General features: G+C 41.1%; 1 protein-coding gene, 1 long non-coding RNA gene, 11 other non-coding genes and 1 gene segment (V, D, J or C); 10 read left to right on the top strand and 4 right to left on the bottom strand.

The window, feature by feature from the left end:
• Positions 1–8,900: 8,900 nt before the first annotated feature.
• LOC117415470 (uncharacterized) lies at positions 8,901–13,289 on the top strand. Its single transcript, XR_004662537.2, has 3 exons — positions 8,901–9,426; positions 11,977–12,118; positions 12,278–13,289. It is a non-coding gene; the product is annotated as an uncharacterized LOC117415470 (long non-coding RNA).
• Positions 13,290–28,090: 14,801 nt separating this feature from the next.
• On the bottom strand, positions 28,091–28,201 carry trnal-caa (transfer RNA leucine (anticodon CAA)). The gene is made up of 2 exons: positions 28,164–28,201; positions 28,091–28,136 (listed from the first exon to the last, which is right to left on the bottom strand). It is a non-coding gene; the product is annotated as a tRNA-Leu (tRNA).
• Positions 28,202–34,561: 6,360 nt separating this feature from the next.
• On the bottom strand, positions 34,562–35,957 carry LOC117969764 (zona pellucida sperm-binding protein 2-like). Its single transcript, XM_059006155.1, has 4 exons — positions 35,849–35,957; positions 35,557–35,726; positions 34,802–34,854; positions 34,562–34,727 (listed from the first exon to the last, which is right to left on the bottom strand). Exons 1-4 carry the CDS (start codon positions 35,901–35,903, stop codon positions 34,577–34,579), a joined length of 429 nt encoding a protein of 142 aa, XP_058862138.1. The 5' UTR covers positions 35,904–35,957; the 3' UTR covers positions 34,562–34,576.
• Positions 35,958–46,546: 10,589 nt separating this feature from the next.
• Positions 46,547–46,619, top strand: trnaf-gaa (transfer RNA phenylalanine (anticodon GAA)). The gene has a single exon. It is a non-coding gene; the product is annotated as a tRNA-Phe (tRNA).
• Positions 46,620–47,239: 620 nt separating this feature from the next.
• On the top strand, positions 47,240–47,312 carry trnak-cuu (transfer RNA lysine (anticodon CUU)). The gene has a single exon. It is a non-coding gene; the product is annotated as a tRNA-Lys (tRNA).
• Positions 47,313–47,657: 345 nt separating this feature from the next.
• On the top strand, positions 47,658–47,768 carry trnal-caa (transfer RNA leucine (anticodon CAA)). The gene is made up of 2 exons: positions 47,658–47,695; positions 47,723–47,768. It is a non-coding gene; the product is annotated as a tRNA-Leu (tRNA).
• A 1,884-nt stretch (positions 47,769–49,652) lies between these two features.
• Positions 49,653–49,724, top strand: trnaw-cca (transfer RNA tryptophan (anticodon CCA)). The gene has a single exon. It is a non-coding gene; the product is annotated as a tRNA-Trp (tRNA).
• Positions 49,725–54,239: 4,515 nt separating this feature from the next.
• On the top strand, positions 54,240–54,312 carry trnaf-gaa (transfer RNA phenylalanine (anticodon GAA)). Its single transcript has one exon. It is a non-coding gene; the product is annotated as a tRNA-Phe (tRNA).
• A 620-nt stretch (positions 54,313–54,932) lies between these two features.
• On the top strand, positions 54,933–55,005 carry trnak-cuu (transfer RNA lysine (anticodon CUU)). The gene has a single exon. It is a non-coding gene; the product is annotated as a tRNA-Lys (tRNA).
• Positions 55,006–55,351: 346 nt separating this feature from the next.
• trnal-caa (transfer RNA leucine (anticodon CAA)) lies at positions 55,352–55,462 on the top strand. The gene is made up of 2 exons: positions 55,352–55,389; positions 55,417–55,462. It is a non-coding gene; the product is annotated as a tRNA-Leu (tRNA).
• Positions 55,463–57,346: 1,884 nt separating this feature from the next.
• On the top strand, positions 57,347–57,418 carry trnaw-cca (transfer RNA tryptophan (anticodon CCA)). Its single transcript has one exon. It is a non-coding gene; the product is annotated as a tRNA-Trp (tRNA).
• A 3,655-nt stretch (positions 57,419–61,073) lies between these two features.
• On the top strand, positions 61,074–61,147 carry trnan-auu (transfer RNA asparagine (anticodon AUU)). The gene has a single exon. It is a non-coding gene; the product is annotated as a tRNA-Asn (tRNA).
• Positions 61,148–61,283: 136 nt separating this feature from the next.
• trnaf-gaa (transfer RNA phenylalanine (anticodon GAA)) lies at positions 61,284–61,356 on the bottom strand. The gene has a single exon. It is a non-coding gene; the product is annotated as a tRNA-Phe (tRNA).
• Positions 61,357–68,354: 6,998 nt separating this feature from the next.
• Positions 68,355–69,019, bottom strand: LOC131703178 (Ig kappa chain V region K29-213-like; the record flags this gene model as incomplete). The annotated part of the segment is given in 2 exon segments: positions 68,355–68,734; positions 68,903–69,019. Coding segments are annotated over 2 exon segments (453 nt in total), but the record flags the coding sequence as incomplete, so codon positions are not given.
• Positions 69,020–71,712: the final 2,693 nt, after the last annotated feature.

Genomic DNA, 71,712 nt, shown 5'->3' with positions numbered 1-71,712 from the left:
AACATGACACACAAAACGAAGCACTTATAACAATACATAAAAACACCTAGTTGCCTAGGAACCAATACATACAAGTAGCCCCTTTACAGGAAGCTGCAACACTTGTACAAGCTGAGAGTGTAGTGTGCTGCTCACGCAGTCAGGCGCCATCCAGTGGTGCTTTTAAGAATTGCCGTAGACTAAAAAGTGGGTTAGTTCTCCGAACACTGCCTAAACATTTAAAAGATTTGTGTGAAAGGAGCAGCGTTGAGCTTAATGAGGAACAACAAAGGAAACTTCAAACTGTGCTGGCTGAGTGTCAAGATGTATTCTGTAAAGATGAGGATGACTTTGGGAAGACTGCGTTAGTAACCCAGAAAATAAACACTGGTAACGCAGCCAAGCAAGAGGAGGTGGAAAGCATGGTTCGAGACCTCAGAAGGCAGGGGGTTATTGAAGACTCCAGCAGTCCATGGGCCTCACCTACAGTGTTAGTAAAGAAGAAGAACGGCAGCACTAGGGTCTGAGTCGACTGAGGAAATTGAATGAGGTTACTGAGAAAGATTCTTACCCGCTGCCGTGAACAGATGACACCCTTCAGGCATTGAGCGCTTCTGTCTGGTTTAACAACACAAGATTTAAAGAGTGGCTATTGGCAGGTGGAGGTAGATGAAGCTGATAGACCAAAGACCCGTGGTCTCTGCAATGCGCCTGCTGCGTTTGAAAGGCTTATGGAGAGGGTGTTGTCAGGCTTGCCATGGGAAGTCTGTCTTATTTACCTTGACGATGTGCTGGTGCATGCGCACACATTCCCACAGGCGCTAGCTAACCTAGAGCAGGTCCTTGTCAAACTCCAGAAAGCAAGTTTAAAACTAAACCCAGCCAAATGCGAGCTCTTTAAAAGGGGGTGGGTTACCTGAGGCCACATAATGAGTGAGCATGGGGTTGCTACAGACCCAAGCAAAATAACAGCAGTCAGCAACTGACCAAGGCCGACCAATGTAACTGAGGTACATCGCTTTTTGGGTTAATGTTCCTACTACAGGAAGTTTATTGAGTCCTTTGCAGACATTGCTAAGCCATTGCATGCTTTGACAAAGAAGGGACAGTCGTTCCTTTGGAGTGAAGCATGTGAGAGTGCTTTTATTCACCTCATACAGGCTGTAGGCTCTGCCCCTTTACTAGGCTACCTTCGATTTGACCTTCCGTTCACTCTGGATAACGTGGGAGTTGGAGCTGTCCGTTCACAGGTCCAGGATGGAGTGGAAAGGGTTATAGGACACTATAGCCAGACACTGACTGCTCCGGAGAGGAATTACTGCACTACTCGCAAGGAACTGCTAGCTGTGGTAAAAGGTGTCATGAACTTTCATCATTATTTGTATGGCTGGTCTTTTGTTGTACGTACTGACCACTCTGCTTTCCAATGGCTTTTCAGGTCAAGCACCCGGAGGGCCAGATTGCAAGGTGGATACAAGGCCTACAGCAGCAAGTGTTACACCAGCAGGGGGTAAAGCATGGCCATGCTGATGCTCTATCTAGACCACCCTGTCTGGGTACTGAGTGTGGTTTCTGTACCAGGGTAGAGCAGTGGGACCGTAGCAGTGTGGGAGGAGAGCAGGGTGCTGTAACAGAGGGCTCCCAGGAGGACCAGGATGGAATTACTACAGCTCAAGAACCACTGTGCTGGTTAACACGCAAAGCCACTGCGAGCGAGCAGCTTGTTGATGATCACAGTGCTGAAGAGCTGAGGGCTGCACAGCAACATGAGCTTGATTTCACTCCTCTGCTTAACTGGAAAGAACAGGGGGGGCATCCACAGGGAAAATGTGTCACACCTCAGCTCAGACGTCACAGCATACTGGACTATTTGGGACAGTATAGAGTTAAAAGATGGTTTACTCTATTGTAAGTGGGAGGCTCCATTGGGGGGATGCTGCAGGTATCAGCTGTTGGTTCCAGGGTCCCTGAGAAAGGAAGTGCTAACCATGGCTCACAGTACTAAGGTTGTAAATTCGAATCAGAGGTTTTCTCCAGGGTGTGTCAACTTCTGGGTGTGTGGAAGACACACACCACGCCATTGAGGCCTCAGTCTGATGGTATGGTGGAGAGGTACATACACACTCTCAAAAACCAGTTACCCTGTTTGTAGAGCAGAACCAGTGGGATTGGGATACTCACCTCCCTTTGCTGCTGTTTGCATGTCGAACAGCTAAACATGAAATAACCCAGAGTACACCTGCACTCCTGATGTTTGGAGAGGAGCTCCATTCACCACTGAGGCTGCTTTATGGAACCCCTGATACATCCTTATCTTTGAGGATCCTCTGGACTACGCTGACAGCCTGCAGCAGTCTCTTGAGCGGGTACACCAATTTGTCAGGGAGAACTTCAAATTGGCTGCTGACCAGGTAAAGCAGTGCTATGATGTAAGGGCTGTGGCTGACACTGTGTTTTGACTCCCACTTCCTTTCACACTGCAGCCCCACCATGCAGCCACTCAAGAGCTACAGCGTCGGAGGACAACGCAGCTCTCAAGCAGCTCACAGGAAGCCCGCAGGCGCCCGGCCAGACCACAGGGGTCGCTGGAGTGCGGTTTCAATGTATTAGGACTGGAGCTATCCTATGTAACATGTGCATAATCACGCTCTTAAGAACAGGTTAGAGGCTTCTATACCTGTCCTGTTCTGTGAAAAACAGGGAGTGTTCCACGCTATGGAGCCGACTGGAAAAGGAGTGCATGTATTAAAACAATCTGGAGGCAACTGGTTTAACTTGCTGGGGTGACTAAACTTTTATTAGGTCATTGAGTCACACAAAGTGTCAGCAGTGTGGAGTAGTGGTTAGGCCTCTGGACTCTTGACCGGAGGGTCGTGGGTTCAATCCCTGGTAGGGGACACTGCTGCTGTACCCTTGAGCAAGGTACTTTACCTAGATTGCTCCAGTAAAAACCCAACTGTATAAATGGGGAATTGTATGTAAAAATAATGTGATATCTTGTAACAATTGTAAGTCGCCCTGGATAAGGGTGTCTGCTAAGAAAGAAAGTAATAATAAAGTAGCTCAAAAGACAATATAAATCAATTAGAGTCTCTCAGCCAATTAAAACGCTGAATTCATCAAGATGCCAATACATCTTTTAGGGGATTTTTCCTGATCTTTACTCTTTGAAAAAATTCATGGTAAGTTGAGTCAGCCGAGCCTGTCTCTTATGGCATGAGAATATCTCTCCACAACCTTAAAATGAGAAAACACCAAACAGCACAAACTGCACTACACTCTGTGACCACAAGAGGGAGAGGGAGAGAGTAATAAAATGATGCTCTTTAATCCAGAGCAGCGGTTCTTAACCTGGAGTCCTCAGAGACAGTCCAGGGGGTCCACAGGAAAAAACTGGAAACTTTTCACTCAACATTAGCAATGTGCAAAATCAAAATGTTTGCTTATTGAATGGATTTGATTTCACAAAGTTTATGATGGATCTGTTAACCTGCAGGTCTGATTTTAATATTTTACAATTAATAATTATTGATACTGTGTAACAAAGCTAGATAATCACAGCTGTGGCTAAAATGAATTGCTTGAGAGAAGGGAGAAGAGAGAGAAATAGCTGTGTTTGTACAAACTCAACACAAACAAAACTATGAGCTATTTTTTTCAGAGTGGCAAAGAAACTGCATCAGTGAGAAGAGTTTAAACTTAAGAGCACTGCTTGGCTACAAGTGGCTGCTGTGCCAAGGAAGACAATTTGCATAGAAAAGACACTTTGCATTGGCAGCACATGCTTCAGTGCTCTGGGAGTGTTTATAGCCCTGTGAGTTTAACACTTCATGATTGAGAGCTGCCCTTCATGGCAACAGAATCCACAACAACAATGACTTTTATCAGCATCTTCATCTGGGCACTTGTCATCTGCACTCAGGGTAAGAATCATTTAGAAAAACACTTTTTTTTAAATCTATTTGTGGGACATTTCTTAATATACAGTATAAGTTTTGAAATTAAAGAGGAAAAACTGAAAAAGGCTTGACATTTAATATGTGTTTTCATAATTCAATTCACTTGTTTATTATAATGTTCTATATTATTATTTATTATTTTCAGAATCCAGTGGACAGTATACTGTGACTCAGACTCCAGCAGTGAAATCTGTTCTCCCAGGAGACACAGTCGCTCTGAGCTGTAAAACCAGCACCGCAGTGCACACTTCTAGCAATTACCACTACCTAGCCTGGTACCAACAGAAACCTGGAGAAGCTCCCAAACTTCTGATCTATGCTGCAAGTACCCTTGAGTCTGGGATCCCAACTCGTTTCAGTGGCAGTGGATCTGGGACTGACTTCACTCTGACCATCAGTGGAGTCCAGGCTGAAGATGCAGGAGATTACTACTGTCAGAGTTTACACTACCCCAGCAGTAGCTGGGTGTTCACACAGTGATACACACCCGTACAAAAACCTCCCTCAGCAGGACTGCACAGCGACTGCACTGCTGCAGCTGGGACCTACTGCAGGTGCTGAGGGTGAAGGCAATGAAACGGGACACGGCCTGTGGAGGAGCTCAACTGCACACAAACACACTGAGCTCAATAACAAGGGCTCAAAATAAAAGACAAGATCAATCTGGTAAATATCTTGATTATTCATGTATTCTAATACATTGCAGAGGCTGAAGGGCTGTCATTGGATTTATATTTACTAATTTAGTTTCAAATGAAAATGAAAATATAATTATTGATTATTCTGCAGTAAGGAAAAGATAAAGATACTGAAACTAAAATACAAAGTGAAAATAAAGAAAATCACACACTGTATTTCCCTTAAAGGAAATAAATAAATACATAATGCAGAGAATTTGACTCGATGTGATTCTGCGTTCATCCCACTACAGGTAAACGTTTCAAGATTAAATCTTGTATTACATGCACCAGTACTAATGTGCTTCACTTGTTCTCATGCCCGTGTGGGAAAGGATATGTGGGGAAAACTTCAACAATTAAAAATTCATCTGAGTGAGCACAAGAGTGCAATTAGACAAAAAGATGAAACTTCACCTGCAGCAAAACATTTCATGGAGAGAAGCCATAACGTCCCTGCTTTCAGATGGATTGGCATTGAAAAAGTGATTGTGAATCGTAGAGGTGGAGACCTACATACAAAATGACTTCAATGGGAGTCTTTTTGGACACACCCCCTGAATACACTGTCACCAATTGGGATGAGCGAGGAACTGGATTTGGCAGCTTTTTATCATTTAGAATTTGGTCTCCTTTATAATTTGGTTGTTTTTTCATTAATGTATGTAATATTTTGTTCAGTTATTTATAATCTATTTCATTAATAGTGATGCATTTAGAATGAGTTATTGATAACCAATGAAAGGTGATTGATGCTTTGTTTAATACAGTATTGATGGCAGTGTTGTTGTATATGTTATGATCCACTAGACAGCATTTTAAACATGAAGAACAGTAAAGCCTGAATCACAATATTGCAGAGATGTGTATTATATACACTTTCAGCCTGATGTTCAAAAGCAGCAAACTAATAATCACAAAGTGATTTCAATGTTTCCAGATCCCTTTATTTCGATGTGTTGAAGGTTCACTAAGTGTTTACATGACTCGTTTACTAGAAACCCATTGAAAGCCAAAAACTCAGTGCCCCACATCAGCTTTTGGAAATCACTGCGGGACCTGGTTCTTATTTTGCCTCTTTTAAAATCAGTCTGTTTGTGTCTGTGTGGAGTCTGGCTTTATATTTTTGACTGTGCAAAGCCACAGGACTTGTGTGAGCGGGGCCTCCGTTTAGAGGAGCAGCGCACGCCGCCTTCACTGGAACTTTGATTTGGAGTTTCTGGATGTTTTGCTTTGCTTTTTGTACACTGGGCTGTATGTCCTCCATGAGTTCCCATAGCTGGTAGCGTCACGTGAGTGTGTGTGTGAATAAATCCTGAGTGCCTGTGTCTCTGTGCCTCCCTCTCTGCCTCTCACCTGCCTGCCTGCCTGTCTCAACCGCTGTGAAACACACACTTCTCACACACTGGATTGAGAGAACTGACTTTGTATCTTGCTTGAAATAAAATGAAAGGAACGTACTTCTGATTGTGCAACCATTCTTTAAATTCAATTGTATATATTAACATGGTATGCACCTCAAATAGATGGAAGATTGAGTTTGTGAGGCTTCTTTATCTAACTCAGGTTATAACTTATAATAATAAAAAATAAAGTGTCTAAATTTAAATAAAAATAAATAAATGAGGAATTCATACATTTCGGAGTGAAATCTTATTTTTTATTAAGGAGCAGCACATCAGCGTTATTGAAGGCAGTTTATTCTTCATTGTCTTGCCTCCTGTGTCATCCTTGTTACCCACCTGGTCTCCTTCATTCCTTATGTGTGCAGCAGCTCCCTGGCACACATGTCTCAACACTTATGGGCCAGTTCATTCTGAACAGGCAGATTTCTAATGCCCCTCCTAGAGAGCAGGAAAGCACTGAGAGGCTAAACATAAAACTACAGGAAGGATAATCTAACTGTACTGTGAGTCACCCAACCCTATCAAGTCCCACCTGTGTTCACAGCTCAGATCTCATAGAACTGTCTGTGACACTTATTGAAACAGAAGTGCAGCACTTAGAACACATATACAAATAGAACTAATCCACTCTTCTATTAAACTGTGAACTTAGTGTTTGATTGAATCCCTCTCTGTGTTTGTATAGCCTGGAAACAGGCATCAGTGCCCTGTCAAGCTGCACACACTGCCATCATTCACACTGGCCACAAGAGGGAGCCAGAGCACCACTGCTGTCCATAATGTAATAACACAGTAATAAGACAATGGAAATAGGCAGCAGTTACCTCCCCAGTCAGCCCAGTTCTCCCATTGTTAACACAAGGCTCCTCACACCCAGTCATCTAAAAACTACAGTATGAGCAGACCCATAAATGACTATATAGCGAAATAAATAAATACACGTGGGGTGTGTGTGCATCTTTCTGCGAAGGTTCTGTTTAAAATTGATTTTACAATCAGCTCAGAAGGGGGGTAAAACCCCTCCAGTATGCATGAACATTTTATATGTGGTCGGATTGACAGGCAAAACAAACCAAAAGTGGCTTAAAAAACAGCTATGTGTCTTTTTTTTTTTTTTTTTTAGAAATGATTAAGACGCTTTATATACACCTGTATCTCCAAACTGTATAGCAAATTAAGAAACTATGCTCGGCATACACAGAGTCCCTAGGGTGTATTATTTTTATTTATTTCTTAGCAGACTTACAGTCGTAAACAAAAATACATTTTAAGAATCACAGTACAAGTATTAATACAATTAAGAGCATGATAAAATACAATGACAACTTGGTATTAATATATTTTGGGGGCTCCTAGTTTTACAGAAGTTGAACCCCAAAGATAACAGTCTGACGTCACTGCTGCCTGAAGTCGTTCCTAGGCAGAGTGACTTGCGACCGTTCCATTGCACTGAATAGGGAGACATGGAATATATAGCTCAGCACACGCGGGTCACATGTGTGTTTCTGTCTGGATTGAAACTGCTAATCAGTGATAATGGGTATTATGTTTGTGCCTTCAACACTGGGGGAACTAATAAAATGGTTTTAATTCAGGAAATATGATTTTCATTTCCCCCCTCTCACTTTTGATGTTATGGTACGGTCGGGTGTTGAATGATACCGTTCCATTCCACAAACCGATCCATGTTGCTGTCGATCCCTTTCAATTCGAAGACGACCACCAACATTACTTATGGTATATGCCTGCCCAACGCACACAGTGCTAGTGCCTCGGTGCGTATATCTGCCTGGGCTCTCTGGTACACACGCAGTGCTCGGTGCATGCAGTGCTCGGTGCATGCAGTGCTCGGTGTACGTAGTGTTCGGTGTACGTAGTGTTCGGTTCACGTAGTGCACATGATACGCTGTGCAATCAGTGCCTGATACGCTTGGTACAAGCGATGCACGCGGTGCTCAGTGCACACTGTGCACACAATACACAGTGCAATCTGTGTTGAATACTCCACCGTGATGACGAGCAAGGCCGGGTTTCATTCTTGCACGTCCTGTAGGGCTAAAATCCCTCAGGAAGACAGGCATACTCTGTGTGCGCGATGCTTGGGCGTCCAGCATGCCACCTTGGCCCTTGAGAGTGAGGCGGCCTGTAACATCTGCATGGCTTTTCAACCCTGAGAACAGGCTGGAAATGGCCACAAAGGCAAGTTCCGCGTCCCCTGTGATTGGACTGTCAGCGGCTCTCGGAGCCCCAGAGCCCCTCCTCCATGGACTGTCCCAGGACCTCCTGCTGGACATTCCCCACACTCAGGCCCCCCGTAGCTGCTCGCCATCTCCGCAAGCGAGACAGGTGAAGTGCTCGAAGCAGGCAAGGTTCATTATGGACCAGACAGGCAACTGCGGCCCTGGCCACAGTTCAGCTTAGGAGGGAGGCATAGTGTAAAATCAAACAGCCTATAACTGCAACCCAAAACCACGAGGGGAATTGAACATGACAGATGAGGGCTGCAAATCACAGAAAACATATCACTCGTTCAGATGTTCGGAGTGCAGTATATACATTTCTGGCACTGATGTTTATTTAACAGTGATTTCGAGTTCTTAGAGTGTCATCGAATGTGTACAAATGCAAGGACAGTAACTTTTTTCCTAAGTCTACTCAGTATACATCCAGTATGAAAAGGAAATGTAGTGGGGATATGTGAGCTGGGTAACTGAACCATACTCAGTACATTCACAAACGTACCTACAGTATGGTGTAGGGCCCTAATCTCACATTGAATGCACATGATGTTCACCTTCCAGCTGATCTGCACACATCATCCCACCATTTCCTGTCATTTAAATTAAGATTGTGGCTCCTCCTATTTGTAGCAAGACTTGATCTGTCATTACAGCAAGACATTACTACTGCTGTGGAATTGTCTTCTCTTCACTGTTTGCATTCGTTATCACAATGAGTGGGAAATTTGTTGAGGAAATTAAACAGCTGGTAAAAGTATACTATATGCTTCCACCTGCTATTGTATCATCAATCGAGGTGGGACTAGAAAAGATCTTGGAAATTGTTTTTAGCTGTCCTTGTTTACCGAAATGCAATGCTGTATATAGCGCGTGCGTCTTTATTATGCCAGCACTGGTAGTCTTGTTACTTATGTTATCACAGAAGTGGACAGACATTAAAGACTGCTGCAGACGCATCCTAATTGCATCAGCTCCAGCAGTGGCTTGGCTCGTCATAATTTTTTTGGATGGAAGATACTTTGTTTGTTCACAAGCTTATGGGACAGGCACTTTCAATGTGTCCCGACATACTGAAGGCTTGGCTCAATCGTGCAATATGAAAGATGAAGCAATGACAGAAAATGAAACACTGGATCTTATTAAAAAATATACTGTAAAATCTCAGGTAAGAAAAAATATATTGAACTTTTTCTTGTATAAGGGCACTTTCACACCTAATTCACTTTGAGTGATTTGAATTGTGGTTCACTTGCAAACTAACTGATTGTTTTCAGGTTTGCTTTCAGTTCATTTCACAAGGAAGATTCAAGTCAACTTGAGTTTCAAAAGTGCTTGTTTCATTCATCCAGACAAGAGTTCTATTGGTTTTACATTGCCATATTATTATTATTATTTATTTCTTAGCTGATGCCCTTATCCAGGGCAACTTACAATTGTTACAAGATATCACATTATTTTTACTTAAAATTACCCATTTATACAGTTCATTTTTTTATTGGAGCAATCTAGGTAAAGTACCTTGCTCAAGGGTACAGCAGCAGTGTCCCCCACCTGGGATTGAACCCACGACCCACCAGTCAGGAGTCCAGAGCCCTGACCACTACTCCACACTGCTGCCTCTTGCTGATTACCAGAGCAGAAGTTTTCTGATTTTTATTTTCCATCATGCCCAACATTAAGAATAAGTGCTGTGCTCTTGTCCATGTTCTGGTTTATTTGGTGTTTATTTGGAGGAGAATCTATTTAACATTGCATTCAAATGAAAAGCATGTTTTGTTTTTTTATCTGCATTGATTAAGAAGATTTGCTTTTGCACGACCTGATTTCACTAAAGTAATAAAAAAAACTGCTCTTAATGGTATGAATATAGACATTCCTAACATTCATTCATCTTGTAATGAGTAATGAGTGTGAGGATGAAATATCAGTAACCGCCTACGTTCTTCCTGCACTGAAACCCGACCGTTTGTCACAGTAGCGATTGCAGGAATGTTTGTTGCAGTGTGAAAGTAATGAGAAGCACGCAGGATTCCTGTGATAATGTAGAGATTGCAGGAATGGTCTGTTTGTAATGTGACAGTAATGAGATGCACACAGGATTCCTGTGTTAATGTAGAGATTGCAGGAATGGTCTGTGTTTGTAATGTGACAGTAATGAGATGCACACAGGATTCCTGTGTTAATGTAGAGATTGCAGGAATGGTCTGTTTGTAATGTGACAGTAATGAGATGCACGCAGGATTTCTGTGTTAATGTAGAGATTGCAGGAATGGTCTGTTTGTAATGTGACAGTAATGAGATGCACACAGGATTCCTGTGTTAATGTAGAGATTGCAGGAATGGTCTGTGTTTGTAATGTGACAGTAATGAGATGCACGCAGGATTCCTGTGTTAATGTAGAGATTGCAGGAATGGTCTGTTTGTAATGTGACAGTAATGAGATGCACGCAGGATTTCTGTGTTAATGTAGAGATTGCAGGAATGGTCTGTGTTTGTAATGTGACAGTAATGAGAAGCACACAGGATTCCTGTGTTAATTAAGGAGTTTGAAAACCGCTCTTGTGAAGTGCAGAAATAAGATGAACATATGTACAAATATAGAAAGTTCAGCAAAATATAGTTAAGGAGATATCATTCAAAAACTGTATTACTGAGTTGATTGTGAACTGTACCTCATGAAACATGTCATTATTGTATTGTTGGATTGGTAAACCGTGGAGAATAATCAAACAAGTCTTGGTTTGACATGAAGGGATGACAACTCAGACTGGTAATTCAAAGTACTCTCACTTTTACATGAAGGTATGGTCAGATCATCTTCTTCAGATAGGCTGTAGGTAAAGTGAATTTTCTGCCTCATTATGGTGTCATTTGCAACACAAACTCAAGCTGAAAACGAAAAGTTTTTTTTGTAATCACTTAGATTATGGATTCATAATCTGTCCCTATGAGACCGGTCATTCTCCTTCCTCGGTTCTCTATCCCTATGAGACTGGTCAATCCCCTTCCTCGGTTCTCTGTCCCTATGAGACCGGTCAATCCCCTTCCTCGGTTCTCTATCCCTATGAGACTGGTCATTCTCCTTCCTCACTTCTCTGTCCCTATGAGACCGGTCAATCCCTTCCTCGGTTCTCTGTCCCTATGAGACTGGTCATTCTCCTTCCTCACTTCTCTGTCCCTATGAGACCGGTCAATCCCTTCCTCAGTTCTCTGTCCCTATGAGACTGGTCATTCTCCTTCCTCAGTTCTTTATCCCTATGAGACTGGTCAATCCCCTTCCTCACTTCTCTATCCCTATGAGACCGGTCAATCCCCTTCCTCGGTTCTCTGTCCCTATGAGACCGGTCAATCCCCTTCCTCGGTTCTCTATCCCTATGAGACCGGTCAATCCCCTTCCTCGGTTCTCTATCCATGGAAGAGTAGTCAATCCCCTTGATGCTGAAGTACTGGATGAAGCTCATCTTGACTGGCTAGAGGACTGGAAGGTGGAAACGTTCCTGCTCCCCGTCCTCCCCTCCTGGGAGACAGGATTGCTGTATAGCAGTGCTGGAGGTCGCAGGTATAAATAGAGTAAAGGGCAGGGGAAGGGTTAGAGTAAGGGTTGAGTGAGCTGAAAAGTGGGATGTGAAGGCTGGCTGGTCCTCATGGCTTTCAGAAATGTAGCGAGGTTTTATTATAACCTGCATTTGTTTTCTCTCCATCTCCCCTTCTTTAGGTTATCGGTGCTGTAATTTCTGTTGTTTTCGCTCTGATTTGGATGATCGCAGGGTGCTTTGGGTGCTTACTGAGACCTGCTAAAGATAAAGAAAACCCTAAAGAGTCACACGAACTGAGCCAGATAATGAGATGAGATGATGGTATAAATGTCAAACTATTTCCTCTATCATATCTCTGTGTACTTTAAACAAAAGACAGTTATACAGCATATTTGATTATTGCTAATTAATTACATTTTTCATAAACAACTTGAGGCTGTACTGTTGTGCAACATAGTAATCTCTTTTTTTTCTTTTTAGGCAGTAATCGGTTGGATAATTTGGAACAACGCATATGTATCTGAGGCACAGTCAGATGCTTTGCAAGAACAACGAAGACATGTTTGTTTGTATTTCCTCTAAAGAATTAAAATTAAAATTTGAGTGCAGGCTAATTTTTTGTTGAAGAAAATAAATTATATGTATTCTTACATTACCTCCGATTAGGAAAAATCACAAATCATAAAATAATAATTCTGAGAGTACTAAAAAGTAATGGCGTGTAACTAGTTTTTAAGTATTTTCCAGAATGTAATATATTCTGATTGCAAGCATTGTGCTATTTAAATTCAGAAAGTTCCAACAAAGAACTTGGTTGAAATATTAAAAAAAGAAGAATTATGAATGCCACAGGTTCAGGATAATGTGACCCAAGAAATCAGAGGGGTTTTTTTGCATTTGTTCAGCATCTGAAAGTTGATTTTTAAAAGTTTGATTTTCATGCTTCCTAATTCCATGTCTGCTCTCTCATTATCTTCAGATTTTGATAATTTATGCAACCACTTGGCTATAGAGCTGAAGTGAAATCTCTAATGCAAGATCAGACGAGGTGGTTAAAAATGGTGGCTTATGTTATGTTGTTTTGGGAAGAAGCACGATTTGGAAGAAAGTGCTGTGTGAATTCCCCTGGGCTGTTTAAACACAATGTGTTCCTCTTGTTACACTATACTTTACAGTTTGGATTATCTCTCTCACTTTGTGTTTATTATCTGTATTCTAAAGTTTGATTAAAAGCTAAACTAAACCAAATGCAAGTGTTATTATTCTTTCAGTGATATGTAGAGTAAAATTAATTTGATCTGAAGCTCATTTCACTGATATTACCTTGTTTATTCCCTTTCAATTCCAAGACTACCACAGCTACATTAAGTATGGGATATTCCTGTCCTTCGGGTAGGTATTTCTTAGCTCTCTATACCAGAGCTGCCGACAGGCCCCTTCCTGGGATGATGCACACGGTCCCGCCTACCGAGGGGATAAAACAGTCACTCACAGGAAGATCTTCCTCTTTTTCCCTCTCAAAGTAGCATGTGTGCTGCACGGTACCCAGTGAAAAAACAAGATACTCTGTGCGCACAAGGCTCAGCATACACGGTGCATAGTGCATAGTGCACACGTAAACTGGTTCTATACTAGTGCTTATACGTGTTAATACCCTTGCTGTAACGCTAGTGAGTGTACGCACTACATTAGCATTTACCAGTGTTCAACGTTCAGCGCAAGCAGTGCCTCAGTGCTAATGAACAAAGTCAGGCCCATTTAGAGAGAGCCATGAGGGCGAGCTCCGTGTCCTTCACGGGAGGACCGTCAGCGGGCCGCCCGCAGTCGCTCCCCATCTCCGCAGGGGAGACGGGTGAAGCGTTCTAAGCAGGCGAGGGACATTATGGACCTCAAGGCCCAGATGGCCCAGGTCCTGGAGCTCTTGGCTAAACAGGCATCAGCGGCCCAGGCCCCTGTCCAGGTCCCATTGCATCTTCAATTGCCATAACCCCTTCCCCCAAGGAAGGGTGGGAAGGGTCACCTCAGCTGGTGCAGGAGGATACGCTATCCGTAGTGGCCTCGGGGGACAGAGCTTCTTTCTCCTCTGAAATGCAGTGTGTGAGACCCTTGCTGAGGAAGAGCCTGGCTCTGAGAGTGCTTCAGAAGCCAGTATCACCACATTGTCCAGCTTGGTCTCGGCACTCATGGGATGTGCTGCAGCTTTCCTGCAGGTCTCCTAGACACCAGTGGCAGAACCACGCCAGTTCATTTTCTGGACACAGGCGCTGGCTCCTCATCCTCAGAGGTTTGCGGCTTTCCCAGACTTCATGGAGGAAGTACGCTCCTCCTGGGATCGCCCGGCTTCGGGTCCTAGCGTACTAAAACAGGCCGCACCACTCGCCTTGGAAGGCGTGGATAAGCTCGGTCTGGCGGGGCTCCCCCTGGTAGACTCCACCATTGCGACCCTGGTTAAGGCCCCGCCAGTGGGTGGTCTTGTTAGAGATCCAGCATGCCCGAGCCCTCAATGCAGGGTGACGGAGATGCATTTAAAGTGAGCTTACGCAGCAGAAGCACAGGGAACTCGCTTAGCTAATACAGCGAGTGTGCAGACCGCATATTTGGATGGTGTACTGTGCGAGGCCCCGCTCCCCGAGCCTGTGGCCATGGAGCTGCATCTCCTGTCCAGCACACTGCTGCAGATCTATGGCCTCCAAGAACAAGCCCTTGGCTGGAGCCTAGCTAGCTTAATCATGGCTCATAGACAGCTGGGCTGTCACAAGCCCATATCGCCAGGACATACTTTTGGGCCAGCTCTGTAGGAGATATTGCAGAAATCCCACTGGGAACGCAAGGCGTCCCATCAGGGCCAGTGCCTAAACACTCACCCCAAACTGCCCAGCCCCAGCCTCAGCAGCCCGAGCAGGGTCCGTCTATACCGCTGCTCACAGCTTTTCTAGAAAAAGTCGGGTTAGAGAAAGAGTCAGTTCTCCTAGTGGCTCCCAAGTGACCCAGGAGAATATGCTTTTGACCCTTTGCCAGCTGTTGCATAGCCAGCCCTGGGAGATTCCACTTTGTTTGGATCTCCTCAGTCAGGCGGAAGGCTCTCTTTGGCACCCGGAGCCACGCAGGTTCCAGATACGGGTCTGGCCCCTGTAAGGGACTGCTGGCTAGCCCTAGGGCTATCGGACCCAGTTGTGGGTAACATGCAGAGCGCTAGGGCGGACTCCACTAGGTTTTTTGTATACCTATAAGTGGAAGTATTTTCAAGCTTGATGTCTGGCTAGAAACCATGACCTCCTCACTTGCCTTAGGCCAGTCATATTGCAGTTCCTGCAGGAACTGCTTGGTGCTGGAAGGTCACCTTCCACCTTGCAGGTGTATTCAGCAGCTATCTCTGCTTGCCATGCCCCTGTAGATTCTATGTCTCCGGGTGCGCATTTTTGGCTACCCATTTCCTTAATGCCGCACGGTGATTACGCCCTCCTAGGAGGACTGTTCTCCCTGAATGGAGCCTTAATATTGTGCTAGAGGCTCTCACGAAGGCCCGTTTGAGCCCTTAAACTCCATTGAGCTGAAGTATCTGTCTATGAAGACAGCCTTCCTCTTAGTTATCACCTCCGTAAAGCGGATCATTGAGCTGCAGGGGCTGTCTGTTCACAGCTCCTGCATGCGCGTGTGGGAGGATGGAAGCGGAGTGTCGCTGCGCATCAGCCCTGCTTTCCTCCCCAAGGTGATTACCGCTTTCCACATTAACCAGTCTGTGGATCTGGAGTCTTTTCATCCACCTCCATTGCTTCAACGGAGGATGAGAGATTGAATTTCTCTGCCCAGTGCGGGCATTGAGATGTTACGAGCTAGGACAAGAGCGCTGTGTCAATCGGAACATTGACCCTAGGACAGCCCCTCTAAGCAGCGTCTGTCACACTGGATTGCAGACACGGTGTCGACTGAATATGATGGTGTTGGGTTACCCCCACCTGGTAAAGTAGCTGCGCATTCGACTGTCTGAGATTGTGCTGCGGCTAGCTGGGCTACACCGCATACTTTCAGTATGGGGCAGCAGCAGTGTGGAGTAGTGGTTAGGGCTCTGGACTCTTGACCGTAGGGTTGTGGGTTCAATCCCCAGTGGGGGACACTGCTGTTGTACCCTTGAGCAAGGTACTTTACCTAGATTGCTCCAGTAATAACCCAACTGTATAAATGGGTAATTGTATGTAAAAATAATGTGATATCTGTAAAATATGAAATAATGTGATATGTTGTAACAATTGTAAGTCGCCCTGGATAAAGGCGTCTGCTAAGAAATAAATAATAATAATAATAATACTTTCACCAGATTCTACCGCATTAATGTGGTAGATCCTGCTGTGCCATCTGTGGGCACAAGGGTCCTGATGGTGTAAGTTCACACCGCTAACCTCTGGGTTAGACAGTGCTTGTGCGTCCCTCATATGCTGCCGTTCCTTCTCCCTCGCGACGGCTCTGGTAGACATTATCCCATACGTAATGTTGGTGGTTGTCTTCGACTTGAAAGGGAACCAGGGTTACGGTAGGTAACCTAACGTTATATTTTTACAAGCTACGGTGTTCAAGAGTTTGTTATTTTAGCCAAGATGAAAATAGCTAAACTTTAGAGATGCTAGTTGGGCCCCTCATTAGCTGGGATGGGTGTTTTTGAGAATGTCCAGTTTGTGACGGTCAGCTAAGAAAATGTGGTGTTTTAAGATGCCAAGGGGCCATCCGGTTCACATTATTGTCCTTTTAGAAACGGTTTTGTGTCAACGTTCTGCAACCAACTACTGTGTAGTATTGAAACATGTGGTGCCAGTAATTCAGTTATGCAAACTGAAATCTTTAAAAAAACAATAAATTAAAAAATATTCCAATTTAGTCATCAGAAAACATTGCTTACAAAACATTTACAATATTTACAAACAGGTACTTATCCACATCCTGTGAAACGGTTCGCTTGTACTGCGCTTCCACGTTACAGGACGGATCCGCTGCTTCTTGTTATTTATTTGCAACACACACATAGTTCGGGGTGTGTGAGCACACATTTTACATTCTGTGTGCGTGCATTTTGTCTACAAACACTCATATATCCAATATATATATATATATAAAGAAAACACCAACAAATACTTTAAGCAGATGTTAAGAAACATTTAAGAAACTGTTGGAAATACTGAAACAAATTGTCCATCAGTTGAATTGACCATGCCACAAACAAATTTATCCAGTGACATTTGAACCAGGGATCGCCTTTATTCAAAACTTAAGCACCTAGGATCTAGAACGACCCCAAGCTTGTATGAATGTCACAGACATTTACTTTTGTACTGTGTGTGTAGTGACTTCGTTTGTAGCTGACATTGACACGATTACAGTAGAAGACAAACAAATGTGAAAAAGTGCTAAATGTAAATTATTATTATGAGTTGGTATATTGGGATTTGGTCGTGAGTCACTAAGAAGAATGCTTGTAACTTATTTTTAGATGAAATTACATCTCTAAAAACAGCCTAGAAAGGGTTGAAAGTCAATCGAATTAGTTTATATTACTGGGGTTGTAAACTGCACCATGCAGTTTACTTGGCTGCGGCCCAATGCCCCTGGTCGCTAAAAGTGCTTCTACTATCATTGTTAGAGCCAACAAGAAAAAAAAGGTTTCAATTTGCCAGTGAATATTTGTTTTCTGTCCACTGCCTGTGTTTTCTACTTAAATATAATGAGCATTGGATACAATCTGATCATGTAAATTAAGCACATTACACTATGTAGGTGACATTGGTAACTAGTTTCTCTATTTTACTTCAGTCGTGTTATAATTCCTCTGGTAAAAATGAAATGGTGGTACAACCTCACTGCTCAGGGAGATATTTATTTTCCTTCATTTCAGTTGCATTCAAACTTTGGCTTTTTATTTTCAGGATCTTTGAGGAGGAGCCCCTCTGTCAAAGAGTCTGCATGCTGTATTTTGAAGATTGTGGTTATCAAGTGACTGCATTACACCCCAGATAGGGCAGGTGTAAGTTAGATAGCCACGAGAGACAACAAGTTAAAGAAGAGCCCCTCACCCCCTTGTTTTTACACACTCTGTTTTAACAAGTCAATATGTAACCAAGAAAAAATCCTTAAAGTGAATTTCGGATACCTTCAGAAATTATTATTTGCAAAGAAAATACTTAACATCTGCTTAAAGTGTGTATGTATGTATGTATGTATATATATATAATAACAAAAAGCAGTGGATCCCTCTTGTAATTATTTGTTTATTTAGCAGACACCTTTATCCAAGGCAACTTGCAGAGACTAGGGTGTGTGAACTATGCATCAGCTGCAGAGTCACTTACAACTACATCTCACCCAAAAGACAGAGCACAAGGAGGTTAATTGACTTGCTCAGGGTCACACAATGAGTCAGTGGCTGAGGTGGGATTTGAAATGGGAACCTTCTGGTTACAAGCCATTTACTTTAATCACTGGACCACACAACCAATGTGTAAATACAATACAAGTAAACAATTACAACTTAAAGAGTTAGCATAACTGAATTACTACACCACATGTTTGCATAAGCTTACAGGCCGCGAGAGTCCCAAACTGATCAAGAGTCCAGAGCCCTAACCGCTACTACACACTGCAATAAAGGTCTCATATTATTATTATTATTATTATTATTATTATTATTATTATTATTATTATTATTAGTATTTTGTTTGTTTGTTTTGGGTTAAGTATGTACTTTTAACAGGTTGTTCCTGATTTTAAACATTTTGTCTTTTTTAAATATACACACTGCTCTGTTTAAAGCCATCCTGTGTCGCTTCCTTCTGGGTCGGGGCAATATAGCTCTGGACATGCAGCCTCTACACGTGTTAACAATTCACATTTCTCCCTTTTTAAATTGTTTTTCATGTAACTAACTGCATTGCAGCCTTGTTTTTACCATTTACTGCAAAAAATTATCCGTTTGGTTCTGTACCATTTCTTATCTTCGAACAGACGTACCAGCAACACCCTTGGCACATGACCAGCGATGCTGCTAGCCAGTGCTGGGGTTCCCCTAGTTTCTTATCTTCGAGCGACGCCCTTAGCTCCTGCAGGGCACAGATTAGTGTACAGCAGTGTTCTCTTTCCCGCAGACACATTTAAGGTTTGTAGTATTTTATTAAAAAAAAAAAAAAAAATTCTTTAAGCAAATACATTGTAACAAAGTTGGAACTTGTGCTTGGGTCTAAAGCTGTGTAAAATACGTTTTTTAAAATGTTAACAATGTCTACAGGTTCTCACATCTTACTTTGTTTTATTTATTTATCTATCTATGTGGTGGTTAAGAAGTGTTTTAAACTGTTTAGCACGTTATTAGTGTTTTTTTTCAACAGACGCTTCTCTGTTCTCTGCAGGTTTAACAGTTCACATTTCTGTTTTTAAACTGTTTTTCATTTTTAAGCACACGCATTGTAAACTTGTTTTTAACATTTTACTGCTCATTTTATTTTCACAACTTACTTTATCTTTTCAACATTTTATACATTTTTGTTTTCCCTTTTTACTCATTTTATTTTTCAACACTATACATTCTAGTTTTTTTCACATTTTCAAGCTCGTTTATTCTTTCAGCACTTTGTACCCTTTTTGTTTTCACCGATTTTACTGTTCATTTTATTTTTCTGAAATAAAGAATAACAAACTGCATACCCTTGTTTTCAAACTTTTATTTTTCTAAAAAGCTTATTTTATTTTTTGAAATAACACATGTAACAAAACAATGTATTCTCCTGTTTACCCATTTCACTCTAAATACATTTAAATTAAAAAGAATACCAAAAACCTTTGTTTAATTCCCCATTTTAATGTGATAAACTACAATCATGGAACATGGTTTCCAAAAGTGCATTAAAAACTACATACACGTGACAGGATCGGAGGTGAGATTTCCATATTTGCATTAAAACTACAAATACGTTCCAGGATGGAAGGGTGGGACTTCCAGAATTGCTTAAAAGACTACAAACACATGACCGGAACTGGGAGTCGGAACCTCTGGTCGATTCTGATTGGCTAGGGGACCTGTCAAAACCAAATGCTGCATTCTCATTGGTTAAAAGTTAACATGGTGATAGCACATATAGCGTACACTACTAACATTATGTAAAATAATATAACATGCTGTTATTAATAAAGACGAATACAACTAATTTGTGTTCTATTTTTCTTGCCATCAGATTGTGTAGTGTACATTTTGTAATTTGCATTTGCGTTATATATTATTGTGTCAATTGCTACAAACATTCATGCTAGTAAACTTTTAGAATAAAGAGTTCTATAACCTTTTAAGGTTCTTTGGCGTGCTTCATATATGTTACCCTAAAAGTGTCTATATAGAACCATTTCAGAGGGTTCGTTTAAAAGAACACAAAAGGATGCCAATTTCAGCAATGTTCGGACACTGACCCAACTCGCTTATTCGTTGCACTTGGAATTGATTTAGAGCACCGAATTAAAACGTTGACCGACTGGCAAATTACAAACCAGGTAGCCTCATTCCTTCTACCGTGGAGGGAACCCACCATTAATACGGTGGCAGCGTTTTTATTTGGTGCAAATCAATTCCAATTGCAACGAATAAGCGAGTTGGGTATAAGTTGATCCTCGGATTTATAGTAGTCATATTGCTACAGGTGTTAAAGCCATATTGCACTTTATAGTAGCTTACTCAGGCCAGTGTCCGAAATTTGCTGTAATTGGCACGATTTGTTCTGAATTCACGTTCCCCAAATAAGCTCCATGACTGCAATTCCCTTTTGTATTTTTGAATTGTGCATTCTGCCTCATAGAAGTGCATTCCCGTGAAGTTCTTTGTCTAACAGGGTCAAGAATGCCCTGTTCAAATTGATTTCACACTTGTATGTTATTATTTTTATAAAATGTATTTTATGATTTGATTAGTGCATGCTTTGTGTTGTCTGACACTTTTTGATAATTGGCTTCTCCATCCGCGTCCCTATGTTTGCCCTGTTGAGCAAATAATAATTGAATTATTGATCAATTTACGCACCTGAATATAAGTAGCACATGTTTTTACAAACGGGATGGCCATCCTGGGGTTTGTGTGTATGTGCAGGAGTGGGAACGCAGTGTTCGGAGCGGGGAACGACGAGTGAGAGAGACTGAAACGGACCAGTAAATGGAGCATCCCGACAACAAGTATTGGGCTGATGGTATGCCGGTGTGGAATAATGAGTGCGAACGGATCGAGTGTTTTTAGTCTATTTGGTAGTCGATTGGAGTTTAAGAAGTGCACAGAATAGGTTATATTGCGAGGCTGGTTTCTCTCTCGCTCTCTCTCTCTCTGTGTGTTTCCTCCACTGCACGGACATTGTGTGTGTGTGTGTGTGTGTGTGCGTGCGTGCGTGCGCGGTGGGTATTTGTACTTTTGAACCGTCGTATTGTTTTTATTCTGACAGTTTCAACGTGTCTTTGAATGTGTATCTCCACTATTGCTGGGTAGCAGCGTTGTTGCATTTGCATTTTAATACATGGTCTAATTCATGTGAACCTTGTTTAACCACCCAATCGGACTGTAATCAATGCATTGAATCGGCGTTATCAAGACACATCAGACCCACTGGAATATCTCTGTGGTCCCCCATGAGTAACACATGGGGTCCGTTAGGTGATCACCAGCGCATTGAAAGGTGGTGATAGGGTTGCCCAGTCTCATGAAAGAAACGTTAACAGATTGACGTTTCTGCATTTCTCCTTTCTGGTGGGAAAAACGTTACGTGGATAAAGTTTTCACATTCAACCACAGTGCCTCGCGGCAGCTTTTGTCGAAATTCTTTTTTTATATTTATTTTCTCTGAACATTAGTTTATGGATACTTACTGCGTGGCACCTACAGACACGTGTCTGTGCAGTAAATCTGTACTGCAAAAAATGGATAGTGGTCATTTTTAAATGCAAGGGTTTTGTTTATAATGTATAGAAACATAACATATCATAGCATATTTAAAAGCGTTTTTATTTGTCTTTTAAGAAATTATAACTATTCCAGTTTTGCAATAGGTGTTATAGTATTTGTTTAGGGGTCAAAAGTCACCATAACAATGTTTTACATGTTAAGAATTTGTAGAGTGCATTTGCCACTGAAAAGGCAGGTAACGTGATTATTTGTATATAAATAAAATGTTTAGCTTTTTCAATTTATTAAGATTTCCATTACACGAGAATAGATGTTAAAACTTCATACTGATTTGAACTCGGCTCTCGCCAAGATAAGCACCAACTAAGACGTAGCTTTACAGTAAACTAATGTGATCCATCTGTGTCTCCATCCATTTACGTTTCCTTCCATATGATGATGTAGATATCCTTCTGTCTGGTGTTAATGGCTGAAGTGTAATGCTGGCTCCAGGGATCAGCTTATTTTGCCTCCCTGGCGCATCAGCACACACAGCGGCTGCGATGCTGGCTCCGGGGATCAACCATAGTGCGGCCTCCCCAGCGCATCAGCATGACAACCGTCTGGATTGAGCTAAGTAGGGTACATCTCTGGGGTTTTCAAGTGGGCACCTTCCATCCTCAGTGTTTCGTCGACTAGCCCACGACACCTCAAGAGGGCTCGACGGTGATTCTGGCGTCCCAGCATCACCCCCCTCCGTCCCCCACTCAACTCAGCCCAGCTTACTTACCTGTACATCAGCATTTCTTTCTTTCTATTGTGCTTGAGATCCCCAGCCAGAATCTTTCCGTCTCAACCACAGCCAGTTGCTGCTCCTCTCTGCTGCTTCAGATAAGTTCTTCACTGTGCGACGCAACTCTTGGCCACTGAATCCGACGTCTCTGAGAAACCGGGTTGTAGAGTGTGCCACAAATCCTCGACAACCCACTTCCACTGGGTAAACCCGAACTCTCCATCCTCGCTGTTCCGCTTCAGTGGCTAGTTGAGCATACCGCAGTTTCCTCCTCTCATACGCCTCATCTACAGCATCCTCCCATGGCACTGTTAACTCTACCAGGTGAACAAGGCGTGCTGATCCAGACCACAAGACAATATCTGGTCGAAGGTTAGTGGTGGCAATCTCAGGTGGAAAAATAAGCCGTTGACCAACATCTGCCAGCATTTTCCAGTCTCTAGCAGCTTCCAGTTGTCCTGGGCGAGGATTGGTTTTAACACCTTTTCTTGGTGGTTGCTCTCCTGGGCGGAGGAATGTTGTCTTTTGTGTGTAATGTTTTGATGGAAGACGCTTGTCTTCCAATGCTAAGGCCAAACATCGCAGCACCTGGTCATGGCGCCAAGTAAACCGTCCTTGGCTAAGAGCCACCTTGCATCCTGTCAAAATGTGCCTTAATGTTGCAGGTGATGAACACAAAGGACATGAGGGATCCTCTCCTACCCAGAGGTTTAGGTTCTGTGGTGATGGGAGAACATCATATGTTGACCTGATGAGGAAACTGATCCTGCTCTGTTCCATTGACCATAGGTCTTGCCAGCCAATCTTGCATTGTTCCACACTCTCCCATCTCATCCATTCTTCCTGCTTGGCCTGGGAAATGGCCTTTATACACCTCATCCTCTCCTCCTGCTTTTGCACCTCGTTGACTACCAGCTTCCTCCTTTGAGCTGGGGCTGCCTTGTGCCATGTAGGAGGAGCTGAACTGAAACCAAGACCCCCTCTTCCATGCTGAACTTGCCCCATGATATCACCAATTCGAAAGGTAGCCTTTGCATCCTCCACAGCTTTCTTTGCCGCCCACTTTCTTCCAGTTTTCAACACAGGTGCTGCCTCCCTTACGCATTTATCTCGTGACTCTACTAATGTCATTTCCAGTCTGACCTTGGCGCACTTAAACTCCTCGGTTAGAGCAGAGACTGGTAGCTGCAGTATTCCTTTACCATAAAGTCCCACTCTGCTGAGGCAGCGTGGAACTCCCAACTATTTCCTGATGTATGAACTGATTAAAGCTTCCAGCTTCTCTACTGTTGTCAAAGAAACCTCGTACACAGTCAGTGGCACAGCAACCTCGGCAGTAGACCAAACTGAAAGCACCAGAGTTTTAGTTTACCTGGTAGAGCGCAGCTGTCTATGCTCTTCAACCCTTCCACTGCTTGTTGTCTAACTTCTCCCACACGAACTGTGTCCTTTAGATCCCTGTCGTACCATCTCCCAAGACTCTTCACTGGCTTCTCAGACACTGTTGGTATTGCCTCACCATTAATGAAGAATGTTTTATCTACTACTTTGCCTTTAATTATAGAGATGCTCCTTGATTTAGTGGGCTTGAATTGCATTCGTGCCCATTCAATGTTATTGGTTAATTTGCCCAATAATCGATTAGTGCAGGCTACTGTTGTAGTCATGGTTGTCATGTCATCCATGTATTCTCGAATTGGTGGTAGTCGCATTCCAGAAGCCAAGCGCTCTCCTCCTACTACCCATTTTGATGCCCTAATGATTACTTCCATTGCCATGGTAAAAGCCAGTGGAGAAATGGTGCATCCTGCCATTATTCCAACCTCTAGGAATTGCCATGTAGTTCCTAATTATATTAATCTAATTTAAACTTTTATAAATTGTTACACAATTGCAACTTTGTAATTTATATGAAGTTGATATAGTTCAAGCATAATATATAATTTGGTATCATGCTATTTGTTAAAATGGTTAAAATAAATAAAATAAGTATTTAATTATTATGCAATTGACCATTTGCTGAGGTTTTGTTGCATATTAAAACTACAGAGCCTAAAAATATTCAACATGCACAGAGATATGAGCTCAAACGACAGTCTAATGTCAGAGACACACACAAGCATATGTCCCCATTATCTATAGTTTTTAACTGTTTACCTATTATACTAACTACTGTACTAGCGTATTTTAAATGACCTAGTTCATGTTCAGCATTGCTGGAGCCGCAGCACTGTTTCCCCCCCGTGGTACAACGAAAGGCTGTTTGTCTAAGCTTAATTTCACGCATTTTATTTCTATTTTCAATTAATTTCCTTACGTTCTAGACCATTTTTTTTGTTTAAAATGTAAGTTCTTGATTTTTTAAATTAAGGATGTAGTGATTTAAAATATCACAAAACCCACATTTCAGGTGTCGATCATTTTGTCTAGAAACGGCAAATACATATATTTCGTGAATCTCTCTCTGCGGCGCGTCACCGCAGCAGCATCACAGCCAACTGTTCAAAATTACAAGCGCGTCACCAATGCGTACAATGTTAACGCCCTAATATCTAAAATGTCGACCATGATTGGCCCTTGATTTAAATGACGTTTTATTATAGACACATTCAAAAACCAATAGTTTAAGTCTTAGCTCAGCCCTGATTGGTTTAGGTTTTGAAATCATCGCGTAAAGGAAATAAAACGAAAAAAACGCCCTTCTGTATGACGTACGTTTTAGGGCCTACACTGACAGAAAGCTTAGACTGTCTACTTTTAATTTATTACACAAACATGAATCAAAATCGACAAGAACTCATGAACCGTGAGTTTGAAAAAGTGTGGAAGAATAAAACGGACCCGTTCGAAACGCCTATTTTGCACTGTCAGGAAAACGGGTTTGGCCGTGATGCGTTGTTTTGAGATCACTATGAGAAAGTACTACAAGCAAAAATAAATGACATTGCACATGTTATGTCTTCATCAGTTACTATACTATACTGAAATGTGTGCTTTAGATTTTAATTGAATAGTTTTATTCATTTTCTACCAGTTTGAATATGTATTTAATTATACAACGAGTTGAAAACTGCCAAGTTCATGAGTATCACAGAGCGCTCTGAGCAGAGTTCACCAGAGGAAGAATCGCCAGGTGCCTACTTAGAGTTTAATTATTTTGCATAGCACCACATATTTAAGAGTAAATATATTAGTTGTAATATATTGATTGTATCTTATTTTGCTTATATTCATTTGAATACCTAGCCTTTGTTTGTTGTGTGTATGTTCTTATTGAAAATACGTTATTGCCCATTTATTTGAGTGAATTGTTTACTTGTTTCTATGGGTGTGTGTTGTGTGAGTGGATACTGGGATTAGTATTTAATAATAATTCCTATTAGGGGGTGCACTTGTATTTAGATGTCCCTTACATAGGTGGAGGCACAGCATTAAAGAAACAGTACACATATATTTCTAACAGACAAATTATAATTTAAATAAGAATTGGGAACCCAGGCCTCGCCACTTACAGTGAGCGTTTGTTGAGGCAGTTCAAGCGCTGCACTTTCAGGCAGCCGGTTCCAGTGTTTATCTATTTCCTGGTTGTTTGCCTTTTGGTCTTACTCTGGAAGGAATACAAAAAAAAAATAAGCAAACCCATTTGTTGAGAACTGCATTTGGGAGAAAACAGTTTCCAAACGCATTTGTAAAAGCATCGGATTCTATTATGGTGTTTCCGAGCTGTTTGAACTTTTTTCATAATAAACAGGTTTACTGGATTGACAAAAAGAATGCTAATCTTAATCTTAATAGTGCAAGACGTCCACTTAAGTGGACATATGGTTTAACATAAACTGTGAAAAAAATAAAGTGACTATTAGAACAAAACATATACCATGTTATTCCCTAAACATGACTTTCTTTGAATATATTTTGTACCTGCTCTGCTCTTTGTGTAAAAGTATTTTACAGAAATCCTTGAGGTGCTCAGTGCTGCTGGACTTTTCCCTGCCATTGTTCTGTCACCTTTATGTTTTTTGTAGTACCTATCAAATGCCACTAGATGGCAGGCGTTTTAATTTCGGTAGACGTCCACTGAAGAGGATACCATGCATCAGTGATGTCAACAGTTTCTATAGGAGATAATCACTTAAAAATAGCTGTCCACTGTAGTGACCTCTATGCGTGAAAGGGATGGTCTGTGCTGAAATAAATACGGTTTTCTACTGTAACAAACGCAGCTTGTCAGGATTCTATTATGGCGTTTCCCAGGTGTTGAACGTTTCTCATAATACAGGTTTACTGGATTGACAAAAAGGTGTTTGTCAAAAAGAGTGCTATCTCGAAACCTTAGTCTTGTCAATCTGAAATAGCTCAGTTGGGAGAGCGTTATACTGAAGATCTAAAGGTCCCTGGTTTGATCCCGGCTTTCGGCAAACAGCAAGCCTTTTTGTTTTGTGTTATTTTGAACTAAAAAAACAGAACACATTTTTTCTTCAGTGTAATTGGAGGAAATAACAACGTATCAGAGTGCCATTTTCTAATGTGATTAAGAAATGCAAAAAGCATCGTCCCTGGGTGGACTTGAACCAGCAACCTTTCGGTTAACAGCCGAACGCGCTAACCGATTGCGCCACAGAAACCCACCTCCATGGTACGAGCAATTCAGCTTGTCCTATAGTTTTTTTATTGGCAATGCAGTCTGCCATTTGCAAATTCAAAAAATTAATTAATTAACTAAATAGAAAATATTTCGATTAAAGGTATGTTTTCAATTTCTTCAAAAAGTAGTCTCGGCTCGTTGATTCAGTCTCTTTAAAATCCACCTCTGTGTCCCGATGCATCAGCGCTGTGTGATGTGGCTCGAGCTTGTATGACGAGGGGGTTGTTGAAGGAAGGGGACACATTTTGAGTGCGTATCTCATACTGGTAGAAACGCAGAAAAAAAGAAACCATCAAGCCTACAATTGTTCAGTTGTTTAAATCAATAAGCACATTTCAAATGGATCAATGCTAATGTTAAAACAATTTAAGAACATTTTAAATAGGCCTTGACTAATATAAAAATATAGTAATGTGATTTGCACAACGCAAGACTAGATGAGCTTAAATAAAGACATTACCTCTGAAAATAACTTGTGCTTACCCCATTACAAAGAAAGTGTCAAACTTTGTATTCGTCCTCATAACGTGTTAGAAAATGTAAACAGCAGTTGGAGAATGCTGAAGTCGATCATCCTAGCATGTTAAACGAGGGCATTTCTCCTGTAAGCTGCGTCTAGTAATAGATCGTTTATACTGTTCTCAATGGTCCGCATCCCAGCCTGAGACCACGATCCAGTGGTAGACGGAGATGTTTTTCAAAGTAATATGTTATTTGGAATATTAAAACAATGAAGTTAAATAACACGTTTGGACACAAAATATTTTTTAGTGACTTCAACAAGTAGTTTGTTTACAACAAAAATGCAATCTGTGTTAGGAACACTATTTTAGTCTGATTTAAAATGGAAACTAAAATGGTTTTGAGTGCTGACAAGAGTTTGGTATCAGCTGTTGATTTCCTTAAAACAATCTTTTATAGAAAAATGAACCAATTTATTCCTTTTAATAATAAGTCAAATTGAACAGTCAGAAGTGGGATTTGAACCCACGCCTCCATTCGGAGACCAGAACACACAATTCTTTGGAAAGACAGAGTCCTTGAGTCTGGCGCCTTAGACCACTCAGCCATCCTGACAAGCTGCGTTTGTTATTGTAGAAAACCGCATTATTTATTTCACTACAGACTAGGGTTGTCTCGTATCAAGGCCCGATTGGGTTTATTACGCACATACCAACTGTTGCTCCATGAATGATGTTATGACAAGTGTAAAAAAGAAACGGATTGAAGCCAACCCAAAAAAGTAAGATTATTTATTTCAATATCGTTATAGCTATAAATGATGCATGCATTTTACAATAGCAATTGCTATATGACAATGACCAATAAGTAATTTTGTTGCAATACTGTATACAATGTGAACAGAATCAGACATTGATCCGTTGCCTCGAAGAAACATCTTCAATTTGTATTTAAAAAGGATGCCCAACGTGGGGCTCGAACCCACGACCCTGAGATTAAGAGTCTCATGCTTTACTGACTGAGCTAGCCGGGCTGACTGGTGGAAGTTTCTTTCACTCTAACCAACTGAGCTATTAATTTGTCGTCTTATTTGAGAAAATACTGAACGACGGAATGCGTTGCTCAGAGGCTGCTGCAAAACCTATTGATTTGATCAGGAGCAGTCTAAGAGTGTATTGTCTATTGCAGGGTAGGAGGACGCTTTGACTGAAATGTTGATAATCGTAGGACATTATTATTTGTGACTGGAAGCTCAAATTGAATGAAATGGACTTTGAAAGTAGTATTAAGTGCCTTGATGAAGTTGGGGGCAAATGAGGAAGTGCAAATCCGGGAACAAGAAGGTTGCAGGAATGACGTGATGCTGGGAAACTGGAAATTAATGTGACGGTGGATTCTTAACATCTCAGAAAGCTGATAAGCATGGCTTCATGACCAGATCCTAAACGGGAGGGGTTTGGATTTGAAAAATTCAAGTTAATATAATGTAGCAAAAGAGGTTGAGGCAGGAGGGGGCTGAGAATCCCTCGGAAAGACAACGAACTGCAGGAATTGATAGAAAGTTTGGAGTGTGCGAGATTCGCAGCAATAGCAAATCAGTTTAAATTATGTAGTTTGTGGTGTTATGCTGCCATCTAGAGGTTGTGATTGGAATTGAAACTTATCTTCAGTGAAGTAGCATATATTTGGTTAATGCGATTAAAATCCTTGTCTATGTATAAAACATTTGCTCTAGAACAGTTCGTGATGATATAAGTAACTTAACGTAGGTATAGAAGAGGAGCCTGCAGTATTTAGATGTCACAATTCGGCGAGTTGAAGCTCTCATGTTGCAAAAGCGCAGCAGCAGGAGCCACAAGATTGCAGTGGTGAGGCACAGGCTCGCATTGCCTGTTAAAGCTGCCTGGTCGCCATGGCAACTTACCACTCCCAGTAGTCACTCGATGAGGCGTTGCCGTGGTAACCATGGTCTGTGAGGCGCCGGTGTGAAAGAGTTGCAGTGCAGCGGTGACGTCGGAACAGTCTTTCTGAGCAAGCTGAGAATGACGCTGCGCTTTGAACGGCGCAGACTGAGCAGGTAGGAAAATAGCAGATACTATCTTGAGAGCGCTGAGCAGAGAAATGGCCTGCAGTGAAAGAAACGAACAAAAAACAAACACAGACAAGGAAGCGGAAATAGTGCTGGGTTAAAGTAGAAAAAGAGAGAGATAGACAGGAGGGGCAGCCAATAACATACGTGGAGCAGCGCTGGCCCTGCCCTAATAATTGACGAGGCGAGCGCTGCATTGTGTGATTGGCTGAAAATACTAAATGAGGCTGAACTGGGATCAGCATCCACCCGGAAGAGATCGCGGACGCTACCGGGCAGGACGCCACGGAGGGAAGGAAAGACAGGCTAAAGAAAAGGATAAAGGATAAGAAAAAAGCAGCGCAAAGCGGGAGAGAGCCCTCTACGCCATCCCCCGAATTATGCCTAAAAAACATTTAATAGAGAAAAGTGTAAGGTACTGCACACAGGCAATACATTTCTCCCCCCTTCCTTTCTATATTGGTTAATTGTGGGCTGTAGTTTTTTTTTTTTTTTAACATCACTGAGTCCCTTGTCCCTGTGCAACCACAATGTAGAAACATATAGAGAATGTATGGGATAATAAACATCACTGCTGTTTCTCTTAAAGCGTGTTTATTTATTTATAATACTGGACCCTGTCTTAATACTGTATTACATTCTGAATATGAATAGAGCTGAATTATTAATTGTAGATAATACTTAGAATACCAGATATATATTTAGCATTAAAAAGCAATACATGTGATTTATTTAACAGTCGTTCATTATTTTGTGTATCGGCCGCCACACAAAGCTGAGCGCAGAGCGGTATACTGTAATGATGCTCCAGTCAGTCTGCCCGGACTGCACCTGAACCATCTTAAAAACACGAAGCCTCTAATAAGCTAATTTGTAAAAGTTAGTAAAGAATTGCGCTAATATAACGAAGCTAAATTTGAACTCCTAGCTGGAGCAACGAGAGAGGGCGAGAGGGCGGGGCAGAGAAGGAGGGGGAGACGCTGCTAGGCAACCGGCTCGTGAACATTCCACTCAGCTGAGCAGAGACCGTTAGGATTTAAAAATGCGAACGTTCCGAGCGGCGTTAGGCGCTTCGTTAAATTAACACACCGTTGCTGGCATTTTAATTTTGAATATAACCATATTTTAAATACTCAAATAGCACTGTATTAAAAAAATACTTTACTTCAGTTCCAGACCGTTTTCCAACAAATAAAAGGATTTACGTATTTATAATAAGTATATTTGTTATGATATTAAGACTAAACAAATGTGCTACAGTTTGGTGTATAATTTATTTATTTATTAAATGTTGTAGTATTTCTTTTTAAATATTGTATTGTTTTCACAAAATAACATCCATACGTTATCAGTTCACCAGCTAGAGTAATCAAATCACAAATATTACTCGTCAGTAATTCATACATAGACACGCTGTGGTAACTTCAAGAAATTAAAATGTAAGGCTGGATTAAAGTTTAACCACATAAATAAGTAAATACATTTATAACGACATGAAACAAAAATACGTTTTGGTAGCTCATATGTATTTAAATTACAAAATGGAACTGCTATTTAAATCTAAATTATATTTAAAAATGTTTGAGGGGCAGACTAGCATAGATGATTTCTAAAATCCATTAATGTGTTAAATGGTAACACCACATTAGCACTCCGGGAAATATAGAAATTGATCATTTGTAAAGAATTAGCTGTGAGATTATAATCAGAATTATGGATGCATGGATTTTTGATTAAAATATACCCACATGTACTTCTGTTTCATGTGGTAATGTATTTATTAATTTCATTTTAACCCCTTGCTGGTGCCACGGCTTGTCTCTGTATCAATTCACTGATATTTGAGGTTTTGTTTAGTACACACTAGCAGGTGATCTGATAATCTTATTGATGTTATTTTGTGAAAACAATAACACGTTAATACTGTGCTACAAAAAATGACTCGCCGTGTTGTAACTTGTGCGGGTGATGTCATGGGTTGTCATGGCAGCGCCGATCATCACGGGAGGGGTTATCAGTGGTTGTCGGGGAAACGCTGGAGTTCCGCTGGCTTCCGAGGTATCCAACCCGAATATCTAAATCAATACAGTGACAACAAAGGAATGTGACATATAAACCTAATGACTACATTAATGAAGCAGTAATACACGACAGGGTGTGTGTGTTATCATGAGGTAATATCACCACGCCTTGGGTGCGTTGGGAGGCACTAGACGAAGTGGAGTTCTTCAACCGTCCAGGAAGTGGTGATATATCTCATGATAACACACAGTCCCTGGAGTGTATTATTGCTATTATTAAATTAGGCTATGAGTGTGTTGTTGTTGGTAAATAAAGACTATAAACTTTATTTTAATAATTTTTATTTGTGTCACCTTCCACTGAGAGAAGTAGTTCCACAGTAACTAAAAATGGTTAGATTAACAATTAAACATTTGATTTTAAACCGTTTTGTATAATAGTTTCTTTTTCGGGGCTTCGCTGATAGTTTCTTGTTCATTCTTTGTAGATATTGAACTGGATAATTGCTTCAACGTGTATGTCTGGATTTTGGCCAGTAGATGGAGCTGCTGCTGCTGTTGTGATGTTTTGTTTAGCAGAATGCAGTTCACGTACCGTGTTACAAACGGGACGGCGCTGCACAGAGCGGTACAAACTGTGCAATTAAAATCTCCTGTAGTACTACAGACGGGCCGCCAATAGTCATCTCTGATTAACCCAACATGAATATAAATACAAACTCAGTCTGTTTCAAAGAGCACTCAGAGTGACGGCGCCGGAGAGTCTGCGAGCAGGTTTAATAATATGAATGTGGCTGCTCGAGTCTTGCATCAAACTCAGCGTCCTCTATATAGTATAAACACATTACACAAGGGGTTGCCAGCGGGTGTAGTGAATTCAGTTCCAATAACTCAGCTCTCTCTCATATATATATATATATATATATGAGTCCTCTGTTTTACCAAACAGCTCAAAGAATGGAACTTCTGGTTCGGACTGGTGCGCGGATCTAAAGATTCCCCGCATCGGGTGTACCGGTTTGTTATGGAACGTGTTTCGTAAAATGAGTTTAACCAGTAACAGACTATATAAACCACAGTCAAAACAAACATGAAGAGAACATGTTGCCAAGTAGTTGTTTGTTTAACCAATTCCTCATAAAATAAGACTCAGTTGTACATACAGTATTAAAAACTAAACTAATACCTTACTTGGAGCTCTCATTAGGGACCACTTCCAGTAAAAGACATATAAACCGCAGTGAACAAACTAAAAACTTGCATTCATAACAGAAAAAAAAACAGCCCATATAAATCTACACACTTTTTGTGATGCTATAACATGGTATTATATATAAGGAGTGTTGATAATTTCACCCTAAAAACTTTGCATACTGAAGGTAGCATATCAAAAGCAAGAAGGAATATAAATATAAAGGTTACAGCTCCATGGAGGAGGAAAGTCTGCCCCCGGGTTCACAATGAATTAATGAAGGGTCCTTGAGTAACACGCCATATTGAGAATGGCCTGATCAGGAAACAAGCAAAGCATTCAATGCAGTAAGAGGAGAGAATCCCATTAACATGGCCATTCTGACACACACCAATATATAATCTGTGTAAAAAAAAAAAAAAAAAAAAAAAAAACCCCACACACATACACAATCCAAACAGCCTTTACAAGTAAGATTTTTATTTATTTATCAATACACACTTTTTGGCATTTTCCAAAAATATACAACTCCAGCTACAAAGACAACCACTGAACACACACCCATTGCAGCTCCCAGAAGGGACCACACATTGAATTGGCCTGCAAGAGAAGAAATAGTTAGTGGAATATAAAGAGATTTTACTTGAACTGTAATTGTGTTCACATCATGCATATTACCGCTTCTAGGCATAAAGTGAAGGGATCCATCTCTCTTCAGCTCAATTGGGCCAGAAGACAAACGCCTTTACTGCACCACCATCCATCCCTTCAGCACTGCGACCTACAGGAGGAATTAGGAGGAGTCCATCAAAACAAATGGACAAAAATGCATGCAAAATACCCCCCTCCCCCCAAACAGACAGAGCTCTTACCAAGTCTCTGTTTCCCTGGAATGCACCGTCTGCTACAGAGGCTGTCTGATGGCCGGTTTGCATCACATATCACAACACTGCAGTGGAAGTAAATCTGAAAGACAGTACACCTTGTCAAGCAAAACTTGCATCAATAGATCAGGCAGGACCATCATCCAATGAGGATTACTATTTGTTTTTCAATTCAGATTGCATCATATCAAGTGTTTCTTGTAAAAGTGCAGTTATATATTTTCATTCCAACTCACTAAAGATTTGAGCACAGTGACCATTTGCTGCTTGCAAAGCAATCCAAACCACGCATTGTGGTATAAGATCCCCATCCCAACACTCCACTTTACCTGTCCTTTCAGTGCATCCCGGCCGCTTGTGAAGGAAAACATTTTCACTTCAAACCTCTTCAGATGGGAAGGGAACAGCACTCTTGCATTGCTGGAGACTGGGTGAAAGATGGTCAAGTACTCATCTGCAGAGTTCTCACAGCTAGAAAGAGAAAATAGGTCAGGAGCACATAAGCCACAACTCCAATTCCTAGGTTTTGTAGCAGCAATATCATATTCCAGCATCTTACCTGTCCACAACAACATCCCACTTTAGAGAGCTATTCCTGTCAGCAGAATAGGTTGCCCAGCAGTTCTCCAAAAACAATTCAGCCTGTGGATCCCTGCTGTACAGGAGCTCTACCTCAAAATACAAGGGTCTTCGCAAGTACTTCACAACAGGGTAATCCTGAGCTCCATAGAAGTCGTTGTAGGTTGAATCTGCAGAGATGCAAGGGAAAATTATAGGTGGAAACACGCTACTAGAGCATCTATATTATTTCAATTGCCAAGTCCTACCCAATGCAAGCCGCATGATGACTGCAAGGTCCCCCAAGCCAGGCTGGACTACAGGTGCAGGATTATTCTGGTACAAGAACTGCACTACCTTGGTGTCATTGACCAGATAGTGACAGGCAACTCTCAACCTGGAAAGAGGAGATGGGGTTAGGAGAGTTTCAGCCTCAACCACAAGGATACTCATTTTCATTGCAATCCTTACCGGTAAGATGTGAACAGCACTTCATTCTCATAAGTCAGGAGGTTGTTGTCAAACTGGAAGAGAAATCAAAGACCCAGGTTGCAATGAACTTGTAGATTTAGTATGGAGCCGCATACCAAGTTGCAGACTAGCTAATATGGTACTCTGGATCATCCCCAGCTGTGTACTAACCTAGTACCAATTTCACAATTTAAAAATAATTTAAAAAAATCATTGGTAATGAATATTGCAATTTCATAATTGAACAATTTTGGGACCTCATGATTGTTACAGTTAGTATGATACCACAAGTACGACTACAGAAACTGCTAGACTAATTTGGTATTGTTTTAGTAACCTGTAGGAGGGCAACAGAACTTATTTAGGATTTGTTGCAAATACACATTTGAATACACAGCTGGCGACTCTTGAGCTGCAATTGGTATCAACTCATGTATTAGTTTAGTCCCGGCCTCACCACGGGGATCATCCCCAGTTAGTACGCACCTTCCAGTTCACTGCAATTGACCCAAAAGGTCTCTAGGCAGCACATGCAATGCCATAACCAATAGTCATGTGTCACAACACCTTTGTCAACTGGACAAGCAGTTCAATACAAAAGGTGGCATCCTTCAGATGTCCACAATTCATGCAAGTAATTCAGCGGATAGAAACACAGGTCACCATGGCTCCCCAGATTGATCCAGGGGTGTTGTGGCCAACTTGTCTAGGTTGAACCTCCTCAAAATATGGTTTTAAATGTGGTCAATACTAACCCTTCTAGTTGTGCCACAGGAGTTGACATTGAAGTAGAAAACTGCATTGATAGCATCAGACTGAAGAGGCCGGCAACTCAGATCCCTTAGAGTTAGTTGACTTGGAGACAAGCTGGGGACAGATTCCACTTTCACAGCAAGAGCTGCCATAGTTCCATTGGTGAAGCAATCTGAAACACAGCATTTGGAGCCAGGTTAAGGAAACAGATTATCTTCAATATCACTTCATGCAGCCTTGTGCCAATCTCAAAAGCAGCTATTCTAAAGAATGCTTTGTTTGCAGGAGAGTTACCAATCATCTTTGTAGGGAAACTGCAGGACAGGGAGAAGTCAGCCACCACAACCATGGTCCCAATATCCTTCAAGGTCAAGTCAAGTCTGCTTCTGATGCCTGAAGAACTGATCACCTACAGAGACAATACATCAGGTCAGTAATGTGTTGAACCCAAAACAGCTAAACACATTTTAAAGTTCCATCACTTACTTCATATGTGGCATCAACTGAATTGTATGGGACAGTCATCCAGAAATTGGTAGAGTTGGCATTATAATTGTACAGGGCAAGCAGACTTCCACCAAGTTCTCTTGAGCCCACAAAAGGAATCCAGTTGCGACCCATGTTGCCATATGTTACCATGGTATAGAATGCAGCACCACCACAGTAGCCAGTTACTGTAGGTGGAACTGCAAGAGGAAGAGCAGTTGTCAGGGTAATGGACTGGATTGGTTAGAAAAGGGTAGTTGTAGACCAAATAGTCAGGCACTTACTGATGTCTTGGAGAATGGCTTCCACTACAGCAGGATGAGTAAAGGGTGTATTCTCTGGCACTATATTCAGCAAGTAGGTCAGGGGCAGAATGTAGGTTCTGGTGTCTGGAGGAGTTACCTGAAAGAAGAGCAAAGGTTTGTAGGATTAAACCCAAAGTCAGACAGCAAGCAACACGTCCACAGGAAGCAAGTGTTTTCAAAGGGCAATTGGATGGTTGAACAGGTGGGATGTTACCTTTTGCTTCACATTGGGGTCCTCAAATGGCACCTGAAGAGTGTAGGTCTTGGATCCATTGGGAAAGACATGCTCCTGGACATTATAACCTTTTAGGTTGGCTTCTGGCACAGTTAACGTCTCTGGTCCAACTATAATTTTGACCAGCTCCACATCAGGCAGGAATGTCCCCAGGGTCACATTGAACACTCTGGCTTTAGGAACAGTGTCTGAAATTAAAGCATGCAGTTAAAATGATGGATATGAAGTGGAGCACTGCAACAAATCCCTTTGATTTACTGCATGTGGACATGTTCTACATACTGTTTGTGACAACTGGTGGCCGAGGCATGAAAGGAGTGGTTATTGGATGAAGTACTGTGTACTTGGTCTTCTCAGGCCCATCTTGCCAGGTATGCTCCAGCATTGGTTCAATAGAGTAAGAGATCACATAGGTGTTGTCCAATACATGGCTCAAAGCACAGAAGCATCTTAGGAGGAAAGCTTTAAAATGAGATGGATTTAGAAGAAGATGTTGAACTTCTACATACCTTGTAATATCCACCATCAGCTCCCACAGGAATTTTTACAGTGATTAGCTGGGGACCAACATCCAGTTTATAATCTCTATTATGAATCGTTGCAGGGTCAAGCTTGCGGCCATCAACTCCCATTTGAACATCAAGGGTAGTAATTTGTGGTGTCAGAACAAGAGGAGGTAGAACACGGGGAACATTCCATGTAATCATCTGTTCCATCTGACAGAAAGGAACACCATAGACTTGGTATAGAAAATTCACACAAACCTATAACAGTTCTTGAGCACCGTTGCCCTCCATAAGCTTACTCACCAGTAGGACATGTAACTGCAGTGTCCACCATCATGACCATCCATCTTTGCTTATAAAAGGTGGTTGATCTTAGCACAGCCATTGGTACAGTTTGGATCTGTTGGAGGAGAGGGGGAACTTTTACTAAAATAAAAGCATTAAATCTCCCTTCATAGTCTGGATATACTGTACTAGACAACAATGAAGCCTAGACTACTTACCACCTGAGGCTGGCTTTCTGTGGAGTTGTATGCAGCTCTAACCAGAATTCAAGTTGGTGTAGTGTTTATACCATAGCCATTTGTCATGGCCTGAGCAACAGTCATGGTTGTCTTTCTATTTGCTGGGAGATGGAACACATTTTTCCAGATGCTGTTGTCAGCAGCAGTTGCCTAGCAGAAGAAAATCTCATTAGATTAGGGAGTTTGAACACAAAGCATCCCCAGTCTAAAGGATTGGTCATAACGGATGTCATGTTTAATAAACAGAAACTAAAACTGAAAGTTGAAAGTTTAATGACACATCACTGAAACTGTTCTAGGTTCAGCGGACATCTAAGGGAACAGAGTAAATCCTCAAATACAACTGCGTACGAAAGTCTATGTGAAAGCATGTTGTCTGGATCCGATACAGGCAGAGTTTACAGCCATTCATTTGTACTGGACCTTAATACATCAGTGTACCAAACTTTAGGACAACACCTAAATTGCTCCTATGCAGCAGTCCTCAAAAAGGTAAATCAGGACACATTTATCATGAAGGATTTATAGCCCTGCACATATGAAGCCACTACCTCAGTGGTTGAAATACAAGGCTTACACTGACAAGAAAGGGTTAACTTCTCCACAATCAATTTCTACCAAAGCAAAATCACAGAATACATGCATGCAAAGCCAATGCCTTAAATGTCACACAATTCCTATATGGCCACCCTCTTGGGAGACAGGTTAAAGTTAAGGGGGCAGTTAGATTTTGCTTCCTCTAGATGAGACAGTAGAGTAGCCCTCAATAGGCAAGACCAAGGGGACATGAATGAAGCAAATGCAAAGTCACATGATTCTACCTCTGGGTATGCAAGGAACCAATCAGGATCATCTTGAACAAAGTTGGGCTCAATAAGTGGCACACCTCTTCTCACAGAAACCTAAATAGAATTCACATTAGTCATGAGTGAAGCACTTCTGCAGTGACAATAAAATACCCACACAACCCAACAAGTTATAGTGAACAGCATTATCACATCCTGACAGCCCTTACCTCCATGTAGTTTCTTTCACACAGAATCTCCCTCTGCCCATGGAGAATAGCGGCATGTCATGCTCTGAACATAGGAGGAAGCTGAAGTCATAGCACTGTTTGAGAAGACACTGATTTGTACTGTCAGCATGTAGGTCTCATCATTCTGGAAACAAAGGCTAAAGTTAGTCCCAGCATGTCACCATTAGAAACATGTTTACAAGAAATAAAATGATGACTCACTGTGTTCTGAGCAAAGCAGCTCAGCACAGAAGCAAGGAACTTGGCATTTCCCAAGAAGTCAACGGTTAAGCTATATCCACACTGTGCGGCCAGTCTTGGAGAGAGGGACACAAGCGCCCCCTTATTGTCTATGGAAAGAAATTCAGTTGGCTTTAGGAAACCGTACACGTGATCAAGCAAGGTAGAGATATAACAAAGTGAACACCCCCACCGCCCCGTCCCATCTACTTATTGAAATTTTTAAAACTATTAGTAGAGTTAGACGCCCATTCAGAACAGTGGGTTTAGAGTAAATGATTTTTATTTCTGCGCACTTGCAGTCAACAAATCCGAGTAAAGTTGTAACAGCACAGGTCTATTATTTAGTGTGATCAGCAACATGCTTTTGAAGCTAACGCAAGTGTTTCATACCCTGCATTTGAAAAAAAACGACGCCTGGTTGATGCCATACAGCGCAGGAGTGCTCTGTACTTAATTCAGGTTATTACATTACGAGTCAACAGGCTTTGTACATCAAAAGCTTTCCATTCAAGAACAATGATCACTCACCAATCACATTGATGCAAAAATACTTTCCAACAAGACTTATCCAACATCATCATCATAACACTCCCTTGACATTCTGTCCTCACAGAGCCTGCAGAAGACAACGATACTTGAAAACACACAACCGGCAAATAAACAGGAAGCTAAAAAGGACAGATGTGCTGAAGCGACCGTTATCGTACCTAGAGGGGGGTTCTGCGTCCAAACTTCAGTGACTAACACTGCTAACAGCAATGTTATTCTGCATTGGAAACAAAAACACGCAAGTGAGAAACATACAATAAAATGAACGTTTCTAAAGTAGAGAAAAGATCAACAATTACCCAAATCTAAGACAACACGGCATCATTAAATCCAAGGCAGCCCCGACCGTGAACTTCTTTCACCGTTAAGAAACAATAATAAAAACAAAACCGTCAGTAGCTGAGTTTGATGTTCCTTAGTGCGCAATGGGTTTATAAAGAGGTTCAGGTGCTAATGGGAGCTGATTAGCTGCAATTGATGCGCGCACCTCTTTCATATTAGTCCTCTGATTGTCAGTCAGTACGTTAATTAAAATAAATAATAATAATAATAATAATAATAATAATAATAATAATAATAATAATAATAACCCATTTAGAAGATTGTACTTTGAATTTAAGTTTGGCAGAAGTACGTGCGGATCAAACTGGACTGTCACCGACAAGGATCATCAGCGATCATCTGAACTAACTGGTTGAATAGACAGCACATGTCTGAGGGGGGTGTGTTCTGTACAGCTGTACATTTGATAAAAGTTTGTTGCGGAGTTTTAAACGTTTCCATGGCAACTGCTGTAGGATGAAGTTGCCCGGAGCCGCGGTCACCAGATCAGATTGGATCGCATTGCCTGAAAATTCGATGTTTGATTGACGTGGTCAGTTGGCCAATAGAAAATGAGTTGGGAACGTCATCAGCCAACGCATTGCCAAACGAGAGCGCGCTTTTGAGAGCAAGTCGAGTTGTGAATGAGAGGACAGGTAAGTTAGCAGTAGTATCGATAAAAAAATAAAAAAACAACGACTTGACCTAACAATGCTTGTACATATCTTGCTACGCTAGCCGCCCCCCAGATAAGTTGAAGTAGTATCGTTAGCTAACTTATGTTAGAAGCTAGCTAGTGTTAGCCAGCTAGCAAGCACCACCGGTACCTAGCTAATGTAGTCAACTGGGTAACGTTAGCTAACGTTAGATTGAATAATATCCCAAATAACGAGCATGATTAGTAGCATCAGTGTTGCTCTTCCTTTTTATCCAGGCTTGTTCGTTAAAGTTAGATAACGTCACCCCGTTTATTACATTTACATTTTAGTCATTTAGCAGACGATCTTATCCAGAGCGACTTACAGTGCAAAACATTACAACATTTATATGAGAGAGAGAGAGAGAGAGAGAGAGAGAGAGAGAGAGAGAGAGAGAGAGAGAGAGAGAGAGAGAGAAAGTGAGAGATAAAGTTGCATACTTTGCATACCGTATCTCTGATTTGCATCGTTTCCATGGTTCGCCCCTGCCACTGCCGTGACTGGTTAAAACGATGAGTTCAGTTTTTTTTTCTGCTGTTTGGTAATTCAATCATGAGGCAGCTGTAGCAGAGTGGCGCAGCGGAAGCGTGCTGGACCCATAACCCAGAGGTCGATGCATCGAAACCATCCTCTGCTAGCTTGTTTTTCTTCTGTTTGCAAAGTAGGTTTTCTAAAATATTAACTGAAGGCAAGACTTTGTGTTATTACATTTCAATTTAGTGTGTGTATTTCGTAAATGTTAAAGTGTAGAAACGGCAGGTACGCAGTTTATCTGCCTCTACCCATAGAAGACCCATACATTTTTAAAAAATCTGAACACAAGGTGTGTTTATGTAATCTGATACGTTACATCTAGACTTAACTGTTAAATTGTGCTTCTCGGAAGACATACGCTGGAGGGCGCACTGCAGTTTTCAGTCTGGGGAATATTACAGATTAGGAGACTGCTTTAAAATACACAAGTATGGCGGGCGTCTCTGTTACAAAGAATTGTCACACTTTGTATTTATCTCCATAATGCGTTGGGACTAAATACGCAGATACGTTAAAACTATTTGGAAAATGCGGGCATCGATCCCGCTACTTCTCGCATGCTAAGCGAGCGCTCTACCATTTGAGTTAATTCCCCTTGAATTGTGCCAGTGATTCTCATAGGCTACATCGCAGCTTAATATGAGCAATTCAGATTTATATATATATATATATATATATATATGCATCAACACTGCTGTGGCTCGAGCTTGTTTGACGAGGCAGGCAATGCAAAAATGCCAAAACTTGCTGTGTTAAGCACCTCTTTTGATATTGATTTATGTTTTGCCGTGTTATCACACTGCTACTAAGGGCCGGCCCTTTTTAATGTTAGCGTTTAGGTGTAATTCGGGGGATGGCGTAGAGGGCTCTCTCCCGCTTTGCGCTGCTTTTTTCTTATCCTTTATCCTTTTCTTTAGCCTGTCTTTCCTTCCCTCCGTGGCGTCCTGCCCGGTAGCGTCCGCGATCTCTTCCGGGTGGAAGCTGATCCCAGTTCAGCCTCATTTAGTATTTCCAGCCAATCACACAATGCAGAGCTCGTCTCGTCAATTATTAGGGCAGGGCCAGCGCTGCTCCACGTATATTATTGGCTGTCCCTCCTGTCTATCTCTCTCTCTTTTTCTATTTTAACCCAGCACTATTTCCGCTTCCTTGTCTGTGTTTGTTTTTTGTTCGTTTCTTTCACTGCAGGTCGTTTCTCTGCTCAGCGCTCGCAAGATAGTATCTGCTATTTTCCTACCTGCTCAGTCTGCGCCGTTCAAAGCGCAGCGTCATTCTCAGCTTGCTCTGCGTTTTCATCAGAAAGACTGTTCCGACGTCACCGCTGCACTGCAACTCTTTCACACCGGCGCCTCGCAGACCATGGTTACCACGGCAACGCCTCATCGAGTGACTACTGGGAGTAGTAAGTTGCCATGGCGACCAGGCAGCTTTAACATGCAATGCGAGCCTGTGCCTCACGACTGCAATCTTCTGGCTCCTGCTGCTGCGCTTTTGCAACATGAGAGCTTCAACTCGCCGAATTGTGACATCTAAATACTGCAGGCTCCTCTTCTAGACCTACGTTAACTTACTTATATCATCACGAACTGTTCTAAAGCAAGTGTTTTATACATAGACAATGATTTTAATCGCAATAACCAAATATATGCTACCCTACATCACTGAAGCCAATAGTTTCAATTCCAATCACAACCTCTAGATGGCAGCATAACACCACAAGCTCTACATAATTAAAGCTGATTTAAATCAACAGCTGATATCAAACTCTTGTCAGCACTCAAAACCATTTTAATTTCCATTTTAAATCCGACTAGAATAGTGTTCCTAACACAGATTGCATTTTTGTTGTAAACAGACCACTTGTTAACGTCACTGAAAGATATTTTGTATCCAAACATGTTATTTAACTTGATTGTTTTAATATTCTAAATAACATATTACTTGAAAAACATCTCCGTCGGCCACTGGATCGTGGTCTCAGGCTGGGATGCGGACCATTGAGAACAGTATAAACGATCTATTACTAGACGCAGCTTACAGGAGAAATGCCCTCGTTTAACATGCTAGGATGATCGACTTCGGCATTCTCCAACTGCTGTTTACATTTTCTAATACGTTATGAGGAAGAAAAATATTTTGGTGTCCAAACATGTGTTATTTAATTTGATTGTTTTAATATTCCAAATAGCATATTACTTTGAAAAACATATAGTTTTTAATACAGTCCTATTTGAGTATTTAAAATATGGTTATATTCAAATGCCAGCAACGGTGTGTTAATTTAACGAAGCGCCTAACGCCGCTCGGAACGTTCGCATTTTTAAATCCTAACGGTCTCTGCTCAGCTGAGTGGAATGTTCACGAGCCGGTTGCCTAGCAGCGTCTCCCCCTCCTTCTCTGCCCCGCCCTCTCGCCCTCTCTCGTTGCTCCAGCTAGGAGTTCAAATTTAGCTTCGTTATATTAGCGCAATTCTTTACTAACTTTTACAAATTAGCTTATTAGGGGCTTTGTGTTTTTAAGATGGTTCAGGTGCAGTCCGGGCAGACTGACTGCAGCATCATTACAGTATACCGCACTGCGCTCAGCTTTGTGTGGCGGCTGAGACACAAAATAATGAACGACTATTAAATAAATCACATGTATTGCTTTTTAATGCTAAATATGTATCTGGTATTCTAAGTATTATCAACAATTAATAATTCAGCTCTATTCATATTCAGAATGTAATACAGTATTAAAACTATCAAACTGACTGGAGACATGGAACACATTAATTGCGATCGATTCGATACCAATAGGATTACATAAGAGCTGTTGTGTATAGACAATGTCATAAACGCCGAAATGAACACGGACGGTCTTTATTAAGGGCTGACTCGTTTAGATGTTCGAGAGATCTAGGTGTACTGGACAAATCTACTGGATTTTTTTTCCAAATCGTAAGTGTACCTCCTGTGATAATACATTTAAAACTAAGAAAATGCACAAGCCATACAACGAAAAAAAAGAGTACAGTATCTTACAAGTGATTGTGCTTCAACTCATGTCATTTATGTGATTTCTTGTCCTAGCCATTTGCAATATGATGGTAAAACTACTAGACAATTACAATTGCGCATTAATGAGCGAACATAGAAGTTCAATTAGGAGAAAATATATTCATCCAGCACTAGCTAGACATTTTGTAGATGCCAAACATTCCGTTTCAGATCTTAAATTCTGCGGCATACAAACATTTTCAAGATCGCAGTGGTGGTAATGTCACGGGTGTCGAATGTGTTGAATATTATTTTATTCAGTATTATCACTTATGATTTTTGAATTTTAATTGGATTGGTTTTCCTTTTTTTGCACAGTTTGTTTATTTGAATTATTGTTTTATTTTTGACCATTAGATGCATTTTAAAGTGTATTTGTTCACTTAACCATACGTCATCCACTCTCTGGTCCAGACCTCCTCTTAGGGCTCCTGTCCAGACGCCTGTTTGGGCAGCCCTCTCCATAGGGTGCTGCGCTTCAGCTGAAGGCCTCAGGAGACATAAACCACGAACGCAAAGGTTCTTGTCAGTACCTCTTTTCAAATGTCTTCAATCACCAAGTTCCGCAGTCCTCCCAGAGTGAGTCCACGAGAAAAAATAACAAAACGAAACTAACACTGTCCGTGCACAAAAAAACCCAACCACTCGCTGTCTAATCTCGTCCTCTTTATTTTCGTTTACTTCCCTCCCTCTTTCCTATTCCGGTATCTCCTAGTTCCATGCTCCCAGTCTCTTAGTTCCTCGCCCTTTTTATTCCTCAAAGCCCTTCTAATTCCAGGTGTGTACAGGTACCTGCAATTGTTTGGGGCGGGACCTGAGGTCCGTGTGTCGGCTTGTGATAAACAAAACAAAAAATACTTTAATTATGAACTCCGTTTCACCCGTGCACCAAACAAAATAGACAAATAATAATCAACACAGCAAAAAACACAGTGCAAAGAAAACAAAAAATTATGAAAAGAAAAAAAAAAGATCTAAATAAAATATTCACACAATACTAATTAATACGTGCAAAAAGAAAATAAATAAACACAGGCATAGGGTCATTTGTATCAAATACATACACATGTATTTATGTTTCTTTTGTTGGTAAATTAACCCAATACATTATTGCATTCTGCCACGTCATTAGATGAGCAAAGTCCCTTTGTGCCAGTGCGCATTCAGAGGAGACGCGCTGAGAGAATCCGTCTGCTGTGTCACTCAGTACTGCCAGCTTTCTCCTATTGGTGATATATTGGTCAGCATAGCTGCTTTCCAAGTAATTGACCAGAGACTATTCCGAGCCAATACAACTGTGTTTATGCCCACGTTTCAAATAATGAAAATTATAAAAGCAAATCGCATTGTTTTATGTTTTCTTTACTTTTAAAGCTGAAAATCAAACACACTTCCGACAACTTCATAGCCCTGCTGGCTACGAACAAGTATTGAGTCGGCTGTTTCCCATGACCCTGGTGATACCGAGTGTTTTCCGAGTATCAGCGTCGGCATTACCATGTGTTTGGCATGCTTGCTGTACACTCTAGCATTGCATAATAAGCTGGCATTACACCAGGACTTCGTGGCGCAACGGTAGTGCGTCAGACTCCAGGTCAGAAGGTTGCGTGTTCAAATCACGTCGAGGTCAAAATCGCCTTTGTTTTTATTCCGCACTATTTTATTTTTTAACGTGTTTGAATTTGACTGTTTCCGGACATTTATTTATACAATTTAGCCTATACAACATATTGATTGTATAGCGATCAAACAGATATTTATTGTATTGCGATTCATTTTTATGTTTCATTTGATACAGCACAATAAACTAAAGTGAATCCAAAATTACTGTTGACCAGTCTTCATTGACACAGTTGGGTAATAAAGTCATATTAACACTTCCTTGCATGAGATAGTGAAAATGTGCATAACCTTTCAGTAAGTATTTTAAATTCATTTGGGAAGGTTTAAGATTGTGAAGAAGTTTAAATATGCTCCGTATTTGCGCATTGGGAACTTTGCATAATGACGTTTTTATTAATGCCACTTTCTTACGGACAGTAGTCAGGGTGATGATACAAGACCAGAGCCAATAAACCTGTTATTTTCTTGTCCTTTCACTACCATATTCTATTGTGCTTGTTCAGAATACGCGTGAATCCTGAAAACATCTTGTTAATATTTAAACAAAGCCAACAGTCACTTTATTGATCACCCTGTGGATTAACCGCTATTGCACTACAGATGATTGTGTTAAAGATGTTAATAGACTTTCAGTGTACACGTTTTAGAGCTAAGCGTTTGTTGAGGCAGTTCAAGCGCTGCACTTTCAGGCAGCCAGTTCCAGTGTTTGCCTTTTGGACTTACTCTGGAAGGAATACAAAAAAAAAAAAAAAACATTTGTTGAGAACCGCATTTGGGGGAAAACTTAACAGTTTCGAAAAGCATTTGTAAAGGCATCGGATTCTATTATGGTGTTGCCGAGCTGTTGAACGTTTCTCATTACAGGTTTACTGGATTGCCAAAAAGAATGCTATCTCGAAACATCAGTCTTGTCAAGCCGAAATAGCTCAGTTGGGAGAGCGTTAGACTGAAGATCTAAAGGTCCCTGGTTCGATCCCGGGTTTCGGCAAACAACAAGACGATATTTGTTTTGTATTATTTTGAACTAAAAAAACAGAGCACATTTATTCTTCATCGTAATTGGATGAAATAACACCGTATCAGAGTGCCATTTTCTAATGTGATTAAGAAATGCAAAAAACATCGTCCCTGGGTGGGCTTGAACCACCAATCTTTCGGTTAACAGCCTAACGCGCTTACCGATTGCACCACAGAAACCAACCTGTTAAGCCGCCAAAGCATACGGGAGTGATGAGCAAGGCGAGATGCTGCAGAATGTGATCGAGGGAGCAGAAATCAGAACCTGAGATCACATCTAAGAAGAAAGCAACACGGGGCAGGAAAGTCTATGTAATCAATTATGGCAGCACAGCATATGTCGTTTTGTTAGATAACACCCTGGGAGACAACAGAGCAGTGTGTGTAAATAGCTACAATGGAAACCATATACTTACGACTTAATTTTGATACAGAACTGTGGTCATGTGTAATCTGTTTTCATTATGATAATAAAGCTACAGTTCAGTGGATTATATTTGGAATCTTTGGTTGTGTCATTCACTATTTTCTCAAATAAGATGACAAATTAATAGCTCAGTTGGTTACAGTGAAAGAAACGAGCACCAGTCAGCCCGGCTAGCTCAGTCGGTAGAGCATGAGACTCTTAATCTCAGGGTCGTGGGTTCGAGCCCCACGTTGGGCGTCCTTTTTAAATACAAATTGAAGATGTTTCTTCGAGACAACGGAGCAACGTCTGATTCTGTTCACATTGTATACAGTATTGCAACAAAATTACTTATTGGTCATTGTCAAATAGCAATTGCTATTGTAAAAAGCATGCATCGTTTATAGCTATAACGATACTGAAATAAATAATCTTACTTTTTTGGGTTGACTTCAATCCGTTTCTTTTTTTTTAGAATTGTCTTAACATCATTCATGGAGCATCAGTTGGTATGTGCGTAACAAACCCAATCGGGCCTTGATACGACACCCTAGTGTGTGCTGAAAAAAATAATGCGGTTTTCTACATTAACAAACGCAGCTTGTCAGAATGGCCGAGTGGTCTAAGGCGCCAGACTCAAGGACTCTGTTTTTCTAAAGAATTGTGTGTTCTGGTCTCTGAATGGAGGCGTGGGTTCAAATCCCACTTCTGACAGTTCAATTTTACTTATTTTTAAAAATAATACATTTCAGCACTCAATACCATTTTAATTTCCATTTTAAATCGGACTAAAATAGTGTTCCTAACACAGATTGCATTTTTGTTGTAAACAGACTACTTGTTAACGTCACTGAAAAATATTTTGTGTCCAAACATGTTATTTAACTTGATTGTTTTAAAATTCCAAATAACATATTACTTTGAAAAACATCTCCGTCGACCACTGGATCGTGGTCTCAGGCTGGGATGCGAACCATTGAGAACAGTATAAACGATCTATTACTAGACGCAGCTTACAGGAGAAATGCCCTCGTTTAACATGCTAGGATGATCGACTTCGGCATTCTTCAACTGCTGTTTACATTTGCTAACACGTTATGAGGAAGAACAATATTTTGGTGTCCAAACATGTGTTATTTAATTTGATTGTTTTAATATTCCAAATAACATATTACTTTGAAAAACATATATTTTTTAATACAGTCCTATTTGAGTATTTAAAATATGGTTATATTCAAATGCCAGCAACGGTGTGTTAATTTAACGAAGCGCCTAACGCCGCTCGGAACGTTCGCATTTTTAAATCCTAACGGTCTCTGCTCATCTGAGTGGAATGTTCACGAGCCGGTTGCCTAGCAGCGTCTCCCCCTCCTTCTCTGCCCCGCCCTCTCGCCCTCTCTCGTTGCTCCAGCTAGGAGTTCAAATTTAGCTTCGTTATAGTAGCGCAATTCTTTACTAACTTTTACAAATTATCTTATTAGGGGCTTCGTGTTTTTATGATGGTTCAGGTGCAGTCCGGGCAGACTGACTGGAGCATCATTACAGTATACCGCACTGCGCTCAGCTTTGTGTGGCGGCTGATACACAAAATAATGAACGACTGTTAAATAAATCACATGTATTGCTTTTTAATGCTAAATATGTATCTGGTATTCTAAGTATTATCTACAATTAATAATTCAGCTCTATTCATATTCAGAATGTAATACAGTATTAAAACTATCAAACTGACTGGAAACATGGAACACATTAATTATTAATATTAAAAGAGTACAGTATCTTACAAGTGATTGTGCTTCAACTCATGTCATTTATGTGAGTTCTTGTCCTAGCCATTTGCAATATGATGGTAAAACTACTAGACAGTTACAATTGCGCATTAATGAGCGAGCATAAAAGTTCAATTAGGAGAAAATATATTCATCCAAACACCTTAACGCGTTTATATTCTAAACATGTTTATAAAGTAAACGCCTTGACGCGTTTAAAAAGTGTTACAGATAAGTGTTTATGAATGTTCCAAACTTACACATGGTTTTAGAGTGTAGCTACTGTTGCGTGTAAATGAGTTTGATAATCACGTTACCATATGGTCTAGCGGTTAGGATTCCTGGTTTTCACCCAGGCGGCCCGGGTTCGACTCCCGATATGGGAACGGCTTTGTTACTGTCATTTAGTTCCAGAACTGTGGTCATGTGTAATGTGTTTTCATTATGATAATAAAGCTACAGTTATAAAATAAAAAAGTAATAAAAAAACCTACAGTTACTTTAGATTATATATATATATATACACACACACATACAGAATGATGCAAATATAACTGACTCTATTCACATTCCCATCGCGTGGAACCACGCAGTTTGTTTTTAAATTATATTAATCCCTGGTCAAGACAAAGTCTCTCAGGGGTGGGACGATCATTAGAATGCAGATGTAAGGTCTCCGGTCCCATCGTATAAGCAAGATAGTTTATTCACAAATAAATACATACACTTTTATTTATGTTTCTTTTTTTTGGTAAATTAACACATTATTGAATTCTGTCACGTCACGCTGTGCACTCTAGCATTGCATAAGAAGCATGCACTACGCCAGGACTTCGTGGCGCAACGGTAGCGTATCTGACTCCAAATCAGAAGGTTGCGTGTTCAAATCCCGTCGAGGTCAAAGCCGTCTTTATTTCTATTCCACTATATTTCATTTTTTAACGTGTTTGGATTTGAATGTCTCCGAACATTTATTTATACAATTTAGCCTACACAACATATTGATTATATAGCGACAAACAAATTACTTCCTGGGGGGGCAGTTCAGTTTCAATCAAGTTCCAGTCTCTCTGCCATTATCTTGCGCTGCTGTGTTTGGTCAGGTAAAAAGACCGTGACCAGAGCGGTATGGGCAATCCCGTTAGGTAGCTTGCATGTCAATCTCTCCTTCTTTTCTATTTATACACCCAGCACTGCTTCCGCCCTTCGTCTGTGTTTGTTTTTGGTCTGTGTTTGTTTTTTTGTTGTTCGCTCCTTTCACTGCAGGTCATTTCTCTGCTCAGCGCTGGTAGACAGTATCAGCTATTTTCCTACCTGCTCAGGTGATTCTTTTCATCATTCAGCTTTTGTATTTTTCTGCAGGAGCTCCATCGTTAGTCTTTTCTGCTCCCTCCAGTCTCCAGCGCAGCTACAGCGCCGTTCAAAGCGCAGCGTCATTCTCAGCTTGCTCTGCGTTTTCATCAGAAAGACTGTTCTGATGTCACCGCTGCACTGCAACTCTTTCACACCGGCGCCTCACAGACCATGGTTACCACGGCAATGCCTCATCGAGTGACTCCTGGCAGTGGTAAGTTGCCATGGCGACCAGGCAGCTTTAACAGGCAATGCGAGCCTGTGCCTCACGACTGCAATCTTCTTGCTCCTGCTGCTGCGCTTTTGCAACATGAGAGCTTCAACTCGCCGAATTGTGACATCTAAATACTGCAGGCTCCTCTTCTAGACCTACGTTAACTTACTTATATCATCACTAACTGTTCTAAAGCAAATGTTTTATACACAGACGAGGATTTTAATCGCATTAACCAAATATATGCTACCCTGCTTCACTGAAGCCAGTAGTTTCAATTCCAATCGCAACCTCTAGATGGCAGCATAACACCACAAGCTCTACATAATTTAAGCTGATTTGCTATCGCTGCGAATCTCACACACTCCAAACTTTCTATCGCAATTTAGTCATATGTCCGCTCATCATCTCAGATACTACAAGCTTTAACACATGGTACGAGACTGGAAATCTGTTTGATTTATGAATTAAGGAGTTCCACTATTTGGAGAATGACTGGAGTTGTGAAAGCCAAATCTCTGATTTATGAGTTCACCTTTTCCATTCCAAACAGACATGATGATAGCAAACCGCTGATCAATCCCATATTAACTAAGAGAGGATGGTCTGCATCTCATCTCTCTGCCTTTGTTTCCAGAAACAACTCGGCAGTCGATTTCATATATTTGTTCAGGTCCAGCTGCCACTTCAGCCCTCATCAAACTCTACAACACCAACATCTGTCGTTCAACTAAATACAACACTCTCCAGTCTTCTGCAATCTGCTCATCACTACATGGCCACAGCCTTAGCCCCAGCGACCAAATCTTCATTTACCACTGGATGGAAAACATTTACAACTTTCTGCACTCAAAACAAAATACATCCCATTCCAATTTAATGAACAGCGGATTGTAGCCTCCATAGCCCATGCAATGGATTCTCTTCACTTAGCCCCCACTACCGTTAAAGCCTACATCTCCGGAATTCAGTATTTCTGCCGCCTCATCTCCGTCCCTTCTCCAACACACCTATCCATCCCATCAGTTTGCTGACACTCAGAGAGATCCTCAAGAGCCCACCCTCCCTGCTGCTCCCTCCTGGCTCCCTATATCAATAGACATCCTTCACTCTTTAATCTCTACCCTCAGAAAAGGCTGCTCTGTCTATTCAATAACCTGACCATGGAAGTACTATGTTTAACTGCTCTTGTGAAGCACTTCCTCTGCAGGACTCCTGAAGGAACAGAGTGCACCCTGTGAATTTATCATGACAGCATCAGTGATTTACCAGTGGGAAAAAAAGGCAACAGTTACCAGGACATCAAGGGGAATACAATGAATAGACTCGGAGCGTTAAGCCATTTCAACCATGAGGTCTTGTGAACCATTCACAGCCCGGTCCCAGAAGCAGACCCCAACCCGCGGCAAGTTCCTCCTTTCAATCAGCTGGTGTTCCATTAAACTCCACACTCTTTAGCCTCCCCGAGTCGGCCTGCAGCTTCAGGGAGCATTGCCTTCGCCCCTTCCACTTGCTCTTCTTATTCTACTGCCTGGTCTTTCTTCACCACATTCTGTGCCCAGATTCGTATCTCTCTCACCTCCTAAAACCTTCAGCACCTCCTTGCCTTTATGACAGACAGTTTGTTTATTTGAATTATTGTTTTATTTTTGACCATTAGATGCATTTTAAAGTGTATTTGTTCACTTAACCATACGTCATCCACTCTCTGGTCCAGACCTCCTCTTAGGGCTCCTGTCCAGACGCCTGTTTGGGCAGCCCTCTCCATAGGGTGCTGCGCTTCAGCTGAAGGCCTCAGGAGACATAAACCACGAACGCAAAGGTTCTTGTCAGTACCTCTTTTCAAATGTCTTCAATCACCAAGTTCCGCAGTCCTCCCAGAGTGAGTCCACGAGAAAAAATAACAAAACGAAACTAACACTGTCCGTGCACAAAAAAACCCAACCACTCGCTGTCTAATCTCGTCCTCTTTATTTTCGTTTACTTCCCTCGGCTTCTCTCTCTTTCCTATTCCGGTATCTCCTAGTTCCATGCTCCCAGTCTCTTAGTTCCTCGCCCTTTTTATTCCTCAAAGCCCTTCTAATTCCAGGTGTGTACAGGTACCTGCAATTGTTTGGGGCGGGACCTGAGGTCCGTGTGTCGGCTTGTGATAAACAAAACAAAAAATACTTTAATTATGAACTCCGTTTCACCCGTGCACCAAACAAAATAGACAAATAATAATCAACACAGCAAAAAACACAGTGCAAAGAAAACAAAAAATTATGAAAAGAAAAAAAAAAGATCTAAATAAAATATTCACACAATACTAATTAATACGTGCAAAAAGAAAATAAATAAACACAGGCATAGGGTCATTTGTATCAAATACATACACATGTATTTATGTTTCTTTTGTTGGTAAATTAACCCAATACATTATTGCATTCTGCCACGTCATTAGATGAGCAAAGTCCCTTTGTGCCAGTGCGCATTCAGAGGAGACGCGCTGAGAGAATCCGTCTGCTGTGTCACTCAGTACTGCCAGCTTTCTCCTATTGGTGATATATTGGTCAGCATAGCTGCTTTCCAAGTAATTGACCAGAGACTATTCCGAGCCAATACAACTGTGTTTATGCCCACGTTTCAAATAATGAAAATTATAAAAGCAAATCGCATTGTTTTATGTTTTCTTTACTTTTAAAGCTGAGAATCAAACACACTTCCGACAACTTCATAGCCCTGCTGGCTACGAACAAGTATTGAGTCGGCTGTTTCCCATGACCCTGGTGATACCGAGTGTTTTCCTCGTATCAGCGTCGGCATTACCATGTGTTTGGCATGCTTGCTGTACACTCTAGCATTGCATAATAAGATGGCATTACACCAGGACTTCGTGGCGCAATGGTAGCGCGTCAGACTCCAGGTCAGAAGGTTGCGTGTTCAAATCACGTCGAGGTCAAAATCGCCTCTGTTTTTATTCCGCACTATTTTATTTTTTAACGTGTTTGAATTTGACTGTTTCCGGACATTTATTTATACAATTTAGCCTATACAACATATTGATTGTATAGCGATCAAACAGATATTTATTGTATTGCGATTCATTTTTATGTTTCATTTGATACAGCACAATAAACTAAAGTGAATCCAAAATTACTGTTGACCAGTCTTCATTGACACAGTTGGGTAATAAAGTCATATTAACACTTCCTTGCATGAGATAGTGAAAATGTGCATAACCTTTCAGTAAGTATTTTAAATTCATTTGGGAAGGTTTAAGATTGTGAAGAAGTTTAAATATGCTCCGTATTTGCGCATTGGGAACTTTGCATAATGACGTTTTTATTAATGCCACTTTCTTACGGACAGTAGTCAGGGTGATGATACAAGACCAGAGCCAATAAACCTGTTATTTTCTTGTCCTTTCACTACCATATTCTATTGTGCTTGTTCAGAATACGCGTGAATCCTGAAAACATCTTGTTAATATTTAAACAAAGCCAACAGTCACTTTATTGATCACCCTGTGGATTAACCGCTATTGCACTACAGATGATTGTGTTAAAGATGTTAATAGACTTTCAATGTACACGTTTTAGAGCTAAGCGTTTGTTGAGGCAGTTCAAGCGCTGCACTTTCAGGCAGCCAGTTCCAGTGTTTGCCTTTTGGACTTACTCTGGAAGGAATACAAAAAAAAAAAAAAAACATTTGTTGAGAACCGCATTTGGGGGAAAACTTAACAGTTTCGAAAAGCATTTGTAAAGGCATCGGATTCTATTATGGTGTTGCCGAGCTGTTGAACGTTTCTCATTACAGGTTTACTGGATTGCCAAAAAGAATGCTATCTCGAAACATCAGTCTTGTCAAGCCGAAATAGCTCAGTTGGGAGAGCGTTAGACTGAAGATCTAAAGGTCCCTGGTTCGATCCCGGGTTTCGGCAAACAACAAGACGATATTTGTTTTGTATTATTTTGAACTAAAAAAACAGAGCACATTTATTCTTCATCGTAATTGGATGAAATAACAGCGTATCAGAGTGCCATTTTCTAATGTGATTAAGAAATGCAAAAAACATCGTCCCTGGGTGGGCTTGAACCACCAATCTTTCGGTTAACAGCCTAACGCGCTTACCGATTGCACTACAGAAACCAACCTGTTAAGCCGCCAAAGCATACGGGAGTGATGAGCAAGGCGAGATGCTGCAGAATGTGATCGAGGGAGCAGAAATCAGAACCTGAGATCACATCTAAGAAGAAAGCAACACGGGGCAGGAAAGTCTATGTAATCAATTATGGCAGCACAGCATATGTCGTTTTGTTAGATAACACCCTGGGAGACAACAGAGCAGTGTGTGTAAATAGCTACAATGGAAACCATATACTTACGACTTAATTTTGATACAGAACTGTGGTCATGTGTAATCTGTTTTCATTATGATAATAAAGCTACAGTTCAGTGGATTATATTTGGAATCTTTGGTTGTGTCATTCACTATTTTCTCAAATAAGATGACAAATTAATAGCTCAGTTGGTTACAGTGAAAGAAACGAGCACCAGTCAGCCCGGCTAGCTCAGTCGGTAGAGCATGAGACTCTTAATCTCAGGGTCGTGGGTTCGAGCCCCACGTTGGGCGTCCTTTTTAAATACAAATTGAAGATGTTTCTTCGAGACAACGGAGCAACGTCTGATTATGTTCACATTGTATACAGTATTGCAACAAAATTACTTATTGGTCATTGTCAAATAGCAATTGCTATTGTAAAAAGCATGCATCGTTTATAGCTATAACGATACTGAAATAAATAATCTTACTTTTTTGGGTTGACTTCAATCCGTTTCTTTTTTTTTTAGAACTGTCTTAACATCATTCATGGAGCATCAGTTGGTATGTGCGTAACAAACCCAATCGGGCCTTGATACGACACCCTAGTGTGTGCTGAAAAAAATAATGCGGTTTTCTACATTAACAAACGCAGCTTGTCAGAATGGCCGAGTGGTCTAAGGCGCCAGACTCAAGGACTCTGTTTTTCTAAAGAATTGTGTGTTCTGGTCTCTGAATGGAGGCGTGGGTTCAAATCCCACTTCTGACAGTTCAATTTTACTTATTTTTAAAAATAATACATTTCAGCACTCAATACCATTTTAATTTCCATTTTAAATCGGACTAAAATAGTGTTCCTAACACAGATTGCATTTTTGTTGTAAACAGACTACTTGTTAACGTCACTGAAAAATATTTTGTGTCCAAACATGTTATTTAACTTGATTGTTTTAAAATTCCAAATAACATATTACTTTGAAAAACATCTCCGTCGACCACTGGATCGTGGTCTCAGGCTGGGATGCGAACCATTGAGAACAGTATAAACGATCTATTACTAGACGCAGCTTACAGGAGAAATGCCCTCGTTTAACATGCTAGGATGATCGACTTCGGCATTCTTCAACTGCTGTTTACATTTGCTAACACGTTATGAGGAAGAACAATATTTTGGTGTCCAAACATGTGTTATTTAATTTGATTGTTTTAATATTCCAAATAACATATTACTTTGAAAAACATATAATTTTTAATACAGTCCTATTTGAATATTTAAAATATGGTTATATTCAAATGCCAGCAACGGTGTGTTAATTTAACGAAGCGCCTAACGCCGCTCGGAACGTTCGCATTTTTAAATCCTAACGGTCTCTGCTCAGCTGAGTGGAATGTTCACGAGCCGGTTGCCTAGCAGCGTCTCCCCCTCCTTCTCTGCCCCGCCCTCTCGCCCTCTCTCGTTGCTCCAGCTAGGAGTTCAAATTTAGCTTCGTTATAGTAGCGCAATTCTTTACTAACTTTTACAAATTATCTTATTAGAAGCTTCGTGTTTTTAAGATGGTTCAGGTGCAGTCCGGGCAGACTGACTGGAGCATCATTACAGTATACCGCACTGCGCTCAGCTTTGTGTGGCGGCTGATACACAAAATAATGAACGACTGTTAAATAAATCACATGTATTGCTTTTTAATGCTAAATATGTATCTGGTATTCTAAGTATTATCTACAATTAATAATTCAGCTCTATTCATATTCAGAATGTAATACAGTATTAAAACTATCAAACTGACTGGAAACATGGAACACATTAATTATTAATATTAAAAGAGTACAGTATCTTACAAGTGATTGTGCTTCAACTCATGTCATTTATGTGAGTTCTTGTCCTAGCCATTTGCAATATGATGGTAAAACTACTAGACAGTTACAATTGCGCATTAATGAGCGAGCATAAAAGTTCAATTAGGAGAAAATATATTCATCCAAACACCTTAACGCGTTTATATTCTAAACATGTTTATAAAGTAAACGCCTTGACGCGTTTAAAAAGTGTTACAGATAAGTGTTTATGAATGTTCCAAACTTACACATGGTTTTAGAGTGTAGCTACTGTTGCGTGTAAATGAGTTTGATAATCACGTTACCATATGGTCTAGCGGTTAGGATTCCTGGTTTTCACCCAGGCGGCCCGGGTTCGACTCCCGATATGGGAACGGCTTTGTTACTGTCATTTAGTTCCAGAACTGTGGTCATGTGTAATGTGTTTTCATTATGATAATAAAGCTACAGTTATAAAATAAAAAAGTAATAAAAAAACCTACAGTTACTTTAGATTATATATATATATATACACACACACATACAGAATGATGCAAATATAACTGACTCTATTCACATTCCCATCGCGTGGAACCACGCAGTTTGTTTTTAAATTATATTAATCCCTGGTCAAGACAAAGTCTCTCAGGGGTGGGACGATCATTAGAATGCAGATGTAAGGTCTCCGGTCCCATCGTATAAGCAAGATAGTTTATTCACAAATAAATACATACACTTTTATTTATGTTTCTTTTTTTTGGTAAATTAACACATTATTGAATTCTGTCACGTCACGCTGTGCACTCTAGCATTGCATAAGAAGCATGCACTACGCCAGGACTTCGTGGCGCAACGGTAGCGTATCTGACTCCAAATCAGAAGGTTGCGTGTTCAAATCCCGTCGAGGTCAAAGCCGTCTTTATTTCTATTCCACTATATTTCATTTTTTAACGTGTTTGGATTTGAATGTCTCCGAACATTTATTTATACAATTTAGCCTACACAACATATTGATTATATAGCGACAAACAAATTACTTCCTGGGGGGGCAGTTCAGTTTCAATCAAGTTCCAGTCTCTCTGCCATTATCTTGCGCTGCTGTGTTTGGTCAGGTAAAAAGACCGTGACCAGAGCGGTATGGGCAATCCCGTTAGGTAGCTTGCATGTCAATCTCTCCTTCTTTTCTATTTATACACCCAGCACTGCTTCCGCCCTTCGTCTGTGTTTGTTTTTGGTCTGTGTTTGTTTTTTTGTTGTTCGCTCCTTTCACTGCAGGTCATTTCTCTGCTCAGCGCTGGTAGACAGTATCAGCTATTTTCCTACCTGCTCAGGTGATTCTTTTCATCATTCAGCTTTTGTATTTTTCTGCAGGAGCTCCATCGTTAGTCTTTTCTGCTCCCTCCAGTCTCCAGCGCAGCTACAGCGCCGTTCAAAGCGCAGCGTCATTCTCAGCTTGCTCTGCGTTTTCATCAGAAAGACTGTTCTGATGTCACCGCTGCACTGCAACTCTTTCACACCGGCGCCTCACAGACCATGGTTACCACGGCAATGCCTCATCGAGTGACTCCTGGCAGTGGTAAGTTGCCATGGCGACCAGGCAGCTTTAACAGGCAATGCGAGCCTGTGCCTCACGACTGCAATCTTCTTGCTCCTGCTGCTGCGCTTTTGCAACATGAGAGCTTCAACTCGCCGAATTGTGACATCTAAATACTGCAGGCTCCTCTTCTAGACCTACGTTAACTTACTTATATCATCACTAACTGTTCTAAAGCAAATGTTTTATACACAGACGAGGATTTTAATCGCATTAACCAAATATATGCTACCCTGCTTCACTGAAGCCAGTAGTTTCAATTCCAATCGCAACCTCTAGATGGCAGCATAACACCACAAGCTCTACATAATTTAAGCTGATTTGCTATCGCTGCGAATCTCACACACTCCAAACTTTCTATCGCAATTTAGTCATATGTCCGCTCATCCTCTCAGATACTACAAGCTTTAACACATGGTACGAGACTGGAAATCTGTTTGATTTATGAATTAAGGAGTTCCACTATTTGGAGAATGACTGGAGTTGTGAAAGCCAAATCTCTGATTTATGAGTTCACCTTTTCCATTCCAAACAGACATGATGATAGCAAACCGCTGATCAATCCCATATTAACTAAGAGAGGATGGTCTGCATCTCATCTCTCTGCCTTTGTTTCCAGAAACAACTCGGCAGTCGATTTCATATATTTGTTCAGGTCCAGCTGCCACTTCAGCCCTCATCAAACTCTACAACACCAACATCTGTCGTTCAACTAAATACAACACTCTCCAGTCTTCTGCAATCTGCTCATCACTACATGGCCACAGCCTTAGCCCCAGCGACCAAATCTTCATTTACCACTGGATGGAAAACATTTACAACTTTCTGCACTCAAAACAAAATACATCCCATTCCAATTTAATGAACAGCGGATTGTAGCCTCCATCGCCCATGCAAGGGATTCTCTTCACTTAGCCCCCACTACCGTTAAAGCCTACATCTCCGGAATTCAGTATTTCTGCCGCCTCATCTCCGTCCCTTCTCCAACACACCTATCCATCCCATCAGTTTGCTGACACTCAGAGAGATCCTCAAGAGCCCACCCTCCCTGCTGCTCCCTCCTGGCTCCCTATATCAATAGACATCCTTCACTCTTTAATCTCTACCCTCAGAAAAGGCTGCTCTGTCTATTCAATAACCTGACCATGGAAGTACTATGTTTAACTGCTCTTGTGAAGCACTTCCTCTGCAGGACTCCTGAAGGAACAGAGTGCACCCTGTGAATTTATCATGACAGCATCAGTGATTTACCAGTGGGAAAAAAAGGCAACAGTTACCAGGACATCAAGGGGAATACAATGAATAGACTCGGAGCGTTAAGCCATTTCAACCATGAGGTCTTGTGAACCATTCACAGCCCGGTCCCAGAAGCAGACCCCAACCCGCGGCAAGTTCCTCCTTTCAATCAGCTGGTGTTCCATTAAACTCCACACTCTTTAGCCTCCCCGAGTCGGCCTGCAGCTTCAGGGAGCATTGCCTTCGCCCCTTCCACTTGCTCTTCTTATTCTACTGCCTGGTCTTTCTTCACCACATTCTGTGCCCAGATTCGTATCTCTCTCACCTCCTAAAACCTTCAGCACCTCCTTGCCTTTATGACAGACCTCATGCTATCCCTTAACCTGGCCCCTTCCTCCATCAGGAATGATCTCTCAGGTATACAGCACCAGTTCCTCCTCCGTTCCCCACCCAGCAGTCGGAGGATGCTGCCTGACCCAGCAGAAAGTGTTTATATCTAATCCTTTGCTCTTCTTGTGTCTCCCTCTCTACATCACCTAGCGGCCAGAGCATGCTGCCTGACCCGACGAGAAGGGAAAACTCTTCGTCCCCCTATGTTGTCCTGCTATCAGTATCTAACCTCAATGTTACTAAGCACCATTCCCAAACTCCAGCCCTCAATCTCTCCATCCCTCTCAAACTCCTCTCACTCTTAAACTCTCAAATGTCTCGCCCCTCTCAAGCCTTCTAAGCAACCGGAGAAATCATTCTTAATATCTCACTCCCAATTTTCGCCTCTCAAGCCCTCGTAGGCAACCAGTGAAATATTAGTCAAGGCCTATTTAAAATGTTCTTATGTTCTCTAGAAATGACCCTTTCAAATATAGACTTAACTTTTATTGGCAGACCGTCGGCCCCAACTGGCAAGCTCTACTTCATATGATACAATGACTGGGCAACAACGAGGTGTTCCATTAACAATACAAACTAACTTGAGACAGCCAAGCCGTTAAAGCATACCTTAAGCTTGTCGTGTGATACAAAAGCAAGTTTTGGCATTTTTGCATTGCCTGCCTCATCAAACAAGCTCAAGCCACAGCACACAGCGCTGCTGCATCGGGACAGAGGTGGATTTTAAAGCGACTGAATCAACGAGCTGAGACTACTTTTTGAAGAAATTGAAAACATACCTGTAGTCGAAATATCTGCTATTTAGTTAATTTATTTTTTGAATTTGCAAATGGCAGACTACATTGCCAATAAGACAATCTGAATTGCTCATATTAAGCTGCGATGTAGCCTATGAGAATCACAGGCATGTTTCAAGGGGAATTAGCTCAAATGGTAGAGCGCTCGCTTAGCATGCGAGAAGTAGCGGGATCGATGCCCGCATTCTCCAAATAGTTTTAATGTATCTGCGTATTTAGTCCCAACGCATTATGGAGATAATTACAAATTGTGACAATTCTTTTTAACAGAGTCGCCTGCCCTACATGTGTATTTTAAAGCAAAGTCTCCTAATTTGTAATATTCCCCAGGCTGACAAACTGCAGTGCGCCCTCCATCGTATGCCTTCCGAGAAGCGGAGATTTTTTATATTTTTTGTAGCAATGAAAGAATTTGTCTTATTTGGGAATAAATATAAATGGCTTGGTTTGCTTGCATTGGTTTGAATACATGTAATTGTGATTACAGACTTTCTTGCCCAGTGTTGCTTTCTTCTTAGATGTGGTCTCAGTTTCGACTGAGCAGGTTGGTCTCTGTGGCGCAATCGGTTAGCGCGTTCGGCTATTAACCAAAAGGTTGGTGGTGCAAACCCACCCAGGGACGGTGCTTTATGCATTCCTTAATCACATGAGAAAACGGCACTCTGCTATGTTATTATTTCCTCCAATTACACTGAAGAAGGAAATGTGTTCAGTTTTTTAGTTCAAAATAATATAAAACAAAAAAAATTCTTGCTGTTTGCCGAAACCTAGGATCGAACCAGGGACCTTTAGATCTTCAGTCTAACGCTCTCCCAGCTGAGCTATTTCGGCTTGACAAGCCTCCTTTCTCGAGATAACATTCTTTTTTAGAAAAGTTGTAATATAATTAAGTACATTTCTAAACAATCCGATAGTAACATATATAATCTCAAAGCGCTATAATTTATTTCAACTCTTATGAAAGACAAGTATCCTTGCGCATTATATCATCCCTTGATTGCGAAATGTAATATTAATTAATTGTGTATTTGTAATTAAGAAATGCAGCTACCTTATAATTATTTATGAAAGATTATAAAAATCAAACACTGCTACCAACTCCTGTGTGGAATTTCAGAGAAAATTGCGATAATAATTTAGAACCTTTATTCCTACATTTTTAATGGTAATACTGACAATCCTTTAACAAGTTCACTGTACCTGTGTATTTGCATGGTCCAGTATAAGAAGGTACGATTTTTCTGGAGTTCTTGGTTGCTCAGTTCAGCACCAGTCATCAGAGCTGAAAAACAACAGCAATAGGTACCTGGTATGGTAACTGGACCACATATCATTTATATCAACTGACTGTTTTCCTCCAAAAGTGTCAGTATTTGATATGTTTTGATAGTTACAATGAAAGGGACTAACCCCCCCCCCCTTGGGATTCAACCAACAACCCACAACCCACAACCCTCCGGTCAGGAGTCCAGAGCCCTAACCACTACTCCACACTGCTGCCACACTATTAGAGTCAGTGTTTCCTAGCATGCATCACAGTGAGCAGCTCCTTCCTCCAGACAGACCACACTAGTGTTTAGATGACTGTGTGTGAGGAGCCTTGTGCTAACAATGGGAGAACTGGGGAGGTAACTGCTGCCTATTTCAATTGTCGTATTACTGTGTTATTACATTATGGAGAGCAGTGGTGCTCTGGCTCCCTCTTGTGGTCAGTATTAATACCTGCAGTGTGTCTCTTGCAGATCAAATGAATGGAAGCTATAGTGCTGCTGACAGTAGTAATCTCCTGCATCTTCAGCCTGGACTCCACTGATGGTCAGCATGAAGTTTGTTCTTGAGCTGCTGTCAGTGAATGGAGCTGGAGCTCTAGAGACTCGGTTATTCAGTGAAGAGAAGAGGAGTTTAGGAGCTCCTCCGGGTTTCTGGAGATACCAGGCTAGACTGCTGGTAAAACCAGAGCTACTGGATCTGCAGTTCAGAGTGACACTCCCTCCTATACAGACAGACTCCACTGTGGGACTCTGAGTCAGGACAATCTGACCGCTGGATTCTGAAAACAAAAACACAGAACATCAACCCACCGAGTCAACAGCCTCATCCATTAACTGCATTCCACTGTGTGCTGAGGAAGCGCTGATATTAATAATAATTAATAATAATGAGGATTTCATACCATGAGCAAAGAGTGCCAGTGTGCAGAGGAGGAGCCCCAGTGGAGCCATGTTCTCTGTGTGTCTCAGCGACTGTGAAAGGGCTCAACTGTCAGCTTTAAAAACCCTTAGCAATGGAGCAGTGCAGTTATTCTAGCTGTTGTGTAGAGCAGTGAGGCAGGCACAGGTATGCAAAGCACCTTCCTTTATACAAATCCTGTCCCAGGCAGTTAGATGAGATCTGAGCCGTGAGCACCAGTGGGGCTTCATAGGGTTGGGCCACTTTTACTGTTTTCTTCTATTTTTACCCCAGTCAAAGCTCTCAGTATATCACTGCTGTCTAATCTGTGTGTCTGTCTAAACTGACAATAATGTTTGTGTTTGTTTCATTATTTCAATCCTATTGAGAATTAAAGGGTATGTAGTGCCCTACCCCTAACCCTAGTGTTATACCTCCCCATGTGTTGCTGCTGCTGTACAACTAATGGACCTGTCATTTGTCTTTTCATTGTTCTCATTTTGACAGCTTCTTACTCTTCTAAATGGAATATCTACTTCACTGTCTTTCACAGGTCTTTCCAAGATGTACCTTGAACTGCTACGAGTGTGTTTTCATGATTTCAGTCATGCTAATATTTAACAAGCCAGGGGAAAAGGTAGAAAACTCATGTATTGATTTCTTTGTTGATTGATTGATTGATTGATTGATGTGTGTGAAAGGGCACACACAGTGACTGATCACACTCCATTGCCATGGCAATCCCAGCTCACTTAGAAACACGTGGCTCTTGTATTGACATGTTGTTTTGAGAAAGATTGGAACAAACCAGCTTTCTTTCATTTGGAATGAGACTGAATTAGTGGGGAGTCTGTGATGTAGGGAATTCAAGTGAATATTATGAATGTGTTATAAATATTGCAATATATACATGACATGTGACAGTGCCTGATTATATACACACACACAATCAGTGATCAGAATATTCTCCCGTCTAAAACGGCATCAATGTCAATATCTTAACTGTCAAGAGGATGTATGTGGCCTCGCAAGATATGCTGACGCTGAAAAACTCTGTTAAAATCAGCATGAAAGAGAAGCAGCAACAGCTGCCGAGCCGTCTGGAAATGTGATTCTACGAATAGATTACACCCACTCAAAGGTATGGATACATTTTAAAAAACAACTAAGCCTTGTGTTAGAACTATCTGACCTGGTGCAACTAGTGTCAATGTAGTAATGTGTCAAATTAAAGTTATTAAGACTTACGTTATAACTAAGCTAAGTAAGAACTTACACACAGCTGGTGCAACCCAGCCCAGGATTCATGGACATCTTCATATGAGAATCAGATATGAAAAACATGAGTGTCATTTTTACAATTCTTGGAATAACTGAATGATGTTTCAGAATTTAGAATAGATGGTATCATCACTACATTACTAGATGACCCTGTAGTCACAACAAAATCAGTTTGTTTAAATAGACTAATATTGAATCCATACCTCCATGTAACTGTGTGTTGTTATTGAGCTCAGTGTGTTTGGTGCAGTTGAGCTCCTCCACAGGCCGGGTCCCATTTCATTGCCTTCACCCTCAGCACCTGCAGTAGGTCCCAGCTGCAGCAGTGCAGTCGCTGTGCAGTCCTGCTGAGGGAGGTTTTTGTATGGGTGTGTAGCACTGTGTGAACACATATCTACTGCTGGGTTCGTGGTAACTCTGACAGTAGTAATCTCCTGCATCTTCAGCCTGGACTCCACTGATGGTCAGAGTGAAGTCAGTCCCAGATCCACTGCCACTGAAACGAGTTGGGATCCCAGACTGAAGGTTACTTGCCCTATAGATCAGGCGTTTGGGAGCTTCTCCAGGTTTCTGTTGGTACCAGGCTAGGTAGTTGTTACCATATACTGCGCTGCTGACTTTACAGCTCAGAGCGACTGTGTCTCCTGGGAGAACAGATTTCACTGCTGGAGTCTGAGTCACAGTATACTGTCCACTGGATTCTGAAAATAATAAATAATATAGAAAATTATAATAAACAAGTGAATTGAATTATGAAAACACATATTAAATGTCAAGCCTTTTTTCAGTTACTCCTGTTTAAATTGAACACTTAAACTGTACATTAAGAATTCTCCCACAAATAGATTTTTTTTTCTTTTTAAAAGTGTTTTTCTAAATGATTCTTACCCTGAGTGCAGATGACAAGTGCCCAGATGAAGATGCTGATAAAAGTCATTGTTGTTGTGGATTTTGTTGCCATGAAGGGCAGCTCTCAATCATGAAGTGTTAAACTCACAGGACTATAAACACTCTCAGAGCACTGAAGCATGTGCTGCCAATGCAAAGTGTCTTTTCTATGCAAATTGTCTTCCTTGGCACAGCAGCCACTTCTAGCCAAGCAGTGCTCTTAAGTTTAAACTCTTCTAACTGATGCAATTTCTTTGCCACTCTGAAAAAAATAGCTTATATTTTTGTTTGTGTTGAGTTTGTACAAACACAGCTATTTCTCTCTCTTCTCCCTTCTCTCAAACAATTCATCTTAGCCACAGCTGTGATTATGTAGCTTTGTTACACAGTATAAATAATCATTAATTGTAAAATATTAAAATCAGACCTGCAGGTTAACCTATTCATCATAAACTTTGTGAAATCAAATCCATTCAAGAAGCAAACATTTTGATTTTGCACATTGCTAATGTTGAGTGAAAAGTTTCCAGTTTCTTCCTGTGGACCCACTGGACTGTCTCTGAGGACCCCAGGTTAAGAACCACTGCTCATCATTTTATTACTCTCTCTCCCTCTTGTGTTCACAAAGTGTAGTGCGGTCTGTGCTGCTACAGATTCTCATACCATAAGACTCTCAGCTGCCTCAACTTACTGTGAACATTTAAAAAAGTAAAGAATATAAAAAAAAATCCTCTGAAAGATGTATTGAATTCAATGTTTTTATTGGCTGAAACAGCCGTCTGTTTTTCTTTTATCTAGATTAAAGTTGGAAAATGCTTCCAGTACCTGCAGCAGAAAGAATGCGTGCATATCATGCAAGGATGTGAGAAGAGAAAAGAGTAGGGATGAAACAGAGGAACAGAGAGCAGCAGAAAGCATGCAAGTGGAGTATAGGGAGGAAGAAAAGGGAAGCAGAAAAGAGCAAAGAAACAATGAGAAAGTATAGGAGAAATCTTTCAAAATGACATGAACCAGAACCACAACTTAATGAGAATCATTTGACAAACTCACCGTCAAAAGTTCTCTTTTCAGCTCAGTCACTAGGGAAGGCAGTAAGTGGAGTAAACCGGGCACTTCCAAAGAGCCCCAGGAAGAAAAGTGTCATGGTAAAGAAACTGGCAACTCAATTTGGTTTGGCTCTGGTAGATAAGCACGCTTCCACACAAAGAGCTGAAGTTAGTGAAACAGAATGTCAGGTTTGTGCATTCTATGAGATTGATTGTGTGTCCCGTCAGCTGCCTGGATGAAAAGACTGCATCACTATCAGAAGAGAGGATGCACAAAAAAAAGAATGCACAAAAAAGTGCTCCTGATGACGGTTCTTGAAGCTCACCACCTCTTCAAGAATGAATATCCTGATTGAAAAAATCAGAACATCAAAACAAGTCTGCAGCATTGCACCCTGTGCACGTGCAACCTGTCTGTCTGTCGTTACCATGAGAACACAGAGATGCTACTAGATGGTTTGAAAAAGGTTTGTCAAAATATCCTCAATGGAAATCTCCTGGTCATTGGGTCACTTTGCAACTGGCAGATGAAATGCTGCCTTGGCCAGTGTGACACATGCCAAGACCTTGCTAGTTCTATCAATCAGGTAATACAAGGCAATGATAATGAAGATCCAATTCTACACTACTACCAATAGATGGCTAACAATAAAATGGAACTGCTTGAGTCAACATTACACGATGCCAAGTAGGAGCTCAAACCCAGTGCACCATTCTGCGTGAAGCTATACTTCAGGAAGATTTCTCAGAACACTTCCCTATAAAGCAGCAAGCTGAAAAAATGTGAGATCCCTGTCTGTGCTGCTAGGCTGTGAAATTACTCTCTCTCTCCCTCCCTCTTGTGGTCACAGATGGTAGTGCAGTCTGTGCTGCTGGGCTGTGGAATTGCAACAGAAATCCCTTCCCATGCTGGTGGAATGACATGCTGTAACCTCTATGCTGACACACACTGATGTGAGTCTGCAGGAATAACTGGGGTGTGGGACAGACAGCTTACAGCAACTCTCAGAGAGGAGAGCACGGGGAGAATCATTGTGTTTAAAATGCTGGCCTGCTAAAGGGACATTTTAACATTCTTTAATATTCACTGGCAGGGGTGGAAGTTGCAGATGTTGAGATATTAGAGTCAGTGTTTCCCAGCATGCATCACTGTGAGCAGCTCCTTCCTCCAGACACAGACCACACTGTAGTGTTTAGATGACTGGGTGTGAGGAGCCTTGTGTGAACAATGGGAGAACTGGGCTTACTGGGGAGGTAACTGCTGCCTATTTCAATTGACTTATTACTGTACTGGTATTATATTATGGACAGCAGTGGTGCTTTGGCTCCCTCTTGTGGTCAGTGTGAATGATGGCAGTGTGTGCAGCTTGGCAGGGCACTGATGCCTGTTTCCTGGCTATACAAACACAGAGGGGGATTCAATCAAACACTAAGTTCACAGTTTAATAGAAGAGTGGATTAGTTCTATTTGTATATGTGTTCTAAGCGCTGCACTTCTGTTTCAATAAGTGTCACAGACAGTTCTATGAGATCTGAGCTGTGAACACAGGTGGGACTTGATAGGGTTGGGTGACTCACAGTACAGTTAGATTATCCTTCCTGTAGTTTTATGTTTAGCCTCTCAGTGCTTTCCTGCTCTCTAGGAGGGGCATTAGAAATCTGCCTGTTCACAATGAACTGGCCCATAAGTGTTGAGACATGTGTGCCAGGGAGCTGCTGCACACATAAGGAATGAAGGAGACCAGGTGGGTAACAAGGATGATACAGGAGGCAAGACAATGAAGAATAAACTGCCTTCAATAACGCTGATGTGCTGCTCCTTAATAAAAAATAAGAATTCACTCCGAAATGTATGAATTCCTCATTTATTGATTTTTATTTAAATTTAGACACTTTATTTTTTATTATAAGAAGTTATAATCTGAGGTATATCAATACAGTGTTAACATATTTCAAATGACATGGTTTGTTCATTGTAATTAACAGTAATTTGTATCTTGATTTTCATCTTAACAAAATGTTCAAGTTCGATGTTATTCATTTATGTATTAATATTAGTTTTGAAAATCCATTAAAACACATCAGACTGACACAATGAAAAATCTCAAGCTGGACTCCACAGAGTCAGACAGTGTAACTACACATCACTGCAGTACTGGGCTTTGCTGTTTGCTGGACTTCTTTTTTAATATGTTGTCCAGTGGATCATAAATAAATCAATCTCAATATGCATACAGTTCAATTGTTTTAAAAAATAAACATCCTTCTGTTTGTATATAGAATGTGTTGCTGATGAAGTGGAATCATTAAAAGAGTAAAATGAAAAAATAGTAAATAATACAATTTGAAGTTAAATCTGCAATTTATTTATAAAAATACATTTACTGATAGAGAAGTAAAATGTTTGGTTTACTTTATTTTCAGCTTGTATTTAAACATCAGAAAATGAACAATGTTCACCTGCAGTCCTGCTGAGGGAGGTTTTTGTACGGGTGTGTAGCACTGTGTGAACACCCAGCTACTGCTGGGGTAGTGTAAACTCTGACAGTAGTAATCTCCTGCATCTTCAGCCTGGACTCCACTGATGGTCAGAGTGAAGTCAGTCCCAGATCCACTGCCACTGAAACGAGTTGGGATCCCAGACTGAAGGGTACTTGCAGCAGAGATCAGGAGTTTGGGAGCTTCTCCAGGTTTCTGTTGGTACCAGGCTAGCCAGTTGTTACTGTACACTGCGGTGCTGACTTTACAGCTCATAGCGACAGTGTCTTCTGGGAGAACAGATTTCACTGCTGGAGTCTGAGTCACAGTATACTGTCCACTGGATTCTGAAAATAATAAAATAGAAAATTAAAGTAAATGATTGAATTAAATGATTAAATCACATTACATTTCAAGCCTTTTTTCCAGTTTGCCTGTTTTACTTTTAATATTTATATATTAAGAATTGTCCCACAAATAGATTTTTAAACATGTTTTTTCTAAATGAATCCTACCTTGAGTGCAGATGACAAGTGCCCAGATGAAGATGTTGATAAAAGTCATTGTTGTTGTGGATTCTGTTGCCATGAAGGGCAGCTCTCAATCATGAAGTGTTAAACTCACAGGGCTATAAACACTCCCAGAGCACTGAAGCATGTGCTGCCAATGCAAAGCGTCTTTTCTATGCAAATTGTCTTCCTTGGCACAGCAGCCACTTCTAGCCAAGCAGTGCTCTTAAGTTTAAACTCATTTTCAGCTGATGCAGTTTCTTTGCCACTCGGAAATAAACAGAAAAAAAGTTTTATCTTGCAAACAAATAGAAAAAATAGCTTATAGTTTTCTTTGTGTTGAGTTTGTACAAACACAGCTATTTCTCTCTCTTCTCCCTTCTCTCAAACAATTCATCTTAGCCACAGCTGTGATTATGTAGCTTTGTTACACAGTATAAATAATTATTAATTGTAAAATATTAAAATCAGAGCTGCAGTTTAACAGATCAATCATAAACTTTGTGAAATCAAATCCATTCAAGAAGCAAACATTTTGATTTTGCACATTGCTAATGTTGAGTGAAAAGTTTCCAGTTTTTTCCTGTGGACCCCCTGGACTGTCTCTGAGGACCCCAGGTTAAGAACCACTGCTCTGGATTAAAGAGCATCATTTTATTACTCTCTCTCTCCCTCTTGTGGTCACAGAGTGTAGTGCAGTTTGTGTTTGGTGTTTTCTCCTTTTAAGGTTGTGGAGAGATATTCTCATGCCATAAGAGACAGGTTCGACTCACTCAATTTATCGTGAATATTTTCAAAGAGCAAAGATCTGAAAAAATTCCCCTAAAAGATGTATTGCCATCTTTATGAATTCAGCGTTTTAATTGGCTGGGAGACTCTAATTGATTTATATTATCCTTTGAGCCACTTTGTGTGAGTCAATGACCTAATAAAAGTTTAGTCACCCCAGCAAGTTAAACCAGTTGCTTCCAGATTGTTTTAATACATGCACTCCTTTTCCAGTCGGCTCCATAGCGTGGAACACTCCCTGTTTTTCACAGAACAGGACAGGTATAGAAGCCTCTAACCTGTCCTTAAGAGCGTGATTATGCACATTTGCTTGCAGTTTAAACAATGGCTCCCAGGAAACCTGTCCCTGAAAGATGAACGGATGTGGTTTCAGCACCTGTTACATAGGACAGCTCCAGCCATAATACATTAAAACCATTTCAAATAAAAGCAAAATTGACAAAAGTCCCTGCAATGGGGGATCTGTATGGGTCGTTCCATGGTGTAATGGTTAGCACTCTGGACTTGTGATCCGGGTTCAAATCTGAGTGGAACCTGTTTTAATCATGTTGTAGTTATCTTACAAAATACACCTTATCGTCTGGTTTTGTTTTAAAATAACTAAAGCTTTGAACTACTACAGCTAGTCCAAAAAAATGAGTGGTGGGACTGTGTCAAAGTGGCTGCTTAGTGAGAACAGGTGCAGAGGCGATGCAGTGCAGGAATAATCACAACCAGAATCTGGAATCCGTTTGGAAAAGGGCTCTTTTATTTGTAATCCCGGTCTGGCGACCAAACGATAAAATTCTGGCAATACAGAGCAATGTGTAAACCACGGAGGTAACAATAATAATGGGTTGCATCCCAAATAATAAACTGTATAGTGAACATGGTCACCAATCTGAGTGCTCCTGGTGGGTGATAACAGAGATCTAGAGTTCTCAAATTGCCACGTGATCGCTATGTCTACAGAAGTCGTCAGGAGGTTGCTTGGAAAGCAGAGCCGATTCGAGACAGCATTCAAAACTGGGCAGACACATGGCAAATGACATTTAATAGAGAAGTGTAAGGTACTGCACACAGGCAATGCATTTCTCCCCCCTTCCTTTCTTATTGGTTAAATGTGGGCTCTAGTCTTTTTTTAACATCACTGAGTCCCTTGTCCCTGTGCAACCACAATGTAGAAACATATAGAGAATGGATGGGAATGGTCAATAAACATCAGTGCTTTTTCTCTTAAAGCATGTTTATTTATTTCTAATACTGGACCCTGTCTTAATACTGTATTACATTCTGAATATGAATATAGTTGGGTTATTAATTGTAGATAATACTTAGAATACCAGATACATATTTAGCATTAAACAGTCGTTCATTATTTTGTGTATCAGCCGCCACACAAAGCTGAGCGCAGTGCGGTATACTGTAATGATGCTCCAGTCAGTCTGCCCGGACTGCACCTGAACCATCTTAAAAACACGAAGCCCCTAATAAGCTAATTTGTAAAAGTTAGTAAAGAATAGTGCTAATATAACGAAGATAAATTTGAACTCCTAGCTGGAGCAACGAGAGAGGGCAAGAGGGCGGGGCAGAGAAGGAGGGGGAGACGCTGCTAGGCAACCGGCTCGTGAACATTCCACTCAGCTGAGCAGAGACCGTTAGGATTTAAAAATGCGAACGTTCCGAGCGGCGTTAGGCGCTTCGTTAAATTAACACACCGTTGCTGGCATTTTAATTTTGAAGATAACCATATTTTAAATACTCAAATAGCACTGTATTTAAAAAATACTTTACTTCAGTTCCAGACCGTTTTCCAACAAATATTATTATTATTATTATTTATTTCTTAACAGACGCCCTTATCCAGGGCGACTTACAGTCGTAAACAAATACATTTCAAGAATCACGTACAAGTAATAATACAATTAAGAGCAAGATAAATACAATGACTTTGGTTCCAACAAGTATGACAAAATATGATTCAATAATACAGCAGATAACAGTGTCAGTGATAGTTACATCAGGATATAATTAAATACAAAATACTA

This window comes from Acipenser ruthenus, chromosome 32 (assembly GCF_902713425.1).
Source record: "Acipenser ruthenus chromosome 32, fAciRut3.2 maternal haplotype, whole genome shotgun sequence".
NCBI classification, from domain to species: domain Eukaryota; kingdom Metazoa; phylum Chordata; class Actinopteri; order Acipenseriformes; family Acipenseridae; genus Acipenser; species Acipenser ruthenus.
Note: the sequence above shows the minus strand (reverse complement) of the source record. Positions and strands in the feature narration are given on the sequence as shown.

What these genes read in the sequence shown, in the direction of transcription:
- LOC117969764 (XM_059006155.1), bottom strand. Translation starts at nt 35,903, where the DNA reads ATGGTTGTGGTGGCTGACTTCTCCCTGTCCTGCAGTTTCCCTACAAAG. An exon ending in TTTCCCTACAAAGATGATTG is followed by an intron (nt 35,727 to 35,848) that starts GTAACTCTCCTG and finishes GCTGTGTTTCAG; the next exon opens with ATTGCTTCACCAATGGAACT. An exon ending in GTGCTGTTCACATCTTACCG is followed by an intron (nt 34,728 to 34,801) that starts GTAAGGATTGCA and finishes TCCTCTTTCCAG; the next exon opens with GTTGAGAGTTGCCTGTCACT.